Source organism: Lytechinus pictus, chromosome 3, assembly GCF_037042905.1.
Source record: "Lytechinus pictus isolate F3 Inbred chromosome 3, Lp3.0, whole genome shotgun sequence".
Taxonomy (NCBI): Eukaryota; Metazoa; Echinodermata; class Echinoidea; order Temnopleuroida; family Toxopneustidae; genus Lytechinus; species Lytechinus pictus.
The window spans coordinates 24,651,282-24,723,370 of NC_087247.1; the positions used below are offsets into that span (position 1 = coordinate 24,651,282).

General features: G+C 36.3%; 4 protein-coding genes across 4 annotated transcripts in view; 2 read left to right on the top strand and 2 right to left on the bottom strand.

Annotated features, from left to right (window-relative positions):
* The first annotated feature begins 9,383 nt into the window (after positions 1 to 9,383).
* Positions 9,384 to 18,525, top strand: LOC129256442 (beta-1,3-galactosyltransferase 5-like). The gene is made up of 3 exons (XM_054894643.2): positions 9,384 to 9,618; positions 16,230 to 17,159; positions 17,729 to 18,525. The coding sequence occupies exons 2-3, from the start codon at positions 16,231 to 16,233 to the stop codon at positions 18,072 to 18,074; spliced, it is 1,275 nt and encodes a 424-aa protein (XP_054750618.2). The 5' UTR covers positions 9,384 to 9,618; position 16,230; the 3' UTR covers positions 18,075 to 18,525.
* A 210-nt stretch (positions 18,526 to 18,735) lies between these two features.
* Positions 18,736 to 23,691, top strand: LOC129256441 (potassium channel subfamily K member 2-like). The gene is made up of 3 exons (XM_054894642.2): positions 18,736 to 19,400; positions 19,798 to 20,192; positions 20,888 to 23,691. Exons 1-3 carry the CDS (start codon positions 18,959 to 18,961, stop codon positions 21,083 to 21,085), a joined length of 1,035 nt encoding a protein of 344 aa, XP_054750617.2. The 5' UTR covers positions 18,736 to 18,958; the 3' UTR covers positions 21,086 to 23,691.
* Positions 23,692 to 25,454: 1,763 nt separating this feature from the next.
* On the bottom strand, positions 25,455 to 37,577 carry LOC129256440 (homeobox protein vab-15-like). The gene is made up of 3 exons (XM_054894641.2): positions 36,540 to 37,577; positions 31,000 to 31,234; positions 25,455 to 30,112 (listed from the first exon to the last, which is right to left on the bottom strand). Exons 1-3 carry the CDS (start codon positions 37,261 to 37,263, stop codon positions 29,965 to 29,967), a joined length of 1,107 nt encoding a protein of 368 aa, XP_054750616.2. The 5' UTR covers positions 37,264 to 37,577; the 3' UTR covers positions 25,455 to 29,964.
* A 26,795-nt stretch (positions 37,578 to 64,372) lies between these two features.
* LOC129257566 (guanine deaminase-like) overlaps positions 64,373 to 72,089 on the bottom strand; it is a 22,844-nt gene continuing 15,127 nt past the window's right edge. Inside the window, exons 9-12 of the mRNA XM_054895926.2 lie at positions 70,863 to 70,930; positions 69,258 to 69,413; positions 66,908 to 67,038; positions 64,373 to 66,418 (exon numbers count right to left, since the gene is read on the bottom strand). Of these exons, the coding sequence (XP_054751901.2) occupies positions 66,371 to 66,418; positions 66,908 to 67,038; positions 69,258 to 69,413; positions 70,863 to 70,930 (403 nt within the window). The 3' untranslated portion in view covers positions 64,373 to 66,370. The remainder of the gene's footprint in view (positions 66,419 to 66,907; positions 67,039 to 69,257; positions 69,414 to 70,862; positions 70,931 to 72,089) is intronic.

The window sequence follows — 72,089 nt, forward strand, 5'->3', positions numbered from 1 at the left end:
GGTGGTCAATCGTATCAAAGGCCTTTGATAGATCCATAAATACCCCTATTACATGTTCTTTATTGGCTATAGAATCTGTTATTTTATCATATAATCTAATCAGCGCAAGGTCAGTTGAATGACTTTTTCTGAAACCATATTGATTTGAATTTAATAAATTATGTGTATCCAAAAACTTGTATAGCCTCTTGTAAATAATCTTTTCAATGATTTTAGATATACTAGGGAGAATCGATATAGGTCTATAATTACTTATTTCATGAGGGTTGTCTTTCTTAAAAATAGGATTTACTTTAGCAATTTTTAAGCACTCTGGACATTTCCCAGTATTGAGTGAGAGATTAAAAATATGAGTCAGAGGGGGTGCAATAAAATGTATAATTTGTTTAAGGAGAAAATTACTAATTCTATCATGGCCCTGTGCTTTACTGGACTTAAGAGTTTTTGTTATTTCTATTATTTCATTATCATTTGTGGGATTCAAAAACAGTGAAGCTATTGTAGGTTCCGGGAGAAACTTAGTAAAGCTTTCATTTGGTTTACTAAGGTTTTTTGCTAATTTAGGTCCGATATTTACAAAAAAAGAATTAAAAGAGTGAGCTATGTCTTGGGAATTTATATTCACATTATCCAATGTAAAATTATCAGTGGGTGATTCTTTTCTTTTCTTACCAATTGCCTATACCTCGATGTTCATTAACTTCCGAAAAAAAAGAAAAAGGGTTCGTTAATCCGAGCATTTGCGGCATTATTCCGAAGGTTTGTCAATCCGAAAACAAAATAGGGTTCGTCATTCCGAAGATTCGTTAGTCCGAAAACGAAATAAGGTTCGTTATTCCGAAGGCTCGTTAATCCGAAAACGAAATAAGGTTTGTGATTCCGAAAATGAAATAAGGTGGGTTATTCCGAAGATTTGTTAATCCGAAAAATGAAATAATCTGTGGCGAAGCCGGGAATACCGGAAGGGCAGGCGTGGTCGAGGGGGGAGGGGGAGGTTAGAAACACCGTTTCATTTTCAATTGTTACGGGGATGGGAAGGCAGTGGTGCGGTCGAACGTATTTTCCTTTGGGGGGCAAAGCCAAAAGGGGGCACTTATATTATGTCAAAATGGGCCTTTTGGTGATATTTTCACCATAAGAAAATCATCTGTGTGATGTTGTTGTGTGATTTGTAGTAATTAAGTTGAGCAAGCCTTTTTGAAGTGATTCATGATTATTGATATATATTTAGGCTTTTTACACGGATTGGACAAAAATCCAATCTGAAGTTCTAAAACTCGCTTTTTGGTCAAATATGGGGCTAATTAGGCCATAATATTAAAAGGGCATCCCGCGCGAGATGTTGCAAGCGCTAATCGCAAGCCCAACCGTTTGGAAATTTCAATAAAAAATGAAAATGAAACATTCCGAGCAGTTCTCTTTATCATGAAAAAGATGTTTATCTAGCCAAAGAATTAACCCGAGCACGAAGCGCGAACTGAAAATTTCTGATATTCCAACCCCCCCAAAAGAACATTCTAAGCATTTTCATAACCAGAAAAAGGGTGAGCTCCTTACTGCATAATAATTGAGGCGAGCGCGAAGTGCGAGCAAAAAAAGAAATTGTGATTTCTAACCTGAAATGTCTTATGTTGTACTTCAAAGAGAGTATTTAATTTTGAAAAAGGGCATGCATATTTCATTTTGAAAAAGGCATTTCCCTTTTGAAAAAGGGCATTTTTTACTAACGGGATTTTTTTATCATAACCAGCAGAAGCAGTTAAAATAACACCCCTACCCTAATAAATCCCCATATCCTGAAGTCACATGTGATCAACGCACAGTCCCCAATATTCTTAATCCACTTGATCAGGCAGCAATTGCTCAGAGAAAATAAAAATTAAGATGTTTGATCCAAGCGCCAATTCTTGATGCAATACATGCTTTGACCGCAACATACACATGTATATTCCTCCGTTGAAACTACTACTGCATAATTTCCTGTTAATTTTTTAATTACAACACCGTTTTGGTTAGAAAAATAAATTAATTTCATTTTTGAAAAAACGAACCTTATTTCTTTTTTGGACTAACGAACCTTCGAAATATTCAAACCTTCGGAATAAGAAACCTTCGGAATTACGAATGTCACCCGTTCATTCGTTGTAGGCCCTACTATCAAAATAATCTAGGGAACAGTGTTCATTTCAGTGCATTGACCGAGACACGTCATTTGTGCATGTTCTTTCGCACATCAGTGAAATTGAAAAGGCATATGTGCTTGGCATTTGAATTGAGTCTAAATGTGATTATTTAGAGTAATTAAGTTTGGAGGTGTCCTACCTTTATATGGGTCACGTTACCTTAGTTTGAGGAGACAGTTCCACCCACTACCATCAGACACCGCTTCTGATTTAAATGTCTGAAATATCACTTGTTCAATTTTAAAACGTATAGAGACCACATAGGCGGATTCGGGTGGGGTCCAAGGGGCTGCGCCCTCCCCCCATTGGTGGCGCAAACGAAAAGAACAAAAAGAAAAAAGAAAGAAAAAAGAATAAAAGGAGAGAGAGAAAGAGAAACAAGAGAATAAAGAAGAGGGATATCAATTAAAGTGAATGAAGCATTGCCGGTTGAGAGAGATGATAATCTTCTCAAGAACATGGGACTTAAAATATCCCGTTTTGAGGTCAATATGCACAAATTCTTCTGCTCAGAATTCGAGATTTCATTATATTGTGTTTTAGACAGAGATATGTCTTGTTCATGGTTACAAAACAAGTGCTGTATGTAAAAAAAAAAATCAGCTCGCGCTACGCGCTCAAATTGTATGATTAGTGAATGATTAATCAATTCCATCATTCAGTCATTGGAATTCCCTTTTTTAGGTCAGTATATCAAATAATTTCCGCTCCCACTTTGTATTTGCAATATCGAATAAGTTGTTTGGTTAGATGATGCATCTTGTTAGTGATTACAAATAGTGATTAGAATGACCAAATTTGAGATCAAAATATCAAAATTTCTCAGCTCGTTCTTCGCGTTCGCATCAAAATAATGTTTAGTAAGATGCCCATCCGGTTCATTATTATCAAAAGTGCTTAAAATGTCCAAATTTAGGCCAGAATATAAAAAAAATTCTGCTCGCGCTTCGCGCTCACATGAGATGTTTAATTAAATACCCATCCTGTTTACCGAAGTGCTCAGAATGTCTTTTTTGGGGTCGGTATATTCAGAATTTTTAGTTCGCGTGTCGCGCTCGCATCAATATCATTGTTTAATTAGATACCCATCCTACTCATGCTCGCATTTTTTGGCCATGTGAAATAGATCTTCCTTTGCTTATTTGTAAAAACAAAGGTAAGATATTAATAAACCCATTAGTCGAAAAACAACAACAAAAATCAGCTTTTAACGGCTGATCGTGAAATAATGTATGAAATATCCCCCCATCCTATTGGCGAAGGCTGGATCCACCCCCTTTTTACTTACAATACATGTCCACACTTAAAAAGATTGGTCAAGGTAATCAGTCTGTTGGTTAAAATTTGTCCGATCGATACCACTACTACATGCTCCTGCTACTAATACAAACGTAGTTTTAAAGAGAAGGGACGTTTAAAAAAACCACTATCTTTGTCATATTCTCTTCGAACGTCAATCATTTTGGACATTTCACCAAGCGAGCAATTTATATTCGGCAAGAACAAGGACTGACCTTTTTTTCTGAAGACATATCTCTTTCCTGTGGCATTACACCCTGTATAGTAGTTTAAGAAACAAAGAAATTTTCTGCTTGCGCTTCATGCTCGCATTATTGATGTAGGAAGATATCCAATTACCCGTCCTATCCATGGTTTACAAAACATGAATAGAGTGTCCTTTTATGTCTAAAATCTCAATTTTCTTCCGCTCGCGCTTTGCGCTCGCATCTTATTGTTAAGTTACATGCCTATTCCTTTCATGATTACAAAAAGTGCTTAGAATGACAATTTTTAGGTCGGAATGTCAAATTTTTTCAGCTCGCGCTTCGCGCTCGCATTATTTAATTGTTGAAATATATATTGTCTTCATGGGTAACTGCAATCAGTCCTTAACAGGTTCCTGTTCGATCAGGCAAGAACGTTTATTAAAAATATCTGCATGCAGTAATTATCTAGTTACATACGCATCTTGTTCAGGATCACAAACATTGCAAAAATTGAAGAAAAAAATAGGGCTTATGAGATTATTTCATATTTACTCTCTAAATACATAAGTGCTTTTCTGGTCCCTAATCACACTTCTCTCAGAGTGAGACAAGGGACCAGTCGTTTTAAAGCGGGATTTGCATCTTTGAGAGTGCATTATTACTCCTTCTGGAGTGAACTGTGCTTATTTTTAGACATTTGTACTCCAGGAGGAGCTATATTGCACTCTCAAAAGATTAAATCCCATTTCAAAATGACTGGTCCCTTGTCTAAGTCTGAGAGAAGTATGATTAGGGACAAGGTTAGCTCTTTTGAATTTAGAGTGTATATGTAGTTTTATAGGGAGGACTACCCATTCAAGGAAACAAACAAAACTTAACTTTGAGTGGCCGATCGGGGAAAATAATAGGTGAACAGAATTTTGCCCCCCCCCCCCCCTATTGGCGAAAGCTGGACCCGCCCCTGTCACATACACACAAAGAAAAAAAAATGCCCCCATTTAAAAGCAAGGACCCCCAGTGCAGTGCCCCCCCCCGGGAAAAAAATCCTAGCTACGCCACTGAATGTAATAGGGTTGCCATGGATATCATATCTTCATGATGCAAAGCCCTTGAAACCACGTAAGTACAATAATCCACGGTGAAACATATCGAAATAACCGTTGTCGCATACATTCGTAATTCCGAAGGTTCGGATATTCCGAAGGTTCGTTATTCCGAAGGTTCATATTTCCGAAGGTTCGTAATTCCGAAGGTTCGTTAGTCCGAAAAAGAAATGAGGTTCGTAATTCCGAAGGTTCGTTAGTCCGAAAACGAAGTGAGGTTCGTAATTCCGAAGGTTCGTTGATCCTACAACTAATGATTAACGAACCTTATTTCGTTTTCGGACTTACGAACCTTCGGAACAACGAACCTTATTTCGTTTTCGGATCAACGAACCTTCGGAACAACGAACCTTATTTCGTTTTCGGATTGACGAACCTTCGGAACATCGAACCTTATTTCGTTTTCGGATTATCGAACCTTCGGAATAACGAACCTTCGGAATAACGCCACAAATGTTCGGATTAACGAACCCTTTTACGTTTTCGGATTAACGAACATCGAGGTATAGGCAATTTACGTGTTTCGGAATTACGAACCTTCGGAATAAAGAACCTTCGGAATTACGAAGTGTAACCGAAATAACAACATCAAAGTGGGAAGATAGTGAGAGAAAAATAGATGGATAGCGAGAGGAGGAGAGGGAGACACTCGGACTTGGGAAGAGTAGGGTAGGGATGTGCGGCCCTAAAATACAATACCCTTAAGAACTGACTTTGCTTTGAAATGAGGGGCTTAAGAACTAGATGGCCCTCTTCAAATGGGGGTGCTTGAGAAGTGGAATTTAACATGAAATGGAGGTGGGGTCTCCTGGGGGGGGGGGGTCTTCGATAATTGACATCTGAAATGAGGGACTTGGGACCGAGGGAGAACGCGTTGGTCACAGAAAAATAAGGGTGAAAGTAATATCCTTAAGAACTACTGGCACTGGCGTGAAAAGGGGCCTTAAGGGCCTTAATGTCATACCTGAACTGTCATTATACGTGCAGTGCCCCCCCCCCCGGGAGACAGGTAGCGACACGCAGAGGCAGAGAGACAAGAGAGGGAAGATAGAGGGGTAAAGATGGGAAGGGGATATAAGTGGAGAAGAATCGGAAAGATCATGACTGCGACTTTAGGGGGCAGTCAACCGGGGCAGTCACTCCTGGAAAATTTGGTCAACGTAACTGTTCGTGGGCGCAAACTGATTTCTTCTTTAATCCCATATCTTTATATCAAGTATTCCATTCTTGATATTAAGAATTGCATTTTGTAAAAAACACAAAAGATAAAAAATTAGATTAATCATATGAATATTTGTGTTGTTATTAAAAGGCAATTCTTAATAACAGTGGCGTAATGCTGTCTTCAAAAATTTAGCGCGGGCCAGATAGGGCGTATCCGGCAAAGTGTATAAAGATGCGAGCGGGCAAAAATTTCGACATTTTTTATTACAAAAAATCCGATTTCGTGACAAATTTTGACATGATACTCAAACAAAATATATCATAATTTATTTCACCCTTCTCTCTTTCTTTTTCTTTCCTTGCGAGCGGGCAGAAATTTCTACATTTTTTATTACAAAAAATCCGATTTCGTGACAGATTTTGACATGGCAAAAAAATATATCATAATTTATCTCACCCTTCTCTCTTTCTTTTTCTTTCCTTTGCTGTTTTTTTTTTCTTGGTCGTGAAAAATTGTGTTGGCAAGCATCCCCAAGCCCCCCCCCCCATCTGTCCGCCACTGCTTAATAAGAAAATGGTTTGCTATAGCCGAGGTACTTTGGAATACGGTGGCTAAAACCTTCAGGTGTGTCAACCTCCCTTTAGTTCAATAACATGAATCATTAAACCAAAGTTCACGGAGAATGAGTTCACAACACGCACGTGTGAAATTGGTCTGATCCGGGGAGAAGTTCAAGAGTTTCTCATATTTTTTTTAACATGAAGGCATTTCGCGTACGTTGCACTTATTCTGTCATCGTAACATGAAAAAAGACACATCAATTTTCTTAATGGAACTTGGATTTGCTTCAAGTAAGCATATAGTCTAATGCCAAAGTATTTATTCTTGACAAACTTAGGAAAACAAATTACTGTCAGAGAAAGAGCACAGAGTTATTTTTATAAGGTGTTTTTGTTGCTGTAATTGATGTTTAACAAATAAATGCAACCAACATTCGGGTTAAATGTTTATAGTTTACAATAACATGACTTAAACAACATGACTTTGTATATAGAAAATGCACGTAAAGTGACTAGAAATTGTTATATATCAAACGTTAGTAGGTTCATGTATTAACTTAAATAAAAATGATTAAAAACTTATGAGAATGCACAATTATGGCCCACAATTTTTTTCTTATGTAGCCTATTTCTCATCTAAAACCCAGGAGCATGAATCTGTCAATGAACTCCTACTGTGATATTAGAAGTAGGCCCATATATCTATGGATACACTTTCTCAACTCCTCATCATCACTACTTTCATACTCATAAAAATGTGCTGGGCAACGAGCTGGTCCCCTCAAAATTTGCGCAAAAATTCCTTATTTTCTTAGATTTTAAAACAAGAAATTGCCCCTCTCTTCCAATGAGTAAATGGAAATGATATACTGTCTCACCACTCCACCTCTTTTGAAAATTAAATTCTCCAAATATTGTTAAGACACTGGTGATATATCAACAGCAAGACACTACCATGCAGCCCACAGCCCCTCCAAATGCCCCTCCAATGGTATCCCACAGCGAGAATATGACTCGCTAAGAAACCTTGAACTCACCACCGTCGGTCGTCTCATTGCTATCATCAGCCGAACATTGAGACATAAGGGGTGAAGATGACAGCATGACGAAAGCAAAGCAAAAAAACAAACAAACAAAACAAACAAAAAAAAACCAACCTGTAAGGTGCACTCCCAAATGAGTCGCCCATTTCGGATTAGGCCTATAGATTTATGTATCTATACTACTAGCGTAATGAGCCTAAAATTTTAAGGGGCCATGTAGACATGACGTATGTGGAAATCTTCTTCAAAGCTGCGAGGGAGCGAAGCAAGGGAGAAAATCTTCTTACCGTTGTAATACAAAATAAAATTTTTGTGATGTATTTTAATAATAATAGTCCGCATTTATATCGCGCTTCGTACACCAGAACGACGTCTCTTAGCGCTTTACAGATATTATAATTATCCCGATCATCGGATCCTTGCATGCCCGCATACAATATATGCACCTTCTCCACTCCCTGGGGAGCATTCCAACAAGTGTTCCAAGACTCTTTGTTATAATATTTTGATAGAATATTCAGGAAGAGTTATCATGTTTCACCCTTTTCCTATCGTTTTCTTTCTTTTTTCTCCTTTTTTTTGGAGTGGGGGGGGGGGGGCATGGCCCCCAAGGCCCCCATCGGTGTGCCAGATAGGCCTACATATCATAATTCACTTCAAAATCATATAATATTTGACCTTGCCATTGGCATCTATCATGCCTTACTGCAGCTGGTCAAGTATACTACCTGCTGTTACCTAAGTTGTTTGTGATTTGCAGCTGACTTGGCAATATTTTTGTCAATTTAAAATGAAGGCTTTATCGTACCTAGACCTAAACATGTAATTGAGGCCAGGAGAATATTTCATAAAGAATTTTGTCACTGATTTTAACCGAAAACTATTAAACACTAGTGAAATTATTGCATTTCATTGGCTGATCGGAGAAAAATCACTGAAATTGTGCTAAAAAATGTTGCAGCTGCGTGGGATATAAAAAAAATGGAATACAAAATGGAATAACTTAAAAAAAAAAAAAACAAGACGTGAAATTCATCATTAGCATCATTTTTATGATTCAGAACAGTTATATACATCATTTCAAGTTGTGGTGCACATGTAGGATTCATGTAAATAATATTAGAGTGCGATAATGCCATAAGCTCCTCTTGGAAAAAAACCTCAATATTTTTCAGAATGTTCATTTACAAATTATCCATTGTATCAGAATGAGTTATAAATTCTCAATAAGGAAGAAATGTTTTACATTCTTTGAGCAGAAATTCGACTGAAGTAAAAAAAAAAAAATTTCTGAAGTTATAGTCTGTCAAAATTAATAACCTCTAGCTGATATCCCTGCATAATTCAAACATCGGAGCATGTGTATATTAGGCCAACAAAAAGTTTGAGGGAAACCACTTTTTTTTTTTTTGGGGGGGGGGGGTTATTGATGATACCAACGTATCTAGATAATGGTATACCTAATCATATTGCGTGACTTTAAAACAAATTGTTGCCTTAAAATAAACTACGAATTTCGTTGATTCAAAGTATATCGTATTATTTTTTAAAAAGTTTCCAGCAGGGATGGGGTCGTGGACGTCGTGGTTGTAACAAACTTTCTTTCTTCCTTCTTTTACCTCTATGTTACAACAAAATCCAATCGTAGACACCCGATTTCGGTGTTTAAAGTGTTTACTGTACACTCATAATAGCAATTCACCGACTGCAACCCGAACATCATTTCAATGAGATGACTTTCATCCCTATATATCAGGAACTTTGAGGTACTACACACACTCTTCTTAGTGTCCCTTCAATCTGATTGGACAACATATGCGCATGCTCAGTGCGCAACTCGATACTCTGAGGTACCCGAAGATTTGGGGTTCAACGTTTTCCAAAAACGTTCATAAATCCGTTGGTTTCAGCATGGTTTCAGGAGCACATCTATCAGAAAATACAATTTTCCTGTCCATTTTGTTCCAATGCGGACCACAAAGATGGAAAAATAACGACAAGGAATAAATATTTGTATCACATCATCTGTCTTTTGGGATGATAATCTGTTTTTATTTTGCAAAGATAATATTCCAAGGTAAGAAATTATCACTTTTTCTGTACTTACGTTACATTCCTCATATTTTTTTATACATTTGTCTTATATGTTATTAATGGGTGTCGTTTCAATTATTTTCTGTACCCAAAGCATCACACCAAATTCAAGTGAATAAACTAAGAGGCCTATATACTCAAACATGCAAAACACTAAAATGTTATTAAAATCGAGTGTATTTTTTTAGTTATGGCATTCGTTTTGCATAGTTTTATAAATATTAATAACGTGCATGGTAATATAATGTTGTCAAGCACAATTATTTCCTCTTGGTTTTCCAATAAATGAAGACAGCAATTTAAACCTTGAATTTGAACAAACGATTTATTTACAATTTTTTGTCAGTCCTGAAACTTAGGACAAAACTGCTGTTTCGGTTATCAAATTTTCGACAAAGACTTCTTATTCGTTCTTTGTAATTTGACGGGCATCTGACATTACATTTACTTTGTTTTTTAATCTTCCGTATGCGTCGCTCATTGAAAACTCCCTATTGGGAAACGAATAACAGATTGCCGTTATAAAGTTAAGCTTTTATCATGCAAATTCGCTTTTCCAATTGCTATATTAGAACACGAGTAGTCAATACACATCTGAGGGTATCCGAGAACTCCACCCACTTCAAGCGTCATTAAAATAACACATATAGATAGACATTTACAGTCTCATTTCCATGAAAAAAAATCCTATCGTAATTTATAGGTCTGTCCATTTACAAATATCACAGTAATCTTTAAAGAAATAATGACATTATTCACAGTCTTTTACAGTCTCATTTGCAGTAAAGTAATCTACTATCGTTTATTTATCTGTCCATTTACACATTAATATCATAGTAATCTTTATATAAATAATGACATTTTTATCAGGATGTATAAAGCAAAAGTTCTCATTGCTTACCTTAACGCGATGAGAAGCAAGGCCATGAGTTCCAATTGTAGCCTGCCATCAACGTTAACGTCCATATTGAACTAACGAAATACTCGTAATTGTTCAGACCCTTACACTACGCAAGATCCAAGATCCCACCACACTCGCCACTCTTTTTCTCTCCCATGTACTCTTTTAGCTTTTCTTTCCCTCTCTCTCTTCTCTATTTCTCTCTTTTTTTCTTTATTCCCTCCCTTTTTCTTTATTTCGGTTTTCCCCTTTTCCCTTCTGTGTCTTTTTTCCCTTTCTCTCTCTCACATCGTCATTTCATCTTTCTCTTTCTCTCCCTTCCTTTTTCATCTTTCCCACCATCTTTTTTTGCGTAAGCCCCTTTGGCTACCGTGTAGGGGATGGCATGGCCGAAAGCCCCCCCCCCCCGTCCCGATAGGCGAATGAAGCCCATAGGCGGATCCAGGTGGGGGCCGAGGGGCCCGGCCCCCCCCCCCCCCTATTGGCGGAGCAAAAAAAGGAAAAAAGGAAAGAAAGAAAAAAAAAGGAGGGAAAAGAGAGGAGAAAAAAGAAGAGGAGGAAGACGAGTGATTAAAATAAGATGAGGGGAAGACTTGGAAAATAAAAGAATCCTTCATGTCACTATATGAAATTTTTGCTCGCGCTTCGCGCTCGCATTGCCTGTTAGGTGGTCTTCATATCTTGTTCAATATGGAGCTTAAATATCAAGTTTGGAAGTCAATATACAAAACATATTTCACCTCGGAAATCGAACTTTAATTATTTTGTGTGATATACAAATTGATTTTTAAAAAGTGTTCTGTAAAAATGTCAGTTTTATGGTCTGAATATTAACATATTCTGCTCGCGCTGCGCGCTCGCAAATTTCTATTCATCAGGTACCTAACGTGTATTCCATAAAGTTTTCAAAATATCCCTTTTCAGGTCTGATTGTCAAAACGTATCAGCTAGCGCTGCACGCTCGCATTTTGATTGGTTTTTGGGTAGAAATCTCGATTTTTTTCCGCTCGCGCTTCGCGCTCGCATGAATTGTTTAGCTATGTAGCTATCCATGAAATGTCCAGTTTTCAGGCCATAATATAATCAGATTTCGCGCCCTCATTAGGCATTAATGAATAAGATACTGATTTAAAAATTAAATTGTCCCTTTTGTTTCATCTCGCGCTTAGCAAGAGCAGTAGGAAGAACGTGTCTTAAGGATGTCCCGGTCATATGTTAAAACTCAAAGTAATGATAATGGAAAATATTAGCTTTTTATTAAGTGCGATCCATATCCACCTCACAATTTTCCTACAAAGTGCTTGAAATATAGAGCAGAAATTGACTCTTTTTTCAGATCGGAATATCAAATAGTTTAAGCTCGCGCTTCGCGCTCGCTTTGATTTTCATGATAAAAGATGTATTTAGAATGCCTATATTCTAGGTCTAAATATGAAACATGCGCGCGCATGTTTCTTCAGATACTCAACTTGTTCTCTATTTAAATCATTATCCAGTTTCAGATCACAATATGAAAAATTTTCTGCTCGCGCTTTGTGCTCGCATTATTAAAGTAGGAAGATCACTTATTACTCATTCTTTTCATGATTTACAAAACATGAATAGTGTCCCGTTTCTAGGTCTAAATCTCGAAATTTTTTCATCTCGGGCTTCGCGCTCGCATGAATTGTTTAGTTATATAGCTATCCTGTTCATGATTACAAAAATTGATTACAATTTTCCATTTTCTATGTAGAAATGTCAAACATTTTCAGCTCGCGCTTCACGCTCGCATTATTTGATTATTGAAATATGTAACGTATTCATGGCTAAGTGCAAGCAGTACCTTTTCGATTAGTTCAAATTAGTAGAAATTTTCTGCTCGCGCTTTGCGCTTGCATTATTAATGTAAGGAAGATCCACAATTACTCATCCTTTTCACGATTTACAAAACATGAATAGAGTGTCTCGTTCAGTAGGTCTAAATCTCGAAATTTTAGTGCTTAGAATTTCCATTCTTTAGGTAAAAATGTCAAAAAATTTCAGCTCGCGCTTCGCGCTCGCATTACTTGATTTTTAATAGGGAACGTCTTCATGGCTTACTGCAAGCAGTCTTTAACAGGTACCTTTTCCATCAGTTCATTTCTGCTCGCACTTCGCATTCTTAGTAATTATTTAGTTGCATACACATCTTTTTCAGGATAACAAACATTGCCCAGAATGTTCAGATTTATTTACATAAAATTTCCTTTAAAAATTTAGCTCGCGCTTCGCGCTCGCATTATACAAATAAGGATTATGACATAAATTTAGGTTGATTTATAAGAATAAAGCTAAGATGTATGTAAGTATTAGGACTACCCCTTCAAAGAAACAAAAAAATCATCTTCGAGCGGCCGATCGGGAAAAATATGGCTGAAAAAAAATCCAGGACCCCACTATTGGCGAAGGCTGGATCCGCCCCTAAAGCCTACCCATTAGACGCCTTTAGAGGTATTTTGCTTTTACACATTGCGTAGTTTCCAAACTGTTATTTCTTCCAAAACTTTGGATATTTGCATAGTATGAATTATCTTTATTGCGGCAAATCAATTCATCTGTGCTGAACACGCTCCTCCACAAATACTGATATTCTGTTTAGTTCGATCATTCATTTAACAATATCTCTTGAGTTTTTAAATGCAAATCCAAGACAAAGGGTTATGAACAAGATTTCGAGCAACTCTTATTATTACAAACATTCTGTTCATTCACATTAATATTTAAATTTATTTATCATACAGGCGCAAAGTTTGCTACCCTGTTAAATGTCCTTAGCAAAGCAAAACGGTATATGTTGATCATTTTGTTTTATTACAGATATACCACTGAAATTTAAGGACGAGGATACTGTTAGATTTTGAAATTTCAGGACATGAAAAATCATCTTCATTTGCAAGCGTGCGAAGCATGCGAGAAAAGTTTATACGAACTTATTTGGTCTGCACTTAATACAAACAATACTTACACGAAAACAGGAGCGTTATATTCTGCCTAGACGTATACAAGGAATTTCACGCGTAAATTACCATTATTGATAAACAAACAAATTACGAAATCAAAATAATTGTTTTTTAATAGACGACAGGCTTCCCTGGTCTCAACAAACCAGCCCCAAAACCTGATCTTGTTAGGATTACACACGATAAAAAAAATAACTTCTCAAAAAATGTTTTAACTATATCAATTACTATTCAATTTCTATTAAATTACATCAAGGGCTTCTGATAAGACTGATATGTATAATGACTCCTGAGATGAATGTACGTCTTTAATCAGCTGATGTTTATGATAGTACAAAAACAACAACGAAATCCAGTTAATGAACATCCAATATCTAGCATATTTTCTCAGTTGATTTTGGTAGCTAAGAAAGATGACAGATAAAAACACTCTCACATCACAATTTGTACAAAATGATGAATCGAAAAACTACTGGAGACCATGTTTGACTTCATGTACAGCCCAAGGGATGCCAATTTTGTAATTACCAAGAATGAAGGATTTATAAAGCTCTATGCGGTAATACTGCACAGCGGTAGACATGCTGCAAGTTCACAAGAGCGTCAACCACTTCTGAAAAGTGAGGGGGAATTTCGGATTTTTTTTCTATCGAAATATGGGCCTGCTAATGCATGATGTAGCAATGTCAACAAATGGCGACTGAACATTTATATTTGAGAATTTCTCTCTCAGAGCAGACATGCAAAACAAGAATATTAAAGTTTTTTTTTTTTTTTTTTTTTTTTTTTTTTGGGGGGGGGGGGGGGGCTGGTAATAGGTATGATCCCTAAAAGGGATAAATGATATTATGCCCACCAACCAGGGTTGGGCTCAGTTACAAGGTAATTGATCATTTACGTAATTAATTACATTCTTTAGTAATTGTAATTGAAGTTTTGAAAGAGAAAGTTATTGTAATTGTAATTGAAAAAAATGTAATTGACTTCAGTACTGTCAATTGATTTTAATTACATTCAATTACTTTCCAATAATAACCTTACTTAAATTATGATTTAATTTCATGACCTTTTTCATGTCAACTGCTTCAGCATCAAAGAGAGTAACAGTCAGAATCCGTGCTCTTTAACCTAAACCTTCATCTTGTCAGTTTCTCTGTAACTTAGAATTATGTTGAAATAGGTGGTACTGTGTACAGAATAAAAATTTGTTTCATTGATGACTTTTGTAGAAATTAATTGAATTTGTAATTGTAACTGACAAAAGTAATTGGTGAATGTAATTGGAAAAAAGTAATTTAATTGAAAAGTAATTGTAATTGAAAAATGTTTCAATATTGTAATTGTAATTGAAGAAAGTAATTGAGACCAACCCTGCCACCCACCTCCATATACACACCCACACACAGTCTTGGAATTTGACAATCGGGACTCACTTAATCGCCATAGTGGGGACCTGTGTTTGCGGTCTCATACACTCAACAGATGAATTTAGTACACTAACCAGACTGTTCATACGTGAGTACAGTAATATTTCACTTACCGGGTACACTTCCTACCGCCGCGCCGCCCGGCACGCACAACTTGAGTTTAATAAATGGCCGAACATGAAACTAAACGAAGCGGTCTGAAATCAGCTGGGCCCGCAGCTGGGGAATTGATTGGCGTGGATAGGATATCTGGACCGGGGCGTCCCCGGTTTATGAATAAAATGTAAGAAAATGTAAAAGGAGTAGGTCTTTACAAACTCTATCCCTCTCCCTCACAAACACACACACACCCACACCCACACCCACACACCCTCATACCCACACACACGGACATACAAGGCAGGGGATTAGTTCCTTCTCTCCCCCGCATGTGTACGCCCTTGAAGTAAAGCAGGTAAAAAGTTCTATTTAAATGGAGCGTTGTATATATTTAGGTTAACAGGGTAAAAGATCAGCCCACCATCACAGCGAATTTGAAATCAGATTATCATAAAACTGACGGTTTCATCAAAATCTGGTTTAAAACAACACAAGACATGTTGACGTTTCGCTTATTTCTCTAAAAAGTTATTGATTTACCCTGCAGGGTTGACCCGTTTAGTTTCATAAACTTCGTTTAAAAGACACCGGGCATTTTAACAAGTATCAGTCTACATGATTACATGAATATAAAGAAAATACACAAAATAAGGTAACATCTATCATGGCCAACAGTAAACATCGAGGGTAAATGACGTCAGTCATATAATAATAGAATATTCAAAAGTGAATGAGCCGATGATATCACACACTCAATAGTTCTTTTGTATCTTATCAGATGAAATATGAAAAGAAAATATAAAGAAAATACACAAAATAAGGTAACATTTATCACGACCAACAGTAAACATCAAGGGTAAATGACGTCAGTCATAATAATATAATATTTAAAAGTGAATGAGCCGATGATATCTCACACTCAATAGTTCTTTTGTATCTTATCGGATGAAATATGAAAATTTGGTGATAAAGAACCTTTGATCAAAACAAAATAATACAAATAATTGTGTATACTCAAGAAAGAGTCACATCATGATTTACATTATAAAAACATACAATTGAATATTTCAAATCCCGTGTACATGAACGGTTAGCGTGTGACATCATCGGGTCCCAGTATGGGGTATCAATATTGTATTTTTTTTTTTCAATTTTTACATTTCCTCCCTTTATCTTTCTTGTTCAGTATGCAGGTGTCAATGAGGTTCAGCTCAAAGTTCATACTGACTGTGATTGTAATCATCAACGTTCTCTTTATATGTTTGCTGCAGTTTCTCTTCCTTTCACGATATCCACAAAAGTCGTCTTTCTCGTCATCATTATTTTCCTCAATACCACTCGCATCATCGTCATCAAACAAGACAGCAGGAAAATCTCGGTCTACTGATAACAAAGCTGTGCCGTTTTCAGATCCAAATGCCATAATTAATTTCGAAGAAAGAAGCGACTTAACTCAGGGTAACCGGATTAAAGAAGCAATCAAACGACCTCTTAGACGACCATCCATGACCAAAGAACAACTCATGATAATAGATGAAATGAAAAAGAAAATTGCTGCACAGCAGGCGACATTAAATCATATCTCTCAAGAAAAAGATAGAAATGGAAACCCTATTGAAATTTTGATATCCCCTGAGAGGTTCTGTCAAACTTCTTCTCCTGTTATCAACTTGGCGCGCCGTCTCCTCGTCATCATGGTTACGTCACACACACAAAAAGCCCGAGTTCGAAAGACAATACGCCAAACTTGGGCTGATGTACCAGAAGTAAAATCGGGTCAAGTTCACGTTGTTTATTTACTTGGCACGACGGTTAAAAGCGATGGACAGTCACAGTCCTTGATCGAACACGAAGCCAAAGAGTATGATGATATCATCCAGGGAGCCTTTGAAGACACCTACGAGAACCTCCCAGCCAAGACATTAATGGGACTGCAGTGGGCGGCGACACAGTGTGGTAGCTCGTTCAAGTTCTTCATGAAAACGGATTCGGATGTATACGTCAACATTCCAAAGCTTGCAACGTATCTAGACGGATACAGGAATTGGGCAAAACCTTATGCCATGGGGAGAAAGTGGGTAAATGTGAAACCGATTCGATTACAACTCCACAAATGGTAAGAAACTGTCACAAAAATTATTAGCTACAAAGTAACTGAAGGTAGTAAACCAGCCCGACAGTCTTTAATTGCTCTATATAGACCTTTTATTATTGGAAGAGCCAAGACTTATTTGTTTACCAATACGACATAACTTTGTCCAATTTAACATTCCAGCCTATAAGGCAAGTCCCGATCCACAGCATCACATTTTTTATGCTAGCATTTTTTTCTTCTCAGAACAGCAATACTTTTCAGGGCAAAACTCATATTTCAAAGATAATCATGATTAGGATGTACCCTGAAGAGGAGAGGAGCGTTTCAGCAAGTATGTTTTCCGTCAAGTTCTCAGATCTGACAACTTTCCTTAAATTTGACTGGATAAGATACACTGTTACTACACGTAATTACTGTCCGATAATACAAGACTTGACGGATAAAACGTCTGACGTGTCCTTCCATGAAACGCTCTCCAGACTTAAGAAAGATCTAAAACATGCTCATCAGTTTTAGAAAACTCTTAATTTCAAACACATCTTTCTCAGATGGCTTATTATCAGTGTTTTCTCTCATTTTTTTCGTCTCAGGTTTGTTCCTGAGCATGAATACCCTGGGAGCACCTATCCACCTTACCTTGGAGGATCAGCATATGTGATTACTTCAGTAGCTATTAGAATGGCCTTTCACGAGGCTCGATCAACCAAGCTCGTTCGACTGGAGGACCTGTTTGTCGGGATATGTTTTCAGAAAGCAGGGGTTCAACTCGATGATGAGCCACGATTCCGCATATCCCTCTACAATATTGTTTCTCGACCCTGCCAAATTCATTCACTTTTCACGCTTCATGGAGTTAAATTCTTCAATTTCAAACTTCTTAAAGAGACACAAGATCATCCAAACACATGTCCCAATAATGGAACATCCATAGACTGAGCAAAACAAATGCCAACCTATTGATGGTGTGAGCATCCACATGATCAGGTGGTCCCTCAAGTTGGGAGCAATTGTTGCATGTTGGTCACCTTGATTAAAAAATGCAATATCTAGAATTATAATATTCGACAAAAAATCTCGGCGCCATATTTGCAACTGAAGGAGACACGTTTACTTTTACTCATTATTGTACTGTATTTAAACTCCAACATTATCGGTGGCGATCCCCAAGAATATGACAAGGGAGGATAGGTCATGTCCACTTGCACCGCCCCCGGTAATTGATGTTGCCATAATCATAAAACACTCGACGAATTATTCCCAATGTGCATGACAATTATTTATTGGGGAAACGTGATCGCCTATGAATAATGCCCTATAAATGGAATATACTCCCGGAATATACTACAGAGCAAAAATAATGTAAAAAAAAAGAGAAATACTTTCTTTTACAAACCCGTATATCTCTTCTATGTGTGTGTCGGAGTGGGAGGGTGTGTGTGGCTGGGTACGTAGATGTATGTAATTAATATTGCTATGTAATACCATGGACCTATTACGAAGGTCCATGGTAATACACAGAATAATGACAACCCGCACATAATTATATGGATTAATTCACGAGCAGCTCCATAAAAGTTGGCTTGAATTTCGGCTTAGTGGTAGAGTTAGGTTAGAGCGAGGCCATCTAATCATCGCATCAAGATGAAAATAACATCGCTTCGATCCGTGTTAAGAAGTTGTACAAGTCTGGCGCATAAAATAAGATCGTTAGCGTTTGTTTAAACCACATAGCTGTGAGAGATTTATTAAACCAATTTGGTCAGGAAATAGTGGCAGAAACTTTCAACAATAATTGCAATGAGATGTAAAGGCAAATTACGATGGCCACTGCAGAACTGACCGCCAATAGCGATGTCCAAGGAGACACAGAACCAGAACAAACGATATCGCCATCACCACCGTCATCGTCGTCAGTTATAAAGAAGTGGTTAAGATGTTTTATCCTCCTTGCTGTTATCTTAACATATCTTTTTGTCGGTGCGTTCGTTTTTCGCGCAATGGAGCGTCCGTTGGCAGTTCAAGCTCATGAAGACTTCCAAGCAGCACTCCATCAATTTGAATTGCAAAATGATTGTCTGTGCGAGGAGGATGTCGATGAACTCTTGAATATCGTAATGATGGCTCTACGGGAAGGGGCCTATGTCGGTGGAGATCGTTACGCTAATCTGATGATTGGGGGTATAATCAATGAAACTTCTTTTGCACGTATGTGGTCTTATAAACCAAATTTCATATTAGTCACGTCAGTTGTAACAACAGTAGGTAAGTTTCTCCAACAGACAAGCTTTTTTATACTTTATTATTAACACACTCAGTATTGGTGTTGAAATTCGCTTATCTTTTCTTATATTGATTCTAGAATAAGTAGAGGGATGAATATCGTGAAGTATCATCCGGCCAATCTCCATTTGATTTTAACAACATTTTGTTTTAATGATTTAACTGTGATTTTAGGGGGATCGGTGCCTTCATTATTTTGGGAAGCACAGTTGAACAAAAAAGAGTTGTCTAGTTCTCTTCAAATTAATATGACGACGAATCGGGGGGGGGGGGGGAGGACACATACATTTTCATCACGTTAAATTTACCTGTTTGTGTAGTAGTAAAACGTTGATATCCAGATAATCTCAGTAAAGTGTGTATTTCAATATTTTTACAGGGTTCGGGTATACAACACCACGCACAGATAGAGGTCAGTTCTTCTGCGTTATTTATGCTATCATGGGCATACCGTTCCTTGGAACCATAATCTGGTCCGTTGGTAAAATACTGCAGTCGTTTGCCCAACCCGTAATCAAGATTTCTAAGAGACTCCACATCAGCGTGGTAACCCGAAGTTGTTTCTGGACACCTTGGGTATTTTTCTTTAACCTCCTGTTAGCGTATATTTTATTGATGGTTCCATCAAGTGTCATTCATTATCATACCCAAAAAGACTGGAGCTGGCTACAATGTATGTATTTCGCTATGGTAACGATGACCACCATAGGATTTGGCGATATAGAGGTGGAAAATCACCCAGGAGGTGCAGAACCTGTCCGATTTTTCATACAGGTCAGTTTCCAGGGACATTGAAATTTGCATTTGAAGTATTCTAGCAAATGGGTATTTCATAACCTCTTACTAATTCCTTAAAGCTTGATTTAAAGAAATATTTCATAACCTCTTACGAATTCCTTAAACCGTAATGTGCAATGTCTTATGTATTGTAACTTATGACCTATACCCGTTCATCAATATATTATATACAGTGCATGTCTTCTATAACCATGCCTATTGCCTACATAGACTCGTAGCTTGAATAATCAATGTATGTCCTCGAGTCGATTATGGTTAACTGCTGAAAATGTCATGTGTAAATTCATCGTAGAAAAAAAAATCGAGAATGCGGTAAAGCCGATGATGCAAAAGATGATGATAATAATAATTATTAGACTTACATCGCGCCAAATCCATCCTGTAGAGTGCTCAAGGCGCTTTTTATGATGACAGCTATGATCGTCACTTTGGAGGAATTATGTATCTTTTACAGTAGCTTTCCTACATTCTCAATTGTTTTGTCTATGCTGAACGGGACTATCAGAGATGGATAGACTTAATTATTAGAGGCTTAGCTTTTATGTTAAGAAGGTATCTTCCAATCCGTCGTAGCCTCACTAAAAAAAATCCATGCAGTATGATTAGTTGGCATTGTTTTGGTATTCTTATCCAAACCTAACTAAACCCCCTTTCATCCCATTCTCTTTTAGAGTGGTCATTTTTTCCTCCTGATCACCTGCGTGGCTATACTCTCCATCATGTTTAACAACGTCTCCAAGGCTGAACGACAAGGTGTCGAAGACATCTCTAGTCGGATCTTAAACCTCAAGTTAAAGCGCCGCCTGCAGCATCATCGGAAAGCTACACGAGATGGAGAAACAAGCATCCAAGGAGGCAGTTCTGAATAGTCAGGAGATCACATTAAAAGCAGATATAGAAAATATACTTCTATGGCCATGTACTGTTTTAGTCAAATATTTTTTCCACGTGGACAATTATTATTCATCTGTGTGGGTTACAATTTCCTTAACAAGGAGCCCATGGATTCTTCAACATTGTAGCCAATGCCTATATTCTCACCAAATATATACGCAGGCCCTGCGAAGTGGAAGAAACAAGAGTTTATTAGCTTTTTGAAAGCAATTGCTTATAAATAGTAGCTAGAATGACATATCATACAGTTATAGGCCTATAATAATATTGACTGACTTTAATTTTCGTGAGATACCACATAACATTTCCCTTAACCAACTATTAGAGAAGACTGGCGAATACAGACAACCCTAGTGCGTGGCATTTGTAGACTTCGCACAAGCTTTGGACGGTATAGAATTTCAGGCAGTAACAACAGCCTTACAGGTACAAGGTGTGCACCATAATTACATCAAACTCATTCAGGAAATGTATAGCCAAGCAACTGCAACCATTCACCTGCACAAAGACAGTAATGAATTCCCCATCAACAGAGGAGTGCGACAGGGAGATACCATTTCACCCAAACTGTTCAACGCTGCACTGGAGGAAATAATACGTAAATTAGACTGGGAAAGTACGGGGCTAAACATTGAAGGTGAGTGTCTCGCTGATGATGGCCACAAGCTAGAAAATATGCTCAACAAACTCAACACTGAACGTAACACAGTAGGCCTGAAGATCAACATGAAAAAGACAAAAGTAATGTTCAACAAATTTGCTACAGAGCAAAGAATCATAATGGATAATTCTGAAATCGAGAGAGTAGATCATTATATCTACCTTGGGCAACACGTCAGAATGGATCATGAGCAACTGGAAGAAGTTAAAAGGAGGACAAGAGCTGGATGGATCGCTTTTGGGAATTTCAATGACATTATGAAGAGCAATATGCCAATTTGCCTTAAGAGTAAAATCTTTAACCAATGTGTTATACCGGCAATGACCTAGATGGTTCTGAAACCTGGTCTGTAACAAAGAAAATGGAACAGAAATTAAAAACCACTCAACACAGTATGAAACGTATAATGCTACGGATATCAAAACGTGACAGAAAAACCATACAATGGATTAAGAGCCAGACTGGGGTAATAGACATAATCAAACCAATTAAATCAATGAAATTGAGATGGGCTGGCCACCTTGCAAGATCATATGATAATAGGTGGACCAAACGCATCACAGAATGGAGACCATGGCTAGGATCACGAAATCGGGGTAGACAAAAATTGAGATGGAGTGACGAGCTCACAAAATTCATTGGCATAAATTGGATTGCATCAGCACAAGACAAGCACCTTTGGCACCAACTTGAGGAGGCCTTCACCTTGCAGTGGGCTGAACATGGCTGATATGATGATGATGATGATGATTTCCCTTAGTTGACCCATATTGCCCTCGTCAAGACTTTGGCAATATATGAGACTACTTCAGGAAATATACATGGTATCTCCCTCAAGGCCCGTCAATATTGTATAAACATGATAAATATCGACCTAGGCATAGGGTAAAAGCGTGTTCAGATGGTCACGAACTAGCATTTTCCCAAAATTTCATCAAGGGCAGTGGCGTTAGGAGACAGACATTTTGAGGGGGCTAGACATCACCTATCAAGGGCAAAATTCCTGATTAAAACAGCTGCGAGCGAGTGATGCGAGCAAGTAAAAAAAATGACCTATCTTTACCAAAAAAACCCTACTATTCGGAAAATAATATAACAATTTACCATTTTTTTTGTTTGTCTCCTTTTTGTCTTGTTAAACCTTTGAGATCCATCACCGCCAACACCCATATATGTACGCCAGTTATTTAGGATATCACTAAGGAGTCAGAAATACATGAGTTTGGTTGTCATGTTTTTGTATTCTTACGTAAATTACAATGACACAGAACGGACTAGGTGTCAAGTGGGTGACATAATTTTATGGGGGGGGGGGGTCATTAAAATCCCTTTAAATTGACTATGTCCAAAAAAAAATTAATAAAATGTTATTGTCATCTCAATTAAATTCATTTAAATATCTAAAATTGGTTCGGTTTTGGCAGTAAAACATAATTATTTTGGATTTATTAAACAGTTATTGAATACATAATTAAAGGAATGTATGCGGGCGTGGGTTGTTGCACGTGCGAGGGTCGGTGTGTGTGCGTGTGTGTTGTGTAGGTGTTTTGAGTGGGTGTGTTTTTGTTTGGGAGCGCTCCTTCGAGCTTAGGGTGTTTTTGTGTTTATGGCTGGAGGTATGTGTGTGTGGAAGTGTGTATATGGATATGTTTGGTGGGTAGGTTTTGATGTGAGATGTGTGTGCGCGCGCAAATTTGCATTGTGTACATTGCATTTATCTAACGAGTTATATTGAATGTAATTTCTAATGGGATAATTTAGAAAAACTAGTACAGTACAGCGCAGTAACTAGCACTAGTACAGTAACTAGTAAATGTGTTTAAAGAAGGTAAATCTATTGGTAACGTGTGTGTGTGTGTGTGTGTGTGTGCAAAGACGTAATACCTGAATAAATAAAAGTTGTGTCATTTATTCCTCGTTAATTTATTAGCGCCTTACTTACTGCATCATTTCATGGAGTTCAATAACATTACAAACCAGCACATTTAACTACAAAGTGATATAAACAAGAATTATGTAATTCCATGGTCGATTGTTATCTCACAAAACAACGACAGTGAAAATCATGAAAGTACACAAGGGTGAATAGTGGATAAGATGTTCCGTGTTGATATATGATCAATTACCTTTCCTCGCCCTCACTTCCGAAAAACTGATGTACATAATAAATACATGAAAAGTGCATAGAAACACAATTATGAAGCGCTATGTAAATGTAAGTATTATTATTATTATTATTATCATGATGATGATGATTATTATTATTATTATTATTATCATTATTATTATTATTATTATATATATCCAAATTGCCTTTGACATGAAAGTTGGTCCCATCACTTTCGCCAACAGTTAACTACAATTATGCTACACTGTTAGAAAATTTATCCTTAAAATAAAAGAAGTTCCTGCAGCAGAGTCTCGAGAACACCTGTAATCTTACCAGATTGCGCAATCTTGCAGGAAATTGGTATTTGGTGTATGGAATCTTACAAATTTCCTTGAATAAAATATCCTTTTCTCCTTTTTAAACAGACCTGTTCTGTTAAATTGCAGAAAAATTCATGTTTCATGAATTTACAGAATGATTCTGTTATTGCTTTCTGCAAAATCTTCTTTTTTCTGTAAAATCACGGTTTTTTTTAACAGTGTAGTGATTGATTATACATTTTTTTTAACCAGAAATCATAGTGATATGGTCAAAATATGGTCAAAATAAAAATGCCCAATTATTCAGTTTAAAACTTGTCCAATTATTTTAATATTTATTTTATTTCTTTATCTTTATTGGATCAAAGACAGATGTATGGGGTGGACAATAAGAATTGTTGGTTCAGGGGGAAATGGATGTGGGAGAGAAAGACCTGTAAAAGCAGAAACAAACTAAAGAAAGTGACCACGCAAATACCAAAGAGACAAAGAGAAGAACCCGAAAAGGAAAAGAAAGGGAATAAGTAGGGAGAAGAAACGAACAGCTCAAATGAGGTGACCTGGTGAAGTTACATTATTTAATCAAGTTTCTGCTTCTTGCTTAAACAGCGCCCCCTGCACCAAAGATTTTCAAAATAAAATTACCACGATTCCAGAACAATTGATATTTATCAAATGCTTTTTGATTTCATATTGATATGTTTTAATCTCTAAACATTTATTGAATAAAGTGCCCACAATGCATTGATATAATGCTTTTGGATGAAATTGCAGTCATCTGCCTAATGTTTTTTCCGTTATACACACAGACGCATACGCACCCCTCACCCTCGCACACTCAGGCTTGCACTTTGCATAGATATACTAGAACCCAACTTCACACGACATACTTTTTTTTTTTTTTTTTTTTTTTTTTTTTTTTTTAAACAAGCGCACACCTTGTTACCAATAATGCATATAGCATTTCCATTTATTTGAAAGCAGGATAAAAGAGCTTGTAGATTAAAATGCCTTGCTCACGGGCATAGGTGCCGCGGCTGGGATCGAACCCCGGCCTTTCCATGTATAGCCAGGCGCCTTAGACCACTCGGCCATACACCTCGTGCCCGTGCACACGCACACACACACACACACACACACACCCTCACACACACACACTCTCTCTCTCTCTTTCTCACTCTCGTTTTATACCAGTCCGGCTTTCTTAACTCTCAAAACACCGTAACATCTACTTAATAGTCAAAACTTCTTTCATTTTATTCAATAAGGATTTCAGGTCAACTTTAATAATATCGCACAATACTAACATCGACATCATCCCATGTCGGATAATAAATTGAATGTCAATTACAAAGTTATTCCAAATCAAAGTGCAAACATTACCCCTCATCTTTAAGTTCTGATGTCCTTAATTTATACCAAACCCACATCAGAACGAGCATCCGATTTTAAAGTGGCCATAAACATCCTTCAAACTCTTTGCAGGACAGACAGATGTAAAATCTATAGTATTCAATGTAGTTATGGATGTATAAAAAACACCGATTTATGCCTCATTTTGTTTAATCTTTATCTTGGAATGCTCCGTACATTTTATCTTTTACGTATTTTGGGGACTGGACAGGTAAAGGGGCTGTTATATGGTTAAGAAAATATTTAAAGTTATACAAGTACATATTTTAAAAAATGATATGCATGTGGAAAGTACGAGCTAATTCCAAACTCGTACTCTGCGTCACAGGTCAGTCCCTAATGTAATCAATTGGAACATGTGTTTTCAAACGTAGAATTTCAAGACATAAAAAAGGATATGATATCCTTTTTTTCAAACAGATTCTTTGTAGTCTGGTTAATCCGCAATACGCGTATCTAAAAATGCTTTCTAATGTTAAAAAAACCACGGTTACAAAAGAAAAAGAACCTATATAAATGTAAAACGTTGTCGAGGGTCATGATCAATGAAGTAAATATGAAAACTACTAAAATATGGCACGAGATTTTCTTTTCCCATAGTCTTGGCAAACAATGAAATAATATTAATGTTCTATTCCAAAATCGAATGAGACTATAATTCATTATTTTTTTTAATATCAGTTAAGTGCGTGTGCAGTGTTGCGACACCCGAATACTGGCCAATATTGAATGTACATGAAAAGAAAATTGATTAAAGTGGTTTATCTGTTTAATGGTCATTGTCTTTCAACAATTTCATTTGCAATCAATCTATAAAAAGGGACTTCTTGGAAGATTATTACAATTTCATATCTTATATCGCTCACATACACTTCGAGATATTATAAGAATATTATGATAATCAATGATTGCATCATGGTTTCATCACAAAGACCTATCTGCATAACATCTAGATAATAAATTATTTTTAGACGGTATATTATGATTAGATGATTGTAAACACTGACTAAAGATGAAGTTTACTTTCATCATATCAGGAGATTAAGTGATCTGGGCCCCGTAACATAAAGCATAGCGATGAATAGCAAATATGAAAGAACACTTCTGATTGGTTCCTGGTCAGTATTTTGAACCAAATGCACGTGTAACATTGACCTTGATTGGTCAGTCCATTTAGCGATTGATCGCTAATCTATGTTACGGAGCCCAGGTGGGTGTTTCATAAAGCTGTTCGTAAGTTAAGAGCGACTTTAAGAACGACAGGTGATCCTTTCTTATGGTAAATGATTTTCACCTTTAAATGTTCAATGGTGATTATTTAGCGCGTAAGAAAGGTTCACCAGTCGCTCTTAACTTACGAACAGCTTTATGAAACGGCCCCAAGGGCTCCGTAACACAGGCATAACGACTGATCGTACGTTTGATTTTTACGATTGATTTTACATTTTAGTCAATGCAATCAATCGTGAAAATTTGTTCTCCGATCTTTGCTAAGCTTTGTGGTATACGGAGCCCCAGGGGAGTGTTTCACCCGGGTGTTTCACAAAGTGACTCGATTACAAGAAACTTCCACTTACAGCTATTAGTATAAGCTACTGAAATCGCTGCATATAATTGGCTGAATGAAAACTGGTCTAAAATCAGTTAGAAGACGCTACATGAATCCCCTCTCAGCAGAGGCGTCGATCCTGGGGGGGGGCAGGGGGGCAAACATATTATTTTGCCCCCCCCCCCCCCACTAATTCCGCATGTGCAACTAAAAATAAAATAGGATGGTAATGTTACACGGAAATCAGCAAGCGAGATCGAGATACCAACTAGTTCTTTATTTAAAATCGTGCTTAAAATGTCCGCTTTTCAGATTGGAATATAAAAATTTTCAGCTCGCGCTTCGCGCTCCCATCATTTCTGTAGCAAAAACCCATACTTTTCATGATTAAATAGGTGAATAGAATGTCTCGTTTTCAGTTCTAAACCTCAAAAGAACTCCCGCTTCGATTTGCAATAATCTTTTGTTGGATATATATCTTGTTCTTTATTAAAAATCGTCCATTAAACTGTCATTTTTTTAGATCATTGGTACCAAAAATGCTTAGAATATCAAGCTTTCAGGTCAGAATATAAAGAAATTTCAGCTCGCTCTCGGCACTCACATTATCTGTGTAGTGAGATACATGTATCTATCCCCCTCATGAGTTACTACAAACAGTCCTAAACAGGTACCTTTTTCCTGTTTTCATGTCAGTATACTAAAAAATTTCAGCCTGCGCTTCGCGCTCGCATTAATTGGTGAGGGTGAGATATATGTCTCTTTCTCATGAGTCACATATATATATAAATATATATATGTATATATATATGTATGTATATAGGCATATGTGTGTGTGGGGGTGTAGTTGTGTGTGTGGGTGAGTTTGTTCGTTTTGTGTGATCGAGCGCCTTTGGAACGTTGATTCATGATTTTGCCCCTCCAATCTGAAAAATAGATCGACGCCCCTGCCTCTCAGGGACAGGTCTTTTCTTTGTAGAGATTTGAACTCATGTACACTATAAAAATATTGGGTAAAAATGCTCCGTGAGGGTAAATTATGTGTCAAACCAACATTGGACATTTCTTTTGGGCATTTTTAATTTACCCAGTGTGATGAAAATTTTGTCCATTCTAAAGTAATTGCTGCTTATTTTTTAAGCTTACTGGACAACATGCTTCCCGCATTGGGTAAAATACTACCCCAAATTGGTTGGACATATAATTACCCTCGTGCTGGTTAAAATTTTACCCAATATTTTTTACAGTGTATGTGACTTACTTTTATACTAAAGATCAATGATCACGCTACATTATTGCATAGATAAGTGACTTTCAATCATTGATTTGCATATACTAGCAAACAAAAATGAACAGAAATGGAAGCATTTTTACACAAATTTTAAAATACAAGTTGGTGGGTCTGGCGTGACTGGTATTCTTCCTTTCTTACAAAAGGCAAGAATTTGAAAATATTCACGACAAAAAATAAATATACAATCATGAATGTGGTAACTGATACTAGTAATTCTATGTGCGAGTTATTAATAAATACTTGTGTATTTGAAACAAAAGATCATATTCGAAATAAAATATGTTGATTATTTTGGTCTAAAATGGATGCCCATCGAACATTCTTAAAATTTCTAAATACAAGGTGATAATTACGAGCTATATTAAATATATTTCACTCCCTAAATTCGCGTGAAAATATTGGAATTCGACTAAAACTATTAAAAAAAATAATCGTTTAAAGACACGTTCTCCCTCCCGCCCCACTGCATGCCAAAAGAAATTGATTCAAGTTATGATATTCTTTTTTGTTTCGTATATCTGTATGAAAGGGCAAATTCTCTAGAAACGGAATTACGGAACAAATATGCTTAGCAATCAACGTGCAAAATTTATTTACAAAATAATACTTTCTGCGTGTATGAATATGCGTGATTATACTTGATAATAAACTTATAATACAAATATCGTACGTTCAAATTCTTAATGAGTCCAATAACTATGAACGTAGACAATGTTTGTGTTATTCAAATGGGTAGGATCTTATTGCAATGTTTTTGTACATAAACAAAGCATTATTGCATTGATTTCATCATGGACCTATAGGTCGACGAGACTTGTGACAAGATCCCATTCCTCATCTGAAACAGTAATAGCCCCAACTGTTCCGACAATCAATTAGTGACAAAACTTTTGAGACAAAATTCTGTTGCCCATTTGGGCAAAGGAAGTTCAGTGATTATTAATTTTTGATTGCCCTCCCTAGGAGCAGTGTTAGATTGCGAATCACAATGCATACATTTTTGTCTATCAGCTACATCAAATTCAAAATTTTGGGATGGGTTTGGTCGAATGAACACGTTTTGCCTTCTTGATGGCGTGTAAGACATCAAATCTCTGTGTTTCAGTCGTTCACGCATTTATCGTCCCTATATTATACTCATCTTACAAAGTCCCTATACCCCCTCCCTCATCTATCTCTCCCTCTCCCTGTGAATTTGTGTCCCCTATACTGTGGAAAATGCATATGCCTGGGAACAAACCTTTATATTTGTGAAATGATCTTATCGGATATCAATCTGAAGCCGAATCAGACGCATCTTCATCTATACCATCTTATCAAATACGATGCGTTACAGTGTTTATGTTTGCTTCAACCCGCAAGTATCAACGATTCAGCAAAAGCAAAACTCTTGGCGCCACAATGGATGTTGTTAGTCTCTTCTTTTATTGCACTAAAATATAGATATACGGCTTTCTCCGTCGACTGAATGTAGCACCCGGGTGTTGCGGGCCAGGAACGTAGTCCATCACCGAAATGCCGAATGGAGGGTCGGTGGCAGGGTAGGTATTCCGTGCGCAGGTACACTAGTTGGACAATAACAGCATGGAGCACATAGACCGGCGAAGGCAGGGGAAAAACCACACATGCTACCCGGTGTCGGCAGTCCAAGACTCCTAATGAAAAGAAATTGAGAATGAACAATGGGCTGGTTAATGGGCTCAAAGGTAGATCACGCGTCGTGGTCTAGTGGTTCTGACTCTTGCATTTCAAAAAGAGGATCTTGGGTTCGAATCCAAGCCATGTCGTGTTTTCCTTCAGCTAGAAATTTATCCACACTGTGCTGCACTCAACCCAGGTGAGGTAAATGGGTACCGGCAGGAAATAATTCCTCAAAAAGTTGTGTGCACCTGAATCGGTAGCCTAGCTTAGCCGGGTAATAATAATTGCAGGGCCCGCTGGGAGAACAGTTTTCGGAACTGAAGTGGCCACCCTGGGTAAATATACCGTTATTATTATTATTATTATTATCACTGATAATGTCGTGAAAATCGTCTCTTTCACGTACTATGCCTTTCCGATTTGTCATGTTGAAATAATGAAGGCCAAATTATACAGATATGTTATTTTATTCTCAAATTACAGTATTTAAAAAAAAACTAGTTAATAAAATGTGAATTACCCTCAGTAAATATCTGTTTCCTAATGACAAAATTAAAAAAATAATTTCACTTTTCGATATCATCACAAATTGTAGATGTATTAAGAGAGAAAAAAAAGTTAACTCCATTTGTTGAAAGATACATTAACATCTAATGAAGATGAAATAATGATAAGTAGATATGAGGTATTTAGGCCTATAAACGGATGTATGTATATACATGATTATATATATATTTATAGATTTATATGTGTGAGTGGGGCGTGTGTTGGTGTGTGCATTATGTATATGATTCGATTATGCGATAAAGGCCTTCATCGTTCACATAATCTTCATTAGATGTTGATATACAATTCCCTCTCTTTGGCCTAATATGACATAGTAAATGTACAGCCTCCGTACCTGTACTGCTGATCAATCTGTGCTTTTTCTATTCGTTTATCCTTCGCCCGTCTATTCTGAAACCAGATCTTGATTTGTGTTTCTGTCAGACTCAGCATCTCGGCTAGTTCTACTCTGCGCATGCGTGTGATATACTCTGTCCGGTGGTATTCCATCTCGAGTTTGATGGTCTGATCACTGGTGAATGTTGTCCGCTGGCGACGTTGTCGATTCTCTTTTCGACGTTTTCGGCCCACTGAATGAAAATAGGTACAAATCAGAATATATAAAACGAACGATTAAATAAATTGAACGCATGAAACACCTTCTTTATAAAAAGGAAACTCGACAAAAACAAAATGCGGAACACAAAATAATATTTTCTTATAGCTTTTCTTTTAAGTTACATCTGTATTCAATAGCTTCTTTGCTTGAATTATTGATAATAAATCATTAGTAATAAAAAAGAGGGTGTATCATAATATCGATACCCAGGTTCAACTCCAGAATAGGATCTACGTAGCATTTGTAGTAATAGAAGTAGTAGTAGTAGGAGGAGGAGGCGTCGAAGTAGAAGAAGAAAATGAAGTAGTAGTAGTGTAGCAGTACAAGACATTTTGCACACGATCTCAAGTTATCAGACGCAGACAGTCGCAGCCTTGCATTGTTCTACGATTTAACTAACGTCTCCAATGTATACCGTCGTAAACAGTAAACTCTCACAAGTTAGTGAAGACGGTGACAGTGGCAGATGAAAATTCAAAGTCCTCCATGCATAATTTGTACGTTCCGATCTTAAAACATTAAAGTCGGAGCTGAAAATGGGTTCATCGCGATTTAATTGATTTATTCAATCAGAGAGATCGCTACATGTCAGTAAATCAATTTACGAGGGTGAGTAGGCGCATGATTTGAATAATTGATATAGAATCAGTAAAAGCAAGGTCGTAAAAATGTAGAAACAAAAACCTTCCAGGTGTTGTTCATCTAGTCAAGGATGGTAGAAATGCTGAGCTATATTATGCTACAGGATTCTTCCTTATTTTTCGTTACAGTTTGTAGTGCATTGACAAAATGCCAAACAACTTTCGATTAATGTCATTATAAAAATAAAGACTATACTTAGACCATTTGTTTTGTTTAGTTTTTCTTGACTTTTCTACTCCCCTTTTTACTGAAATGATATTAAAGGAAATGATAAAAAAGGAAATATTGAATGACTGGAATTTATAACATCTGTCGAGTATATCCTCGAATATTTTCGATTCTTTTTGTTGGTGTTTTAATATCTGAAAATCTTCTCAGGAAAATTAAGGAATATACAGCTGGAAATTTCTCAATATCTCGCATTTCCAAGTTTAAGACATTCCAGTTTTGTTATTACAATTCATTTTAAGCCAAATTGTCCATTAATGCAGTTTTGTTAAGAATAATTTGAACGATTTTGTTTTGATTGATCTGTAAAATGTGTATTTTGTTCAAGCCAATATTATAGATGCTATGACAACATTTTGCGTTAATGTTATATCTATACTATAGCTGATAGCCATTCACGCCCCACGTGATGTGTCCTCCTGTATTCATACTCTTCGTCTATTTATTATATTATTTTACTTAAGAGTTGGATGTTAATGATTAATCAAGGTTAAATAGCTATATGGTCTTTATCAGCCCCCAGAGGAAAGCCATTTTTTTCAATCAATAAACCCCTTTGAACCTGCGCATCTTCAGCAAATCAATTACGACATGGCCGCAAGAAAATAAATGAATAAATAATCGCTCTTACTAAATATACCAAAGGCATGTAAATGAAAGCATTAACCTGGTGTAAAAGAACCGATCAGATCCCCTCCTTTGGGCTATCTCTTTCATCTCCTGAAATAAGACACAACGAATACTATCCATCTCACCCGCGATTGATTGTTAAATTCGGCAAAGCATAAAAGTGCGACGTTTAGAGAGACAAGATAGATAAAGCTTTTGACTTCAGGCAAAATATGTCGAGAGGTCGGCTATGAAAAGGCCCTGGAATTAGTTGTCAGAATTAGAGGGAAATGGTTATCGTTTTTCGATTAGATGAGACTAGAAAAATCACCTGTTCGAGTCGAGTTTTGGCGGGGATTTATTAGTGCATTGCTTCGTTGAAAAGATAATTGAATCTTTATTACTTATCGGAAACGCCCTTAGTGATTCGGTGAACATTTTCTTTGATCGTAGGGGAGTTTGGCGTAATATTTCGTGCTAGATTACTAGTTTTCATTTTTGAACAAGATAATACATGATAGTTGTTGGTTAATGGGAATATAAAACAAGACAATATCTGCCTCGACATTACCCTGAGAACTTTTTCGTTCATTTATCAATCTGTAAGAAACGTTTGGACATTAATCAATTTTATCAAATATATACCGTATTGTATGATGCGGAGTGAAACTCAGAAAGAAAGAAAAGCAAATGTCAAGACAGAAATTAGATCATTAAAAGTTGCAGTTCAAAATTTACTGCTATTCCAAAAGTATCCCCTGATAATTATGATTACGCCTACGGACTTATCATACTGATGAGGTTTGATTTCATGATTTTAAAGGGGTTTGTTTTACCCTTCAAAATTCTATTCAGTATAATTATATCATAACAAATAATATTGACAGACCAATATTTATTACGAAAAATATTGTCAAGACATGATACCGGAAAGCTATTATAGCTGTTGGAAATCACTGCTGAATTAATGTATAATTACGAAGATGATGATGATGATCATCATCATCATCGTCGTCGTCATCATGTTAGCAGTAATAACAACAATGATACTGATATTACAGTAATAATAAAAGAAACAATAATAATAATAATATTCATATAAAAAGATAAAGAAAATGATGATGAAAATAATAATAAAATGATCATGATAATCATAATGATAATATTTATAATGATAATAATAATAGTGATAACGATTATTATTCCGGGTTTGTTTTTTGTTTTGTTTAGGAACTCAGCAACGCAGTTTTTCGCCGCATTAACGCCAAACTGGTAAAACCAATAATAACAATAAAGCATTTTACGCCCAAATTAAACAGTTATAGTGGCTGACCTTACAACAGAAAGTGCTCTTTGGCCTATTTGTTTAAAGTGGAGATAATGGCCGAAAGGGGATATGAACTCAGAACATCACAATCATGAACCAAAGGCTGTAACCACTAGATTACACGACCCTGATAATAATACATTTAGAAATATTTAATATCACTTTAAAATCATGAATAGTATCAATAAAATATATTCAACAGATCCGAGTGATTATTTCAATATGCAAATCCTGATTCAATCACGATAATTGGAATGGCTTAAAGTCAATGTCATAAAATCAGAATGGATACAAAGATTCTTTACTATAAAGTTAAATGCCTGATATCATTTAACTAATTTAGCCTAAGTAAATCAGTTCGACAGTGTCGATATATATTAATATATTAAGTATTAATGATTTTGAATTGTAGAAACCAAGAGGAAAGTTTAAGATCATAGGTATCGAATCTCACAAAGCGGTCAGATAACTCTAGATGGTAACTTCTCCAAGCAGCTAACAAAAGAATGAAATTAAAATAACAATGAAAAATTCAAGATGCTGAATTAATAAATCAATTTATTTCACTGTATTCTTAGCGAATTCGTTTTAGAGCTAAAATATGTTTTCGTAAGAAGTGTCATATTAAAATGATATCAGGAGTCAATCATGAATGTTCTTTTTTTAATTTGATGCCTGTTAATGAAAACAAAGGCATTAAGAAAGTTATTTTAAACAACATGTAGACAAATAGAATATAACTGTTCTGTCATTTCTATCTTTAAAAACGAATTTCTGCCCTTTAGATCGAAATTGTATCTAAGTGGTTTATTAATCATCTTGGGATGAGTTTCTAAGATTGCAAAATTAAATCAGTTCCACGTGGGAGAGTATAAGCTAGCGATTGTATTTAATGCAAACGAGTATGTCAGTATTCTTTCTTTATTTTTTCAAATTCTTGATGTTCTTCAGGTTTTTATAGTTTCCCAGTGATTCTTACTCTTCTGTTATTGCATTTTGTATCAGTGAAATGTGTGTACTGTTTTAAAAATGTATTAAAATATTCTTTCTTTAGATTTTTTTAAGAGTGTACACTTCTATATATCAGGTAATGCCATTTTGAATAATAATCAATCTTTGAAAGATGAAATGCATAATTGTTAACCATTTTATCTGTACATAATTTATCCTTGTGGAATATGCATTGTGGTTGCAATAAAGATAGAATTGAAAAAAATTGTATCAATTATTTTTATCATTCTATTCTGCTCTTTGTTATTGTAAACCTGCAAATAAAAATAAATAACAAGCCCAACTCCCTCCCCCCTCCCCTAAAAAAATAATAAAAATGTAATTCTGAACCTAACCGGAAAAAAAAATCACGGAAAACGGTTCATGACTAAAATTTTGAAAATACAAATACGAGCGATTCAGTATATGATTAAAATGGGATTAAATTTAGAAAAAAAGGTAAGAAATAATGAATAGATACATTTTTATGTGACAGAAGTCAATGAATGTTTCTTAGATTAAAAAGAGAGTAAAGTTTCAAAACGAGAACAATTTTTTGATTGTTTTTTAAGCCAATTTGTTTGTCTATTTTAGCCACAAACTCACGCACACACAAAAACTGGATTATGAATTTAATAATCATATACAATTCTTCCTATTACAGTTTGAAATTCGAAATTCTGTTTCAATATTAAAATACTTTCAAACATAATTTTAAAAAGAAATTATCATCATGTCATTGACAATCAGAAATTCTCTCTCACGAATGTATAGCTGCTTGAATGTTATAAATGTATATTTTTTTCAAGTGTTAATATTTTACAGGAATTATGATTTTATGGGATTAGGAGGCACATTTCTCGTCATCAAAATTAAGGAATGGTGTTATAAATCCTTTGTTTTAAAACCATAAGAATATGGCAGCCTTGATCCAATCACCCTGATCACACTATTGATTGAAAATTTCATATTATTCACATTGTTATAAATTTAAGACATAATGATATTCCTTTCATTTATAGAGTGATCCTTTATCCTAGCATGTGCAATGTTTATTAATTGTATTTTACTTCCATTCATGTATAGGAGAAGCAACATGATTCAATGATTGGTCGGTTAAGTTAATTGTCATAGAAGAAAGGCAAAATATATATTAAAAAATCAGGTGAGAATGATTTTTCAACAGAAAAGTTGAAAAGAATGATCACCTTGATATGAAACAAAAAGTTAAAGAGAAAGGAATAACCAACTTATTAATACCGCGAGCGGAGTATGTACTGCCTTTGACATTGTATTTTGTAGTTTTGAAAAATTAGATATTACTTTGAAATTAAGATCCCATTCAATTAGTTCAGTACTTCTTAACAAAATGTTGGTCAATATATATTCGGGGGGGGGGGGTTATCCACAAAGCCAATTAGGCAAGCATTTATTTTCATTTCAATTTTGAATTGACATAATTATGAAAGAATTAACTTACATAGAGCTCCAGGTGGGCCTAGAGGAACTCTGGCACCCGGTGTCATGGACAAACCATGCAGACCAGCAAAAGGGAACGCGGCGCCGTGGAGAGGTGCTGGCGAAGGGGGTTCCCCCGAAGCATCCACCTTCGACATGTTCGAATACAATCTAAAGCTGCTTCCCAAATGATGATGGTTGCTGCCTAAGTGATGGTGATGTGGGGTAATGCTCGGAATGGCGATAGCTGCTGCTGTTGCTGCTGTTGTTGTTGATGATGTTGGTGTTGAACAGAGTGGTGAAGCTGCGGAGGTGATGCTGTCACTGCTGTTGCTGCTGGCTCCAAGTTTCTCTTCATCCCTGCCGTCATCGAGGGAGGCGCCGATACGGTGGAGCACTCCGCTCCCGTGGCACAATCCGACGCCGAGTCGTTGACTTGAAGATGGGTTCGAATTAACGGCGGTAAACGCCGAGAAGCGTGCCTCGCATCCACGTGACCACGAGCCGACGAGCTGGGAGAGGGAGATGGAGGCGGGGGAGGTGGTGGTGGTGGTACGTGCTGGTTCATCAGTGCTTCTGCTGCTGCTGCTGCTGCTGCTGCTGCTGTTGCTTGGATTTCCTTGATGTTTTTCTTTTTGGAAGGCTGACAAGATAGGTGACGACGGGTGGGTGGTTGTGACGGAGTTATTGTCGCTTTTCTCGAATACATCTCCATTTTGTTCTTTCGGTGATAAAATTACCGACATGTCTTCGGGACTCGGTTGTAAATGTTGTTTCAATGACCTTGATCTAAACAGTATCTGTTGGTATTTGGTTATTCAAACGAAAATCTAAGCATTTCTTCTGAAAACCGTTTTCGTTGCTAAGTTTAAGAATCACGCATAATTATCAAAAGTGGATAAACGCAAATGACAAACCTTGAAGTTATAAAAAAGTTTTTTTTCTCAGTACACCCTAAAAACACGATATGGAAATATCAATCTTGAAGTAGGCCTATGGTCAAGTATTTTATATACACTGTTGGTGTATAATATCTTTCTGAAAAGTACACAACTGGATTCATCTGACGATGAACTCCAGGGCATGCATTCCAAAAAGCGCGGGAACCAATAATGATCGCAGTGTCTGGGCTGCAGACGATCACAATCATTCGATCACCACTTGTCTGCAATGGACATGCGCGGACAGTTTAATTTAAAGAATACGTCACAGCAATAATGTATCTAGCATCTATTGGTGGAGGTGTCAAACAGCCATTTTGAACTCAATCGATAAGTAACTATCAATCCAATTAACATAGGAGACCCGCTTTGATCGACGACCGTTATTAGGCTATGGCGAGTCCACCAAGATATAGAAGGAGAGAAGGAAAATAGAGATGAAAGATAAAATAATGTAGGGAAGGTTCGTGAATGAAGAAGGAAAAGGAGAGAGACTCATGTGTAGGTATGTGGGTGTGTGTGTGTGCGGGAGCATGTTTTCAAAATTGTTTATCGAATTGTTTTGTACTTTTAAACATGATTTATTTATGATGAGTGTGAGCAGATCTTCTGGACAGTGGTGTGCTGTGTGTGTGTGTGTGTGGTGTGTATGTGTGTGTGTGTTGGGGCGGGGGGAGGGAGGGGGAGGGGGAAGTTTTGGTCTTTAAGCATTTTTATAATAACTGATTTCATTGTTTTCTTTAAGATATATATGATTCATGATTTTATTAAGTTAGTGAAAAAAAAGTGAAAATATGAAATGTCAAGTATTATATGTGATTTGAAATGTTAATTTGAAATGTTGTATTTTTTTTTTGTTCATGAAATCAGAATAAAAACATTATTCAAAACAAACAAAAAAATGTTTGCGTGTGGGCGAGGATGTGTGTGTGTGTGTGTGTGTGCGTGTGTGTGATGGGTTTTGTTTTAAAAAAATTTAGAGAGGGGGCACGAAACTCTAGCCTGTGTAAGAAAAATGTTTTTTTGAGAAATTAAGTGACAAATACGGTATATAGGCCTAAATAAAGCATGTAAAAGAAGAAAATATGAAGAGGGAGAGAGAGAGAGAGAGAGGAGAAGAGAGACGTGAACGATAGTAAGAAAAAGAGAGGGAGGGAGTTGATTGTAGGGGAGTGTGAAATCACCGAGCACACTAGTGTTGAGGAGCCGCTTTGGACGGGGCAGGTGTTCGACTCACCTCTAGCCACCGGCGCGATCACCCTTCGGCTGTTTTCAACCTCTTGTCTTTTACTTGCCAAATCCTCTTCTCCCTGAATAAGTATACATCCCCTCAACATCACTAGCGGTGTAATGATTTTTAGGCACTGGCACAGGAATTACTTGACGAGATGTTTGAGTAGCGAGAAAAGGGGAGATAGGGGAAAAAAAGAAGCTCAGATATACGGGGAGGGAAAAAAAGAACAGGATTTAACTTTGTTATTTTCAGGAGGCTTCTGATTTTCTGGTGGCTACCTGAGAAAGTACAAGCTACCTGGGCTTGACGGAAATGAGCTGAAGTTCAGCCGGGGTCCCCCCTGTCTCTCTCTCTCTGATAGAAGGAAGGAAGGCCTATAGTCACTTCTTATAACCGCCAAATTATCTAGGTTTTGAGATGCTAACACGACTAACGATCTCAGAAAAGATGACTTGTGTAGAAAGGGAGAGAGAAGAGTAAATGCAAATTCATCAGTTCTTTCGCTAGGTTCTTCCAACTTTTCTTTAATTATTTGTTATCTATACATTATCATAAATACATATAGATATTAATTCTTAATGTGGATTAATACGATCAAAGACACAGTCATGAACTATTTCATGCGCTTCTACTTTCTAAAAAAGCAATATAATATTTATCGATAGTGCTTACCTCTCAATTTCCGGTTGCTTTCTGGTTTCGTTTTTTTTTTTTTTTTTTTTTTGGGGGGGGGGATTCTAAAGCAAGGCCTTGTATAATTCAGTCAGATGTGTACAGACCTAGTTTGCGTTTTGGACTGCCGGGATTTCATGAAGATCGATATCAGACGGTATAAGGCTATCGATCCTAATAGTTATGGTCTCATTATCGCGCGAGAACATTATCATCTCTAATTGAAATCACACCAATTGGAGTATAATATAATGATGCAGGCGGCATGTCTTTCGAAAATTAATTCGAAAAGTTTAGGGTTGGTTTGAATTTCAACATTCTGCTCAAGATAGCAGACCGACAATCTTTGCGTGATATCATGGAAGTGCTGATTAAAGATTAAACACACCCGAGTGCAGACGGTCAAATTGGGATAACCTGGGGATATCGATCATCAATTCATATCTTATGAAGATAGTTCCCGCGATTGCTAAATCTAATTCAAATCGCGCTATTTCGGGTATGATGCTGTAAAGAAGTGTTGTCGTTAACCCAAGGCTGTTAAAGCCTGAACTTGAAATAGAATTTTAGGGCAGATAGAGAAAGTCAAAAGGGAGGCAAAAATAGAACAACTTGTTTTGGGATGTCGAATCAAAGAGGGGGAAATACAGCGCGCATTTGCATGATAGCGAGAGTGATACAGGCGACGAATCGTCCGAACACAAAGTTCTTTAGTTGAATAAGAGTTGTTGCTGTCTCATAGTGACTGTAAATCCGAGAAAGTATAATCCTTCTGCTATAGACCATAAAGTATAATTACGATTGAAATAACCTTTCAAATGAAAATCGAATTCCTCTCTGATCTCTATACTGATCATCCAAACTTGGAAGAGAAAATCAAAATTTGATATCAAATACAAATCCTCTTTAAAGGACAAGTCCACCCCAACAAATAGTTGATTTGAATAAAAAGAGAAAAATCCAACAGGAAAAACTCTGAAAATTTCATCAATATCGGATGTAAAATAAGAAAGTTATGACATTTTAAAGTTTCGCTTAATTTCACAAAACCGTTATTATGCACATCCTGGTCGGTGTGCAAATGAGGGAAATGATGACATCACTCACGTACTATTTCTTTTGTATTTTATTATATGAAATATGAAATATTCTAATTTTCTCCTCATTGTCCTGTGAAACCAAGTTTTATTCCTCCCTGAACATGCGGCATTACCATTGTTATAACATTTTATGTTTTATCGTTAATGTCAAATTGGTAAAAATTGAAATATTGTATAATTCAAACAATTAAAAAAAAAAAAAAAATGAGTGATGTACATCATCGACTCTCTTATTTGCATACCACTGAGTTGTGCATATAACTGTTTTGTGAAAAGTAAGCGAAACTTTAAAATGTCATAACTTTCTTATTTTACATCCAATTTTGATCAACTTTTCACCATCATGACCATTATGCTATTTTCATTTTTCTCTATTTATTCAAATCAACATTTTTCTGGGGTGGACTTGACCTTTAATAAAATGTATCAATAGTGTCTACTGTATCATTATGGGATCAAACGATTTTATCAAATAAAAAAGATAAACCCCCGTCACCCATCGTGAATATGTAGACTCATTCTCTATTTTTTACACGTGAACCTTTTGAAATGGCTAATATATTTTCGACTTTGACAAAATAACGTAAAATATGAACATGATGATGTCCGAGGAGCGAAATGTTAATGTCGGATGCAGTTTGTCTTGCTTTAACAATACATAGGTCTAAAAGGCGGCCTGGAAATGTTACGAACATACCATGTACAAAAATCAATAAACTTAATTCCTAATTAAAATTATTGATCGTCATTGTTATTAAGAGGTTATTCATGTACATTGATTTAAACGTAGTAACACGCATGAAATTGAAATTACGTGCAGATGCTAATGTTTTTCCTCGCAATAAAATTGCACTGGATGTAGTCGGATATCGGATATAATCCTGAGATGACTTTACTTTTTTTTTTGGGGGGGGGGGTGGTATTTCGAGTTTTGAAATGTCATTAAATCTATTATTTGTTTTAACCACTATGAAATTAACATGTATCAACGGTTCCTATATGTTGTTTGGATTTCTCAATCTTTATAATTGATGGTTTTTAGTTTTATTTCTGTAATTTAGCAGGAGTCATCTGTCTTTACGACTCTCAACCTTTTTATTTTCATTATCAAGTGTTGAAATATTACTTTTTAAAATTTAATTAACATAACAACACATATCGCACTGTGTAATCCAAATATTTGTGGCTATAAATGCATAACATAACGTTACTAATCTACCAATGGTATAGGTTCTTTAAAAGTCACTCAGACCTCATCCCCTGGACTATAATATTGATCGGTAGCGAATGTTCTGAACATTCTTTTTTTCGCAGATCGAAACTTTCTAATTAAACATTCTAATGGATTACAATTACGATGATGGCACTTAATGAGCATAATGACCAGATGCAAAATGTGGATGAGTTTGTCAATTAAGAGTTTTTCCAATTGAGCTAGTTGTTTTCCCTCAGCCTACCTGCATGCACATTTCGGTTTCAAACACTTTCACTCTAAAACCTTAGATATTAAGCGCTATATAGATGTTAATTATTATTATTATCATTATTATTAAGTCAGCCATTAAAAGTGTCGAGGAATATTTATAATTATTGTTGTGTTTAAACATCATTTGAAAATGAGTCCATGCAGTCCTCTTTCGTTTTAAAGAGTGATTTGGTATGTAAAAAACAAATCAGTTTAACAATGCATCCCCTTTTCTTCCCTGTGGTTGCAATTTGTTGTTTAATCATTATAACTAATTATGTCTTTAGAAGATTTTAGTAATTTGTGCACTCTAGCCCCATCCTTTCAGGTGACATTTTGATCTACTCTTTAACCACAATGTCGTCAAATTTGATTAGATGGTAGTATCAAATTGGAAATTAAAGGATTCACTTATTTTTATGACTGAATTATTTTTATATGATTACAATACAGGACCTTTATCGAGAATCTATCAAATTTGCCCATTCCATCTTAGTTATTTTTTTACTACCAAATTAAAGTGAAATACAATAGTCATGTAGATCCACCAAATTGGCTTCAATTTTACTCTAAGAGATGTACTCGTCAGATATTATTCATATATGCAAATATAATAGACTTCATAAAATCGTTTGCTACCTATTTTTTTGAGAGAGTATCTGATCGAGTAAAGTTTCAATGAGAAGTACAAGTAAGGGTGGTTACTTACTATTGCAACTCCTCTTCGGCGGGGGGGGGGGGGGGGGGGGGGTGCTCGAGGCCAAGGGAAACCGCCACATATGATTTTTCAAGTATTTGGTAGAAAAGGAGAATAAAAAAAGTATCACAAAAAAGAGAGCTTTGAGTCTCGAAACTCTACTATTCAATTAGAATAAATGACGTCATCTTTATGTATTATTTTAATCTATGGAAAGCCACGTTGATATGTTATAAAAATAATAATAGCTGGATTTATAAAGCGCTTTTTTCCTCCGGATACAAAGCGCTGCTATTATTACCCCGGCTTTAGCTCGAGCTACATCACCGGCGCTCAGTGCATTCAAGGAAATAATCCTGCCGGGTACCCATTCACCTCACCGGGGTCGAGTGCAGCACAGTGTGGATAAATATCTTGCTGAAGGAAAATACGCCATGGCTAGGAATCGAACCCACGCCCCTCTGTTTGAAAGGCGAGAATTAAATTTTCAGATAAAAACACGATAATATGAATTCAATATTTTGCTCGCATTTCGGCGCTTCATAATTATGGGTCACGAGTAAATCGTGCGTTTATATACAGAAATCTGTATGCAACACTTCCGTTATTCACAAGTGTATTGTTTTTCAAGAAATGACACAAAAGATCTCTTCAAAATTACAGAGAATGTACTAAACAAACTTCGACACTGATGGACCAACTACTCAGGTGTATAGATATGAAAGATAAATAGATATACAAAGTTAAATGGGAATAACAACGGGCAAACAAACACACGAATAAAAACATCAAAACGCAGTTTAATCAAACATAATCAATGGTTCACTCATTACAGTTTCAATCAATTCTCTTTAACGCGACAAAATTATCACTATCCAATATCTTTTTAGTGCATCAGATTGATCTATCATAGATTTTCTTTTAAAAATCTATCAAACCATATATCAATACATCATAATACTGCTATTACAGAGTACATCTTTTGATGTAAAGAATGGATTCTAACAGGTTGTGATCTGGTCAAATGTGAGTCTGATTACATTGCATCAACACATTTTGAGAATCAGGTCCATTTTTAATTAACTTTGGTGTCGGCACTTTCATAAGTATTCCACACCGGAAGTTTTAGCTAACACTTTACACAGGTCATTGAAATTTTAAAGTTCAGATCATTTCTGGGTAGGTATATAATAATGTGAAGCCATAAAGTTCAAATGACTATTCAAATGATACTCTTCTCTTCATTAAGCCGTATTTTTTATAATCATGCATGTTATGCAAATTTGTGGATTTTCTCGGCTAACCACCACTTTGTTTGAATGTGATAGATGCACTTTTTAGGGATTGGGACGAGTGTTTGGTTGGGGATGTAATACGAAGCACCTGCTGGTATATGATATCAGAATGAATTCCTCTGTATTCAGGAGAATGTGCTTTGCAGAGAAAATATAGAAAGCGTAGTTGAGATCATGAATACAACAGATTTTCACAGGTTTTCAATATGCGAGTGTCAAGTCCCACCAAAAATGTGATAGAGATTGACCAGCTTTGATAGAGGTCAACATGGGTTGGAAATTTGAGAAAGTGCAAAATATGCGGATGTTATAGGATATTTAAAAAGTTGTAAAAACATTTTTAAAATACATCAAACAAATTTTAAAAAACATTACGACTCGCTAATTAAATAAATTTTAATGAAAGTCCTGTTCTGCTTCAATGCTTTTTATTGAGGATCGACAATATTTCTCTATTCTATATAGGCCTAGACCTGGATGTAAACTCTATTCAATCTTTATAGGTTTTCCATTGTATTCCTGAACTAGTGGTGTCCCAACTCCCTATTATATTTTCGAAACGGTTTATATAGGCCTATAGAAATCAATTTTCATGAAAATGAATTCTTTATCAAACTAAATCATAAGAAATTGCTCGTTACATGTTAAATTAACATAATATTTTTACATAAATCAGGTGATTGATTTAACAAATGACCATTTTTTCAGAGGACAAAGACAAACAATTTTTAGAACAATAGAATAAGCATGGATATCGAATTGCATTTGGTTCGAAATTCCCTGGCGAGCGGGCAAAACCCCCCAATATTTTGCAATCTAACTCCCACATCACTTTATTTTGGCACATCAGTGTCCCAAACATTTTGCTTTAGAAAGGTTCTTTCACCCTTTCTGTTTCTGGTGAAGTCACTCCCGTAGGAACTCGGCAAAGCAGCTTTCCGCCGCATCAACGCCAAGCTGGTATTACGTATAGGAAGAGTGGCTGACCTTAGACAACAGAAGTTGCTTTCGGGCCTTTTTGGTTAAGGTGGAGATAATGGCCGAGCGGGGATTCGAAATCATAATTTCACAAACATAAGCTCAACGCTCTACCCAGCACATGGCCCCAATGATGAACACTATCAATATCCTATTGAGAGACCACCACGAGTGAGGAAATGTAATCTTGTTATAAAGATCCATTTATCAGAATGTGATAGCTTATCTGAGTGGAAAAAGCCATGATCTATATAGGGATCTATCTGTTGCAAACAACTTTACTGTTTAAGATATAATGCTTACCACTTTAATGTTTCTATACCAGAATTAGAAAACGTTTAAAGGAGAATGAAACCCTTGAAACCAGCTGAATCCATATCAAAGAGAAAAATCAAAGAAACATATTGTTGAAAATTTGAGGAAGATTGAATGAATAAGAAAGTTATGAGCATTTGAATATTGAGATCACTAATGCCATGTAGATCCTCCTATTGGCAATGCGACCAAGATCTGTGATGTCACACACGTACAACTCCCTCATTACTTTAGTACTTATTTCACTTATATTCTCACTTTTATAGAGTCTATCACAAGGTGAGGTGTTCTCTTTATGAGAGGACAAGTATAGAGGTTTCACAACATTATATCATTGATTAATCATTTTGTCATATGATTAGAATGAGCAAAAAGAGATGTTTTGGGGTATATTTTCAGTGTCCAAAAGGGGAGAGTTGTTCATCTGTGACACCATAGATCTTGGTCGCATTGCCAATGGGAGGATCTCCATAGCATTAGTGATCTCGACATTCAAATGCTCATAACTCTTCTATTCCTAGTCCTATTTTACTCAAACTTTTGTTGATCTTATTCTTTGATTTTTCTGCTTTCACAAAAGCTAACTTGCTCCAAGAGTTTCATTCTCCTTTAATAACCACCAGCGGATTTAAACTAGACGATGTAAATTATATACCCTGCCGATCTACATGTACAGTATATATTGTTCAGTAAATTTTCTTTCTTCACATACACAAAGACACAGAACCAAAATGCAACAGAGGGAAGTAAAACAATTACCCCTTTTTAGTATAAAGAGGGTATTTATATATGTAAATAAATCGCGCGGTTGTCCTTCAAATCAAAGTAAAGTAATTTAGGGAGAGGGCTTGATGGTCACCATCAACACTTTTTGGTGACCTATATGAGAAACTCGAGCAGAGAAAAGTCACTCAACATTAACTTCTATGTCATCTAGAATCATGAAGTTGAAATGTTATAAGGATTCCCTTAGGCCTTATTCATGATAATATTGAAGTGTATAAATCGGTGATGAATACAGTGATGAGGTAAAACGCAATAAGATGGGTAACACCACCAAATTGGTGAGACAAGCCAAAAACACTGTACACTCTTAAAAATGTTGGGCAACATATTATGTCCACACAAACCAATAATGTGTGTTTGGGTGAAAACTACACAGTATTGGTTGAAAACTACCCAGAGTTGGATAATTTTTTTAACCAATTGTTGTGTGGACAGTATGTTGCCCAACATTTAAAGTGTACAGGAATACATCTATAATCATCACACACAAATTTGAATCACCATAATTATACAATCTCACAAAGCTGCATAATTGTCAAGAAAAAAAATGTTCTCCATGACAGGAGTAAAAAAAAAATAAAGTGCACTGACTTAAGTATAAACGATTACTCAGGGCTGGACACTCATCGTGTCATCTGCCCCTCGCCTAGATAATACCCAAGAAGGAGTTATCGTTCGATAAAATTGGCGCGAAAGTCGACGGGATCCAGAATAATGATATTTCTACCTAAATGCACAAATTGTCCCTCTTCACACGTCTCTTCTTAAAACGCACCGCGCGCATTGATTCGTAAATGACAATTAGCATTCTTATGGATTCTATAGATTTTGTTTCACCCGGCACATCATTCGTTTCTGTGAAAATAAAAAGAGAAAGAAAACCGCCAAAACATAAAAACATGCTTTGTTGAGTAGTTGATTTGCACTTAACTTGGCTTTCAAGCTGCAAACACATTTCACATGTGACAAAATGGTAATTGGAGGACTTATTTAATCAAAACAACCATACAGGTTTTGTATGGAGAATTTATTGTCAAGTATGTATTTTTCACACAGTTTGCTTTCAAGCTGCAATATTTCTTGATGTGTGAAAATCGCTGATTTGACCAATAATTTAATAACAACTAAAAAGATTCCAATATCAAGATGAAGGTTCGTAAATAAAATCTCTTCAAAATAATTAGACGTATATCTCCAAAAGGATCCATTTCATTTTAGTTTAAGGACAAATTCGCCACTAAACACAGCAAAGTGTGTGTGTGGTGGAGGGGGGGGGGGTACAGACGTGTATCAGACCTGGGGACCAACCTATAATAAATTATCAAAATGAAGTAACCCATGGCTTGTGAATCAGTTTGTAACCACTATTAACTAGAGTACAAACCTATAATCTCCAAAACTAAATAAACCCTAATCTTTATCTCACATAATTCTGAACCAAAAACTCTATCACAATCAGAACTCTTACCCTATGCCCTCTGTGATATTAAAGGACAAGTCCACCCAAACAAAAAGTTGATTCTGAATAAAAAGGGAAAATCCAACAAGCATAACACCGAAAATTTCATCAAAATCGGTTGTAAAACAAGAAAGTTACGTCGCTTTCACGTTTCACTTAATTTCACAACAGTATACGCAAATCTTAATTGGTCTGCATGCAAATTGGGGGACTGATGACATCACTGTCACTATTTATTCATATTTCATTATGTGATGTATGAAATATTTTGATTTTCTCCCCATTGTTTTGTGAAAGAAAATATTTTTCCTTGAACATGTGGAATTACCATTGTTTTAACATTTTGTGGTTCAGTCAAGTTGGTTATTATTGTCTAATCTGTAAAAATCGAAATATTATAAATTGAAAAAAGAAGAATTGAAGGACACCATCGAATCTCTCGTTTGCATATCACTGAGTTGTGCATATAACGGTTTTGTGAAAACTAAGCGAAACATTGAAATATCATAACAGTCTATTTTACATACGATTCCCAGCGTTTTTTCTTTTATAGTTTGCTCTATTGATTAAGATCAACATTTTGGGGGTGGATTTGAGTTAATTTAAACTTTGGTTTAAACATCACAACTTTGGAACATGTTTTATATTATGTAACAAAAATAATGCTGTAAGTTGATTCGTTTTCTGCCAATCAAGAATTAATTGTATAGGTCAATAAACACTTTATTCCCGTTTCCTACAATAAATATTTGATCGGCAAAAAGCATAAATTTTCAGCATTATTTTTTTCATTACTGAAGCCAAAACGTAAAACCAAAACCATTAGATATAAATTAATATACAGTTGTGCTCAAAAATGAGTAAACCCCACCACAACATGTATGCTCTCCTCCAAGCTGAGTGTTGAATGTAGACTTCAATGTTCGGTGAGCCAAGCCCAGAGAAACAAACTTATTGAATGTAATATTATTTTGATCACCTTACTTCACTATTCAATATCTAAAACATTGCAGAACTTGAATTATTTTGTGGTAGGTTCAATAACTTTTGAGCACTACTGTGTAATCTAATTTTGTCTTTGTTGAATTGATGTGAATACTTGATCTTTTATTTTGTTTATTTTGTCTTCCATAATTTTGACAACCCATTAGATAATTCATAATAATAGAACAACAACCCACGACAAGCTTAAGCCCGAGCAACTATTTTCGTCTTTTTGAATTGTTTCAACACTACCTTTTCTCAGCAGTGGGTAGACCTTTTTGAGTTGAGAGAGGTCAATCTAGGCCAGGGGGAAAGGAACACCTTGCATTTGGGGGGCATTTACAGAGGCAAATCTAGGACAGGGGGCTCTCTCATCGAATGATCTACTAAAATAACGGGACGCGACCCGGGACACACCCGTTTCCGGGAGCGCCGCCCAGGCGTATTTTACCCAGGTATTACTGCCCCCCTCCACCAAAAAAAATAAAAAATAAAAATCAAGGACCGGTCACTCAGAGATTTGTATCGAATTCTGCTCCATGCAATGTTGATATAAAATATTGTAGTTGATACTTCTACTTTGTTTCAAGAATATGTCCACTATACAGTATACTACAGCTTGAAGTAAACGGGGAAAATCCATGGATCGATAGGACCGGCCCAGAAAAAAGCGGGAAAAAAGTAATGATGGTGAGCAACAATTTACTCAGTGTAATGAGAATGACGTGGAACAACTAACTTCATTTCTGACCTGATCTGACTGTTTGACTTGCAATGTGCAATGAACTAATTTCAGACACGAAATATCAAAGGGGTGGAAAATAGGGAAAAAAATATCAGGTCTTTGCACTGTGCTCCGTTGGCCGATCGAGTCGCCCGGGTCGGCCCCGGGCGTTAGGCAAGGCAGGTGGTTTGTGCAGGAGTAACGACACAATTATCTGCAAAACGACCATAATGATGATTACTGACAGTGAATGGGCTAGCAACGACTTAAACTGGGGCCTAATTAGTGTTGGCGAATTGACGAGAATTCCGCTGCGGAAGTGCGCGTTGTGTGTCATTTCATATTCCGCGCTACCAAGCAGTGCGCTAAACTTTGTGCGTTTCACACCCTCTCCCTACTCACTGGAAGAAAAAAATGGACTGTCGTCAATCCAGCTCTAAATCCTTTCTATTTTTACAAGGTAATTTCATTGAAAGGAAATAAGCAAACCATATTCTGATGTAGAGGAAAGCATGTTGGCTGCTCTTAAAAATTGATTTCCGCTGTTATACCGTCAGGACTTTTGTGTGAGAGCTCATGAAATCAGTGTAATTACCTAGCTGAGCACACTTGCACAGGTGGATTTGCATTGTAAAAGGGCGCTTAAAGTATTCATGTTTTGCAGAGCAGTCATATAGGTGCGGCAAATATTTTACGACTTATATTCACGTTCATAATTTCATTTGCAAGCTTGTGGATGTCGAGAAAAAAACTAAACAAAACCGATAAACAGGAAAATGGGATACTGTAAGGCAACAGGGGCAGTGCTACCAAGGGCAAGGGGGGCTGCCCTATGCTCTTTGAAGTGGAGATAATGAAGATTGAAAGAACAGAAAATGTAGGAAAAGAAAGACTATAAGAAGAATAAGAAAAAAGGGGAGGTAGAGACCGAAGAAGATGATGAAATTCTCAATAACATAATGCCAATACTACTATGAACAACAAGCAATAATCATAATTACTTTTCTCTCACAAATTAAAAATTTTGAAAGCTAAACTTTAATCACCTCACACAATCTTCATAAATTGAAATATTCTCAATCAGTGATACTCTATAAAGTTTATATATGACTCAAAAATATAAAAAATGAAAGTAATTAGCAATCATAAGTCTCTATGTTCATCCACAATCAAATAATTTTTACTGAAATGGAACCAAATACACATGATTCAAAACAGTTTTTTCTCCAAAATGGATAAACTGTCGTAAACTAAATTAAACTAATATTTATATATATATGGATTACAAGGGTACATAGAGTAGAAAGATTCTTATCGGATAGATATTGGTGTGATGTGCTTTGCCAAAATAATAATAGTTCGTCCTTTTAACAAACAAAAAAAGAATTAATCGGATAACTAGATAACTATAATGAAACAAAAGAATTTCAAATAAAAAAAAATGGTAATAAAGAAATCTGGCTCTTTAATCTCTGGCCTTCTTGCTAAAGTAAAAATGAATTTGTGATTTTTTTTTTAATCCGTTAGAGTATTAGAGTACTCTGCATGATTTAAGGTCACAGTAATTTACATCCCAAGTTCTCATCTCTTTTAACTTCAACTCTTAGACAACTTATTTAAATTATTCAGTTGCTGATAAAATGGTATATGGTATGAATTACTCAATCATGCCTAGAATGCATTTTAATTTGATAGACTTAAGTAATCATATAAATTCTACCACTAGCATTTCATGCTACAGTGACACAACATATCTGATATCTAACTACATCTTAAATGCTCTTAAACTTGATATTTGTAAAAAGCTGCAAGCGTGTATATATATTAATATTTAAGCTATTTACAAAAGGTTATGTGCATAATTTCATTAAATCAAAGTATAATGGCATAATTTGTGAGATACAATGAGTTGATCAAATAGTAACACATGATGGATCATATTCCCATACTATTTCCATACTATAGTAATCCATATGGAATGTCATCTTATTTTTGGCATAATAGCCTTACATAGACTGGCCAATGGTATAATAGAGAATTATACATCAATAAAAAAATCATAATAATCACATAACAGACCGTTTTAGTTTTCTTCGTACATTAGCTTCCAATTAATGGATATCAAAACAAACAAGTCCATCAATGCATTGGTTGAATGGAATTAATCGGGTAAAATCAAACGAGCAAAATATCATAACTCCTACATTGTTATTTTCGTTCTTAGATGAACGTACATTCACCCCTGGTATCCCAAATAAATTAAAATAATAACCATCTAAACATCATTTTTGTCAAAAAAACAACAAAAACATTTAATGAAAGAAACACAGGGAAACATTATATACTGTTTGACCAATACTGCCTCTCTAATTTACTAGACTAGGTTGACCATAAAAACCAAGAATGAAAGTGATTAAAAACAGCTTTCAAAAGCCAACATCAACATAATTCTTCATCTAGAATGTGTATGTTGAAGAATTGTTCTCTTGAAAGATTAAGTAGAACACTTGCTAATACATTAATTAACCAGTGCAATAGGGTTGTTATTTTTTCCCTGAAGAGACATACCTTCTAACATAAAAGAAGAATTTTTGGCTTTACATAGATATTATTTTGAATGCATCACAAACCTAACGATGATGCATAAGTTACACATGCTCATATTTCATGGAATAATGCAAAAATTAAAGAATGCTGGAACCGTATCATTTTTGTATTTTTTGATAAATTTTATCAAAAAACTTAGAATTTATTCTATAAAACTTGTTCCAATTTTAGTCAATTTATCAAAATAAACTTTTTCGGAGGACTTGTTCTTCAAGCTTATGCAGGCAAAAGCATAAGCATGGCAAAGGCATACATGAACCTTCAAATAAAAACCAGAACTTATATAGGCTCCCGGGGGGGGGGGGGGGGGCCGGTCAAATATATTTCTGTACACACGCATGACAAAAAAAAAACGTGTTAAAGGGGTGTTTTTTCAGTTTTGGCCGCGGGCCCCCCTTGCACTCATTAAGGGTATCAAAAACACCAATTTTCAAAAAGGGTAGTTTTGAAAGACTGGTCAATGGTCAATCGTATCTAGGGTATGTTTTTTTTCCAAAGCTTTTTTTAAGACTAGCCAAACGTGTTTAGGGTATGTTTTTTTCCCCCAAGCTTTCTCCCTGTGGTCATATTCTGGCGACAACTTGTTTAGGGGCCAAAATGTGTAAATAAAGCCAGCGAAAAACTAGTTTAGGGGGTTATTTTGCAGACAGAGAAAAACTCGTTTAGGGGGCGTTTGGAAATAATTTGGCCGCGAGTGTGCACAGCAATACATTTGACTGGCCCCCCCCCCCCAGGCATAGGCTTTTATAATATATATATTATTTAATATCATTAGCAGGGCAAGATAAGCAGATATACAGGTATATCTTTATCAATCACACAAAAGAAAAAAAAAAATACATAGTTTCTGTACAAAAATGCAGCTAGTAAATATGATAATAATCTATTTCATAGCATTGTAAATCATTGGCATATTATCTTGACAATGCGAAATTGAGATAGCTCTAATGTTCATGGATGAAATTTTGTCTTAATATATATATTTTTTATATATATTTATGGTTCATTTATATAGATATATATATTTTTTATATACATGTATATAGTTCGTGTCCCCACTGTGTTATAACCACTCTCACTGAATAATCATAACTTGGCTTACTTGTCGGGCCTACACATACTTTAAAAATTAGTCACCCATTATTATAATACTAAGTTTATTTTATTCACTTAATCAAATAACATCACCTGGACTAAAACAAAGCAATACCAGTGTCATCATAAATTCACCTTGTCTCTACAAATAATAAATCTCTGAAATGCATAAATGTAATAGCACATGTGTATAGAGGTACGATGTGTAAGGTAATGATACCACATTGTCCTGCATGATTAATCAAGTTTACCCCTATGTTTTCCTTCATATTTGAGAGAAATTTGTGAAAAAATAATGTATACAGTAGTTAATTGCTTGACATCACGACTGGAAATGGCTTAATTGCTTTCATCAGATAAATAAGTATTGATGTACAAATTACAGGGTTCCCAGTTAAAAAAAAAATCCCTGATTTTTCCCTGATGAAGTTTAAAATTTCCCTGATAATTATATAAACCCATTCCCAGTTTCGCATGTTTTTTAAGTTGTTGCAGTGAATTACATGTAAAAAAAAACACCAAAAAACCATCATAACCAGTTATTCAAAGGATGTTGTTTTGATATGCAACAAAATATAACAGTGTAACTGACTACCATGCTTTCGACTTTTGGGCCGATCAAAATTCTGATTTTTCCCTGACTGGAAAAAAGTAAAATAATTTTCCCTGATGGGCTGGGAACATTGAAATTAATAAACTGCAGGAAATAACATTTGGTGATTTCGAGTATGGAGTTGGTTGTTCATATTGGTGTCAAGAGCACAGGTATCAGAATGCTGAACTAAGATCCAAAACTGACTTTGGGTTTTGAAAATGATGCTTTGCTATGTTATTGCAATCTCAGCACAAAGGCATACAATCTGAAGTCTAGTTTAGATTAGACCATGGCCTAGAACTCTGTGCTAAAATTATGAGAAGCTGAAAATGTCAGGTTTGTTCACATGGATTGTTTCTTACGTTTACTTTGCTCATTCATCATGCATTAATGGTGAAGAAAACAATTTCAATTATTGTTTCCCCAACTATAATGATCATTTTGAGTGTCAAATGAGCAGATGAATTGAACCTGATTTGTGAGAGATTTTTGTCACAGTTGGCTATCCATAGTTCAACGACAAACCAGAGTTTAAATCAAACCCGAGTTAAAAATACGGCCGAAGTGATGTTATTCCAAACACCTGCCTTGCTTCAAATGAGCTCTTGTGGATAGTGATTGTTTTGCCTGAACAGTAACCACGAGCACAAACACTATCCGTCAATGGAAATCATCCATTGTGCAGTTTGATAATAATACTAATAAAAATAATACTACAGGGTTTTTGTATAGCATACATATCCACCTTGTTAGGTGCTAAAAGTGCCCCTATCTTACCCCCTGCAAAGCTCTTCTATCGATTCTGGTGCTCACAGCTTTTTGAGGAATATTCCTGCCGGTACCCAGTTACCTCACCTGGGTTGAGTGCAGCATATTGTAGACCAATTTCTTGCTGAAAGAAATTATGCCGTGGCTGGGATTCCAGCCCACGACCCTCTGTTTCAAAGGAGACTAATCCACTGGGCCACAATGCAACAATGTTTATGAATCAGGAACCACTATAAACATTCAGCATGAACATATATGCAAAGAAATGACAGTGACTTCTAGCATTATCATAGTAATAAATTCAACATCCAATCAAAATCAAGGATTCTTTGGTAGTTTCTTAGACCTCTATTTCAGGATACCATGAGGCACATCCCCATCAAAAAAATAATTTGAGTACCTCCCCCCCCCCCCTCCCCCTGCTACTTACAGCTACTTAACGATGGCATAAGAAATCCCTGAACATGTATGATGATTTCTTAAAGCACACGCTAGATCCAAATGAACATAGTATAAACATATATTGCCACATCCACAAGAGAATCCATGAGCTTAAAGTGCAGCAAAGTGTCAATGCAGATGGTATCAGAATACTGGAATGGAATGATTGCTATAAAGAAGATAGTGGAGGCTTGTGACACTTTTATTGCAATAAATAAGAGTCTAGGATATTGTATGTTAGTGGCATAAAACACTGTTGAGATAGGGAATAGATCTCAATAAATAACCCACACCAAGCCACAAATTAAAGCACCATGATTTTTTACACCAGCAATATCCATCATTGAAAGGTGATATACACAATCACCATTAAGTAAAATTAGCCTTTCTATGAAAAACACACAAAATGCAAATTAGTGGATGGTAACATTCTGTTTTGAGATGTAATTGACCTCTGTGAAGTGATATTCTATGAATATTCTATGAATAAATGCATTCACACACAAAAATCAAAAAATGAATTTTTATCCCTTGTCCAACTTTCTCTGACACTACCAAAAAAAATGCAAAGTTCTAAGTGTGAATTGTTAAAAAGTAATCAAATTAATATATTTCTGAAATAATTTTTTTCTCTTAACTCTTTTAACTAATCATATACTTTACGACATCAGAATCACTTTTAAAGGCAAGATTTCCATTAGCCCTTTCAATTTTATCAATTCTTAAAATGTATTTGACAAGTAACAAATGTAGCAACCTAAATCATGTAACAGACAATTATCTCACATGATCATCTTATAAAAATATAAATTTATTTCTTTCAAGAAAAAGTAAAACACACAGTTTGCAATACTCTATCCTCACTTCATCTTTGTGATATTATAATTTTCTGATACAACAGCTTATGTAACAATAATTATAACATGTTCTTCCATCAAGCCCCTGTCCATATACACTATTTTCTTGATTCTATAATGCTATAAATGTCCTTTCTCGATTCTTATATGCTGGTTATCTCACAAGATACCAGTATGAAGCCTTATAAAGATTTAAATGACTTTGGTAAGGACCAAATGCATGACATCAAATTAATGAGGCAAGCATTCAAACTGGTTTTGTGTACCTCTCAGGAGTTATCTAAACACAGGGCTTTTTTTATTCTGCTCATTCTTAAAAATAAGACAAAATTTTCCCGGAAGAGACAAAATGACTGTTAAGTCGTGCCCTTTCTCTAGCTCTCTCCCTCTCTCTTTAATGCACAATTAAGCCAAGTGTTGTTGTTGCTGTTTAAATTTTGATGCTTCATCCATGAATGGTTTGACTCTTCTTCCACACACATAGACCTCTTCAATATTCCTATCATCACCTAAAAAATCAAATGTGAAAGAAGAAATAGAAGTTAGTCAACAATATTGATAACTATTGAATAAACAATTGTCACAGCTGTCACGTCTTTGTTGGTTTTTATTCTTTATTAAATAAATACTATACCAGCTAATAAACATTTGATATACACATGACCTAGTCATTTGGAATGATCATCATGCCCCAAATTACACAAAATACAACAGTAGAGGGCGCTCTATCACGTGGATGTGGGTAAATATTGATCTCTAGCACTTAAACGGTGTAGTTATATGACAGTCCTGGTACTGGATTAGAAATGAATGGGAGAACGTATATCAGTCTTATACCAAATCCCCATAATGCTGAAGCTTTCTTGACATTCATTATATATCTTAAAGGTATAGTGTATGATTGGTTGTTCTCAGAAAAGGGCAATGAATCAATTTCAAAATTATTACATTAATTAAATACCTATATTATTGCTCGATTTTATCACGGAAAAAAAACTTGCATAACTTTTCTATTTTCATGATATTGAGGGGTGAAACATGTATTATATATTTCTCGGTTAACCGTTTATACTTAGGACCTTTCTATTGACGCCCTCTCGGGTTAAAAAATAAATTGATCTTAGAACACTGTTCGAATAATGCATATTCATTACGACGTCATGCATATTGATGAATACGTCATCGCGCATGCGCAGTATCTAGAAATCCCCGTATGTGTGTAGCTGAGAAAGCAAACGTCGAACGGTGCGTGCAAGCTCAAAGCGCCGATGCCAGCCGGCTAGCGACTTGTTTACGCTTTGCACACAAGCTACCGGTTCACATCACAGTCACAGGACATTATCATCGCATGCAAAGTACGTGAGTATAGTCTACACATATAGACCGAATAGTGCGTGTATGCGAGTATCGATGCACGTTTTGGAATTTTAATTCACAAGCAGATGATGAGCAGAGAAAATTGAGGGATGGGGCAGACATGACGTACTCGGCAAGATTTCAACAACAACAAAAAACAGTGACAAAATAGCTATTAATTTTGCAGCCCTGCAAGGAAACTTGCATCTCGATTTTTAATAATGAGAAGTTCAGTATTGCTCAGCAGTAAAAGTGTGATTTTTATCTGGGGATATATATATACAGGACCGAACTCTGTGCTATAGACCCAGAGTTATTAATTCTTCTTTATTTGCTTGTTTAAAAAGCACAGTCACATGCAATCATAAAAATATACACAAAGTACAAATAATAACATGAGTACAGGCAAGATACAAAGTGTATTTGGGTCTCATTCCTAAGACGGTATTTACAATGAACGCGTGGGGAATCCGGGAAGCAAGGTACGTGAAGAAGACTACGCAAACTTGGAGAAGCAGACGAGAACAGACCAACGTAATGTGTAAGCATGGAGCTATTTATAGCCCCATGGTGTATGATTTGTGTATCAATTTCGAGGAGATCAACTCGCTCACACACACTCACGCGAGCCCATGAGCCGGAAAGTTGGGGGCGGCAGAAGAGAGGGTGGTAGCCTTATTACCAATGGACAGATCTAAAGCTATATTCTATGGACGGATGGAGCAATCTCCTTGGATGGAGAAATGACTGAAGATCGAGTGAAGAGAATGAATGATGGATTGATAGCTGGGCCTGGGTATGGGTGTATTGTATCATCCGCCCGATCATCCGATGGATAGGCCTACTGATAACCCCCCAGGATGGACGGATTGAATGGATGAACGAATGGATACCAATGATAAAATGATGAAATAAAATGAATTGGTGGCTGGACAGATGAGCTGGTCATGTAGAAAAAATAGCAGAAAATACGCATTCGCTCTATGTTTATTTGAGAAAAAAATTTAAATGACTGCTTGTACGTGCTTGGCGGTGAAAATGACAATTACACGGCTCACACTTTGTTTGGGGGCATGAGAGGAACCACTTGCTACGGTCATCGCAAATAGATTCTCTGCCTCTTTACAAAATGAAATGGAAGTTACAGCACTGTTAGGTATATATGGGTTTCGGGATGGGTTTACCCCACTTATGCGTACATGATATGATCTTGGTACAGGTAGAGGCAGCTGCATGCATTGGCCTTCAGTTTTTTTCATAGTCTTACGGATTAGACGTAGGCCTATAGCTACCGTTTCGTGTGCTACCAGTGGTATGGGGTAATAGGTACGGCAATGTGGGTCGCGGAACAGTTTTCAAAGTGGGGGGGGGGGGGCTGACCTTTCAAAATATCACAGTCCTAATGTCATTTTTACGTTTTTTGTACACTGTTTTGGAAATAAGTGAGGGGGCCGGGGGGCTGAATTCCCCCAGCCCCCCCCCCCCCGGACCCGCTTCCGCGGCCCCTGAGGCATGGGTTGTAGGGGAGTTGCACCATGGTTGCACACAAAGTGGTCGCAAGCTACTTCCACATGCTCGTCCCAGCCTCTGCCAAGATTGAAACTTCATAGAGCAAGGAAATTCTGAGATTTGCTATGTAAACAATACCGCAAGCTGCCCCCTAACCAGTGGCGTACCTAGGATTTTCCACAGGGGGGGCAAAACCGTCCGCCCAAAAATTTGACAAGCAAAAAAAAAAAAAAAAAAAGGTCTTCGATCACAAATAAAGGATTTCGTACCAGAAAAAAATTGACAAGCAAAAAAAAAAAAAAAAAAAAAAAAAAAAAAAAAGGTCTTCAAGCTCGTCAGGGGGGCATTGAAGGTCTTAAAGCTCGTCAGGGGGGGGGGGCAAACAAGTTTTTTCAAGCCCGTCAGGGGGGGCAAAGATACGTTTTTGCATGGGTTGTGACTCGTCAGGGGGGGCAGAGTGCCCCCCCTGCCCCCCCCCCGTAGGTACGCTAGTGCCCCTAACGGATTTCACTGGAAAAAAAAAAAAAAAAAAAAAACAGGGAAAAGGGAGGGATATTTTAACAAACATAAGGGTGAAAGGGGAAGGGGAAAGAAAAGGAAAGGAGGAAAAGGGAAGGGCAAGAGAAAAGTGAAAGAAAACGAAGATTTTTTTTAATGGAAAAGGACGGATATCGGACGGAAAAGGAATGAAAGAAGAACATTTGAGAAAGAAAAAATCATTCCGAAATAGGCCTATATTTAATGCAATAGAAAACATAGCGGTAAATGAAGGTCGGAATGGAAATAGTCAAAAGCTACATTGGAAATCAAAGAAAAAAGACAAGAAAAAAAATTAATGACACAACCGGGCTGCCGAGGAATGAAAATAAAGAGTGGGAAAAAAGAAGGACTGCTTACAACATAGTGCTATAAACTTGCTAAATTTTATTCAAATAAGCTACCGGGGCAGTTGCCCCAGACCCCACGCGGTAGGAGCTCTTCATCTATAACCTTCAAATGGCTCTGTAACGCTCCTTGTAGGGACCATTCCTTTAAGTTCAATCACTGGCCTACAAGTGGTTCTACACCCAAGAAGTAATAAAATAAATTATAGGAGACAACGTATGATGAAATGAATGGAAACAATGAAATGTCAATTTCGATGGGCAATTTTTTCTAGCTCGATTTGCTCGCGTGCTGGCGACTTTTTACAAATTTTCCCACATTGCTATGTTTGGCCACCTCAAAATATTCGGTTCAACTGGGTTGAATAAATGTATTGTGTTAAAGCTATATTCTGTATATACCTGCGATTTGATTAAAAAACAGGCAATCTGCGAGGTTTAAATGGCTTTGATATCAAGAAGGGGAAAGGGGCGTCACATAAATAGAGTACATGCAATGTCACTGCATGGCGTACATGTTGGGGGCGGGGGCTTGGGGACCATCCGCCCTCAAGAAAGAAGATCTGTGACCAAGATATAGAAATAGAAAAGATGTAGAAATAGAAATTGAGAAAACAATGACATGAAAGAAGGAATAATTTTCTGGATTCCCTCGCTTAGTTCACTCGCACAAAAAATAATGTTGTTTGCGTCGAGTTGTTGGGTCATTTAACGCTAAGGCAGTGGCAGCATGGAGTTGAAAGTGCGGGGGCTGAGCAGAAAGGGTGAAGGGGGCTGGCCATAAAAAAATCACATGGCATTTTTTTGCGTTTTATCTTGCTATATGTTTAAAAGATGTAGAGTAACCCGAACCCCTCAATTCATAGGTTCCAAAATATGATATGCTGCCGTCGTGAAATAGGGGAAAGAGAATGAAAGAAGTATCTGGACTATTGAATACACAACCGAAAGAATACGAGGTCGAGACGGTCCGAAGTGATAGCTGGGTGTAAATAAACAAAATAAAATACCAACGAAAGTTACACAAAAACAACAACAAAAAACAATCAAAATGGTAGAATACATGAAAAAGTGGGTGTTATCATTAAAGGGCATAATTATCCTGTAACGCATTTTTAGAGTATATATAGAAAGACGAATTAAATGTTGTATTATATCCGACGCCTTTAGCTCCACGGCGTCATCAACATTTTACAACTCAGGCGGAAAATAATGTTGAAATCATTATTGATGATAAAGTAAATTTACTCGTCTATATATGGCTTGTAAGAATAGTTTGGGGCGGGAAAAGCCTACCTTTGGAAGTGAAGATGACATTCTTGTTTGAAAATGATGGGCAGGTCCCGAGGTTTAACGGATATGAGATGCATATTTTACATGTTGCCGATGAAAATATTCTTGCCTATTATGTTTTCATAAACTCCAGGAGAAAAATGATAATTATACTTGTGAATCCTCACTGAGCGGTAATTCGATATGTAGAAGTATATGAATGCACAGCGGCCACGGGGCAATAACTCACAAGTGATATATTTCTTTGAATCTAGGCATATACCAAAATAAAGCTCACACTTCACTTTTGGATTCCTACTTTTTTCCCTTTCTCAAGGGCCGCGAAACGGATTGGAAAGTGTGATGGGGTGGGGGCTGCCCATGCAAATAATCATAATCCGATGGTAACTTTTACGTTTTTTTGCAGTGCGTGGGCCGCAGCCCCTCCCCCCGTTTCCGTGGCCCCTGTAATACTTTGATTATTTGTGACATTAAATTTTTCTTACGGACCAATTTAATTCATAAGTTTCCGTGTAGCCCTTCTCCCCCTTTTTGGCTGATACGTTTCAAGCATTTCTTTGCTTTTGGAGTTTTACTCTGCATTTTCTGCATTGTTCATGATAGTTATATGCTTTTACATTCTTTATGTCTAAGTCCTATCTTCATACAGTTAAAACATTGTCAATTGTATTTCAGGCCGTATTATGATTATGCTACATGCATTGTAAATTTATTTTGTTTATCCAATCAATAAATCGAAAAAAAAACTTCCAAAAAAGAGTTGGAGAACAATATTGAAATAAAAGAAAGTCCCTTTGAAAATGTGAACATGAAGACTATAGACACAACCGGATATAGGAATTGTATAGCAACGAGAATACAGAAAGATAAAAACAATACTGAATTAATCAAGAACTCATTAATTCCAAATTGACAATGATAAGTGACCAATAGCGTAAAATGGGCAAAAATTGAGTTGGACAGAATGGCGTATCGGGCAAATGTCTTGACATTCCTCATAACAAAACACTGATTGTAAAAGATTTTGACCTATTATTGAGATGATAATTTATTTCCTATTGTCTCTCAGTTCTTTCCTATTCTCTTCTGTTTTCTTAACGGTGATTTTTTTTATGGGCCGGGGGAGGTGTCCATGGCCCTCACCCCATCTGTAATCCAGCGATTTCAACATAATATAATTGAAACAAAATATCTACATGGTAGACAAAAATTTTAGTCATGATAGTTCATATCATTGATAAATGATAAATAATGACGAAATACCATGTGTGGTGAGCGGAAACAATGATGGAACGTTCTGTTATTTGACTATAACAGATATAGGTTTCGATCCCGGGGGTGGGTGGGGTATATATCCCCCAATATAATAATAATGATAACGATGGTGTATTAATAATAGTAATAATAATGTACGTAATTATCATGACGTTGGAAGTGATGGATATCGGATTTACGCACTAATGACCATTTATATTGTTTTTCTCATTATTTTTCTCGAAATCAATTTTTCTTCTAATGTATTGCTATTGAATGAAAACATTCCTTTCGGGAAGTGATACTAACTGCGAATTTTTTTTTTTTTAATCCAAGATGAAATGAAATAATATCCTCATGTTTATATTTTTATACATGATATTATCATTTTGAGATGTACACATCCACGCAAGTAAGCGCATTGCATGGCCTGCTTTTTGTGTTCCGTTTATTTCACCACCCTTTTAAATTTTCTCGAAGTTTCCTTTATTCAGGTTCATGTTGTAAAAGGGTGGAGAATATATAAAAAAAGAAATGAGAAGTGAAATTTAAAAGAGTGCATGAAAGGTTTTTTTTTCATCCATGAAAACCGATGACAGTTCATGCAGGGCTGTCGCGCTCGACGTATCATCCATTACATGTACGTGAAAATTAAATGCTCGGGTTTGTATAAAAACTATTTTCTTATGCTTTATCTTATGCGCTGTCATTGATTACTCATCGACATACATAGATTGTGATTAAAATCTACAATTTTCATGTCAGACTGAATATAAAAAAATAAGATAGCGCTTCGCGCTCGCATTATTTGAAGAGTTTAGTTGCAAAAGGGGTTAGGTCCACTTTTTACCATTCCGAGAAAAACCATGTTTTTTATTCTCACTTACTGCAATACTCTTCTGAGGAACTAAATTGTCATGATGTACTACCCTATCATGTGAACATAAAATTAGGTATGAAGTAAATCTACCTGTCTTCAATTTTTTTCTATATATTCTTTTTAAAATTATCATTGTGGACCTAACCCCTTTTGCTACTAAACTGGAATGAATCCAATCTATTTTGATTAAAAAGGTGATTTATTTTTGCCACTTTTATTCACGTTTTCATATGATTCGAATTTCAAAATTTCGTTGTTTTCATCGGAACGACTAAAATTTTAGAGGATTCGAGACAGAAAACAAAACAAATAATGAACAATGGACCTAACCCCTTTTGACAAATGAGCTCTTCAGAATAGTTTGTTTGCAAAAGGGGTTATAGGTCAACTCCAAGAAATTTATTATTTTTTTTTATTCTCCCCTATTGCAATATTCTTATGCGAAATTTAATGTTTGTGATACCCTACCATGAGAACATAAAATTGGATATAAAAGAAATCAACCAGTCTTCATATCTTTAAAAAAATTCTGTGTGGACCTAACCCCTTTTGCAACTAAACTGAAATGGACCTAACCCCTTAAAAAAAAGTGATTTTTCTTTGCCATTAGATCACTTTTTAATGGAAATTTCAACTTTTTTTGGAATCACCTTATAGAGCTACTACAAATCTATACATTGAGACCAAAAAAAAAAATCATATTTGATGAAAAATGGACCTAACCCCTTTTGCAAGTGGGCTCTTAATTTATTGAGCATGATACTCTTCCTAATCATATTATGGTTATAAATAGTGGCTAGAATGTCCCTGTTTTATGTCTAAATCTTTAACAAAAGTCAGTTTGCGCTCCGAACAATATTCGATATATTTTGTTCTTGGTCTGCCCGTATATTGACGAAAGAAGTAAAGATGAGGAACACTAAAGCCTAATGACTCATATCTGTCGGCAACCAATTACCTCACCCCCCCCCCCCTCCGCCACAACCTGCCCCTTCCCGGAGACGGCGCGAATAAGCATGCACCTACTAAACATTAGCACTATTGTCAGTCAGTTGTTTTTTTTTATTGCAGCTCACGCGCTCGTAGGACTAAATTGAGTTTACTCAAGTATATACTCGACCCCCTATACATGGGCGTACAGAAAGGGCTCAGGACTCACGGTCCCCTCTAAAAGCTGTACCTCCAAGAAAGAAGGATGGGAGGGGGGGCACTCAGTATATAATGCATAGTGGGTATGTGCCGCGAAGGGGACCCCCATTTTTTGACACTCAAATTTCCGTTCCAAGGCATATAGCATTTTTGTGTTATTGAGAAAAGAACAAAGAAAGCCGCTCCAAAGCATAGCATTTTTCTTCTTATCGAGAAAAAAAGAAGAAAGAAATCCGCTCGAAAACTTCGCATATTTTTCGTTACGCCGTTCCGGTCGCATTGATCTGCTACAATAAGCTGCAATTTTGGTAAAAAGCGGCCGCAGAGCGCTGTCCGACCACCTCTACGCGAGCGCACTCGGCGCCCGCCGGACTCGCTGCATCATGCACGCATGCCCGTTCCATAGGGATACATACGCACCATAAAAGCGGGGGGGGGGGGGGAGGACAGGGGGGACTTGAGGTGGGGGGGGGGACGGTTCCCCCCAAATTTTTTGTTGATAACCTTTTTTTTTTTTGCTTGTCAATTTTGTTTCGTGCGTCCCCCCCTAAATTCACGTGGACCCCCCTGAAATGTTTGTGGTCCCCCCCCCCTAAAATGTAGGCTGATGACCTTTTTTTCATTTTCCTTGTCAAACAATTTGGGTGATCCACTTTCCTAAAATTTAGGTTGATAACCTTTTTTTTGGGAGGGGGAGGGGGCTTGTCAAATTTTACCTGTGTCCATTCCAAAATTTCAGGTGGACCTCCCCTAATTTTTTTTGCTTCCGCCGCCAATGATACGCACTCACACGCTGGCGATCCGTTCCAAGGACCCCCATTTTCACAAACATTTGTAGTTCCAAAAGCCCATTCCGAGGGCCCTCCTCTTTACAATAAGCCCGCTCCAAGACCCCGTTTTTAGTCTCGCCAGCGGCACACCCCTACCACTTTTTTTGGTCGAGTGCCCCCCCCCCCCGGGGGAGAAAATAAAGACAGAAAAAAGAAAAAGGGTGAGGTATAATAATAATCATGAATATACTTTCAAAAAATTACATTTATGCTCGCCCGCGAGCAGATTTTTTAAATCGTAAAGCCATACACCCCATTGGAACGAAAGATGAAATGAAATCCCCAAAATATAACAATATTCGTAATGTTCTTCGACCCAAGCACGTAGGCAGCTTGACATGTCATTGCTTGACTCGTAACCTTTATTATAGCTGGCCTCAAAATAAAAGAAACGGAATAGTAGGCTATATATATTACAAAAAACAGAGCACGCGGTATTGTAGGTGGAGGCTGTAATTTACTGATAGAGGTAGTCTATATAGGACGCACAGTTATTATTTTTCCTTCTTTTTTTCAAGAGTATCATAAATAAAGACATCATACAACACGTGATATGAATCATAATGAGCAAATCAAAAAACGTGATAACAGTTTAGTGAACGGAATTAGAAAAGGAAAAGTTGTGTATAATAAAATGTAACTAAACAGGAAGAAAGAAAGAAAGAAAATAAGAAAGAAAGGAAGGAAGGAAGAAAAAAATACGAATAGCCATTTTCTTTCCCTTTCACAAGCATCCTTACACGCCTCCCGTCCTGCTTGCCTAACCTTCCATACACTGAGGAAGTAATAAAGAGAGAAACGAAATATATGAGAGAAAGGAAAAAATCTCTCATATACACACACACACACAAACCCAAATCACCGCAATTTGAAAGAAGTGGGGGTAGCCGGGCTGAACATGCATAACGTCATTGTCGTGATGGTCACTGCACGAAGCACGTTTGACCAAGGATTTGACATGTCCGCGGTATCTGATTCTTTGAAAGTGTGCATTACAGGGGCCTGCACGTCCAAGGCATCTTCCGTATTTACACACGCTTTCTACGAAATCGAAGGAAATATAGGAACAGAACAACCCTGATTTCAGTCTGCGCGGTCAACGTGGAGCAAAGCGGGACTTTCCCCGTATTGTTGACAATGTGATCAAGGTCGATCGTACGTTTCAAAGTAAATGTTGTGCACACGGCACGAATCTGGGCGGTGTTGTCTTGCACTGATCGGAAGTTATCGAATCATTTGGTCTCAAGGTGGCGCTCTTCATATTTCCTTCCTTCGATTAACCATACTTCCAAATAAAGCAGACAATCCGGGACTTCTCATCTATTTTATTTTTTTGGAAAAACAAAACAGTACATTCTGGCCAATCCAGGCATTGTTAGGAATCAGAACTTGTATATCAATATTGCGGAAAGCAAAGCGCAAAATATATTTTAAAAAATTGAATTAAACCAATGTCACAATTTACCTTTAAGAACACACCAACAACAAATTTATGGTGGTCCAAGCATGGTATACACATTGTGGAAGGAAAGAAACAGAGTGAATAAAATACTATTGAATGAGAAGAGAAAAGTTTAAAATCAAAATCAAAATCTGAAGTTTGCATATTTCAAATTAATGCAGACCATTTACTCAGTAATAGAGTTCCCTCTCCCTTCCTTTAAATTTATACCACTGCTCTGAAATTAATTTAAAATGATCTTACCAAGGAAGAGGAACTTTTGAATCATATCCTGGATAAAAGAACAAGGAGCAAAAAAGAAATGAGTGGCAGAATCGGCGATGAAACATAACAATTCTGTGATGTAGCCTGGAGCTTACATATAAGTAGTAGTATTTTGAATGTTATTCTCTAGCATATTGGTAACAAATGTAGATTCCTTAAAACTGGTCTGATGAGTATAATAAATCAAATAATAAACGGTTCTGTTTCAGTATAAATCTTTGAACTTGCTTCTCATCATTGACCAAAGATGATTGATTGATATAACCGTTCATTTCATTTCTATCATATATTCCTTTTTTAGAGGTTTTTTTTATAAAGTTTTGAAAGACCATACACAAGCATGGTGTTCACCGTGCCCCATCCTAGCCCCGGAAAGCATAGCTAAGTATCAAGCCTACAATGGAATGTTTTGAGAGAACATGACAAACTCAGACCAAAACTACCTTAACCATTCATGTATCACATCTTGTAAATTTAGAAAAGATTTTCAACTCACCTCAAGAGAGTCTCTGTATGCATCAGTTTGGAAGATATCGAATGGGGAGTCTTCTGTATCCATGGTGACAAGAAGGGCATCAAATTCTTTGCCCACTTCAAAGTTACCGACAATACTGTCTATCCCAAGAACTACACAAGACAAATGTTAAAATGATAATTAATAATAATTACACTTGCTTTATATAGTGCTTAACACTTTCTTTATCAGAAGTCTATGCTCTACAGTAATGCAGCATAATTACCCTGGCTTTAGCATAGCAGCTGTTACAATGTATGTGCACTGCATTTCAAGGAATAATTTCCTACCAGGTACCCATTCACTTCACCTGGGTTGAGTGCAGCACAATATGGATAAATTTCTTGATGAAGGAAAACATGCCATGGCTTGGAAATGAACCTACGTCCCTCAGATAGAAAGACAAGAGTTGTAACCACTAGACCAAGTCCAAGAAGCCCCCATTAATAGTGAGGACTTCTAGAGTGAAAGTTCTCTCACGCAGGTCAAGAAAATATCTTTCATCTACTTCAAATCCAACAGAAATGCATATGTGTCTAACGAGTTCAGAAATTTTAAGATGTTATTCAGAATTATGAGTCCACTGTATCTACATAAGCTCAGTCAGACCGCAGGTCCCTATGCTAATGAGCAAAAAGGCCAGATTCATCCAAATCATCTCGTGGCTGAATCCTCCTCCTTGCAAAATCTCGTGATTCGTGAGATTTTCTTTCTCTAAGAATTTACCTGTTTTAATCTCAAGTTAAATGAAATATTATTGCACCATCAGATAGAGTAAAGGTTACTCTTTGATATTGGTCATTTCTTTTGTATACAATATTTTGTTAAATAAGTAAATTTCTGGCCTGAAAATGTGCCTCAAAACTGAATTTTCTTCCTCTGTTTTCTTTTGCAAATTGTGCAAAACTTTTTATTTTGAGCCTCAATGATATCTATATCAACATAAAGCTGAACTTCTGTACTTTCTCACAATGCCACTCTTGATATGCGGCACCTTTTAATCGGGTCAAGATCATACTTTTCCCACCAAGGTACAAGACGAGATTTCTGAAATTTTGTACTTGCATGAAATCCAGAGTTCTCATTGGCTGGATAAGGTTCACAGAACAACAGGCGCGGGGTATTTGAGGAGATTACCACATGGGAAGTGTGACCTTCCCATGAGCCCAGGCTCTAGAACCGTTGGAATTTGCCTGTGTGTGGTCTGTTTGACCAATCAGAGTGCAGTATTCTTGTTTTCAAGCTGTTTTATGTACTTGGCAAATGAAAAGTGTGATCTTGACCCGATTAAACCAATTCTTATTTTGAAACCTATATCATTTTAAAGCATACATATTCAGCTTTATCATGATTTAAAAATCAGTTGGGCTCAAACAAAAATAAAGTGTGAAAATAGCAGCTTTTGTCAGGTGAAAATAATTATTTTGTAGCATATTTTAGATCAAAATTTTAACCTATATTACAAAATCTTTGAACAAATCTAAACACATGAGCTGAAAGAATGATTCTTCCTCTTTACAATGATACCAAATTTATGAAATTCGATGCACAATTAGAGCAGCAATGACCGAATGAAAAGAGGTGTTTTGGTCCGCATCAAGCTCATTAAATATGCAAAACATCTCAAGTCATGAATATCACTTGGATGAAAGAAGCCACTTTCTTGGGACCTGCCGTCTGACTGAGCTGTATTGTTTAAACCTTATCCACTTCTAACACTTATGTTACCCATCCCAAGAACTACATGAAACATCAAATAGGGAGAATATTACTCAATTACAACAGAAGAGTTCAGGGGCCCGTCTTACAAAGAGTTGTGATTGATCCGATCAACCGCAACAATAGAAAGCCAGCAAAGTCAACATAAACAATGCATGTTTGTTGAAAAAAAAATTCTAGCTATGAATGCATATTCATAAATTTTTTTATTTCTTGACAATTTGGTGTGTTCTCCTTTGTTTAAAAAGGACATTTTTCAAATTTCCTGTAGAAAAAATTATGACACTAATGGATGTCCATAGAGTTATGATTGATTGGATCAATTGTAACTCTTTGTAAGAGGGGGCCCTGAACAGTTGCATATAATAATAGTGCAGGTATACCACAATTGTATGGAAAACCTATTTCTGATATTTCCAAGGGAAGAAAACTACAATATACATATATACACACATTGTTCATCTTTAGGAGACAATATACCGACTTAATGTAAAATGATAGCTGGTGATAGTCAAATACCGATATATGCAATATCAAGTAGCCCTACAGCAAATATCACTTTTCTTGTCTCCTATGGACATTATCGGTATTTCAATGTATAAGCAGACGATACCTTTACTACCACCTAATGTTGCTAGCTGGAAGACTTCTCTAAAATCAAGGTGTTTATATGGACGGTCTGGTTGATGTTGTATACTCTGGACATTTGATGCAGTGATGGTATCTCGGATGGCACCAAACATGGATGGATTGTAACCACCGGATACGTCTATCATATACAAGAGAAGAGAAATGGTTTTCAGATATAAGTCAGATTTCAGAAAATAAAGGTCTCCAACAGTGTGTGAATGAGGTTCTATTTGTAAAGCAACATCTATGAACCATGTTCTGAGGATTTATGATTAAAATCAATATCAAATATGGAAAGTTGATGGTGGCAGAATTTATCAAGAAAACATACACATACTGTCCCTTCAAGCAAGGAGCATATTCAGGAGAATATGCTCAGGTACGGAAGACTTAATGTGTCGTCAACTTGTAGAGTTGCGAGATAACGTATCTTGCCATGTAGACATACAACTTTCCATACGTTGACTTGGCAAGAAAACGTATCTTGCCATGTGGGCATACAATGTTTTGAAAGTAGACTTGGCAAGATAACACATCTCGCCATGTTGACATAAAAATTTTCATACGTCGCAAGATAAAGTATCTTGCCATGTTGACATACAAATTTTCTTGTAAATTTGGCGAGATAATGTATCTCGTCATGTAGACATATATTAAACTTTTCCTATGTCGACTTGGCAAGATATCATATCTTGCCATGTAGACATACAATTTTCATATGTCACCTTGTTGATATAAGTTTCTCACCATGTTGACATAAAACTTTTCATACGTCAACTTTAATAGCAAGATAACGTATCTTGCCATGTTGACATACAAATTTTTGTACTTCACATTGGTGAGATAACGTGTCTCATCATGTTGACATACAACTTTTCATATGTCTCCGTGGCGAGATGATGTATCTCGCCATGTAGACATACCACTTTTCATATGTCGAATTGGCAAGATAACATATCTTGCCATGTTGACACAACTTTTCATATATGTCACCTTGGTGAAATAACATGTCTCACTATGTTGACATACAACTTTTCATATGTCGACTTGGCAAGATAACATATCTTGCCATGTTGACATACGAATTTTGTATTTTGACTTGGCGAGATAACAGAGCTCGCCATGTTGACAACACTTTTCAGATGTCACCTTGGTGAGGTAACGTGTCTCAACATGTTGACATACGACTTGGCAAGATAATTTATCTTGCCATGTTGACATACAATTTTTCATAAATCTCGACAAGTCAATGGCACTTATGCTTCCGTACTCAGATATACAAATTCTGGATTATGTCTTTAAACCCGCTTGAAGGATATGATGACATCTGTAACAATATATGTAATCAATGACAATTTATTTCACCTGCTGACAATACATTAATATTGAAACTCGACAATAAAACAATATTCCAAAAATATATCTTTACCGTTTTTTTATGATCTGATTCTACTATCTACATATTTATGGTGAAAGGATCAAAGGACATACTCATAACCTGTTTTAAAGTGACAAAACAAGTTTTACATTTGACTCCTAAATAAATGATAAGATTTTACAATGGCAAGTCAGATAAACTTAACCTCACCTGTTCCCAGCCCAAGTTTAACACCACTCTCTTTCATCTTCCTACAGTCCATCACACCACTCCGTAATCTGATTCAAAGAAAACACAATGTAAAGATTTTTAGAGTAGTGTTTGTTCCTTTATGGATATGGTTCCTGTAGAAAGGAGAAAATTTGTCACTTTGTACTACATATACATGTACATGCAGCTTACAGTAAGTTGTGAGACAAATAATGATATAGAAACAGTCATAGTTATTCTTCGGCTGTTTACTTCATATTTGTTCCTCTGTCTTCTTCAATTATTCCCTCTTTATACAATACATCTTTTTATTTTCATCACTTGAAAAATACCAGGGGGAGTTGTAGTTGCAGCAAATTATAAAAATACTCTCTTTTGTTTTTCTTCATACACATTACATCAGGCAATGTAATATACAAAATATCATTAATTGAAAGGGGGGGTTGGCAGCAATCTTGACCTTTGCAAATGACAACTGACAATATATGTGACAATTTTACACAGTTTGATGAAAATGTTTTGTATAAATATGGCCACTGCAATGATGAGCTTATAACAGGGTAATAATTTAAACATTAACAGCATCTAGAATTTCTGTGGCATCATTTTACACCATTAAGAATATCTTGTGATTCAGAAAGTTAACAGCATCTAGAATTTCTAGAGCATCATTTTACACCATTAATCAAGCATATTTAATTGACTGTCTCCTGACTGAATCCAACCCAACATTAGATACTGGGTTAAATCCAATTAAGAGTCATATTCATTCAAAGAAGATTATAATTTTATAACGTACTCTGCATGTTTTTAAGCACTCTATGATACAAGCAGTGGGTTAATTTTTAATGGAAGTGGTTCATGTGATAATTTATGACCAAAGAATTGTCCATTAAGGGTATTTCATTACAAGCAACCATGAATGTAACCTAACATCCTCAAAAGATAATTTATGTCAAATGAAAAAGAAAAAAAAAACTCCCCCAAAAACAATTAATACCACAGGATATCCGTGTCAACATGGAAGGATAGATAGGATTAATTATACAGGAACTATAGTGGTTTGGGGAAAAAATCAGATGCTTACAGAAATGTATGGTGTGGTGATCAAGCTTGGTTACTTCAGAAATGTACAACTTTGGAATCAGATGGGTATTCATGCAGAAACCCACAAAATACCACCCACTCACATGCACACATACATGAATTCTGTTCAAGCTAACCAAT

Bases quoted from the DNA above. Each gene is read 5' to 3' on its own strand.
- LOC129256442 (XM_054894643.2), top strand. From the start codon at position 16,231: ATGCAGGTGTCAATGAGGTTCAGCTCAAAGTTCATACTGACTGTGATT. The intron at 17,160-17,728 runs GTAAGAAACTGT...TTTTCGTCTCAG, and splicing joins CGATTACAACTCCACAAATG to GTTTGTTCCTGAGCATGAAT.
- LOC129256441 (XM_054894642.2), top strand. From the start codon at position 18,959: ATGGCCACTGCAGAACTGACCGCCAATAGCGATGTCCAAGGAGACACA. The intron at 19,401-19,797 runs GTAAGTTTCTCC...ATATTTTTACAG, and splicing joins GTCAGTTGTAACAACAGTAG to GGTTCGGGTATACAACACCA. The intron at 20,193-20,887 runs GTCAGTTTCCAG...ATTCTCTTTTAG, and splicing joins CTGTCCGATTTTTCATACAG to AGTGGTCATTTTTTCCTCCT.
- LOC129256440 (XM_054894641.2), bottom strand. From the start codon at position 37,263: ATGTCGGTAATTTTATCACCGAAAGAACAAAATGGAGATGTATTCGAG. The intron at 31,235-36,539 runs GTAAGTTAATTC...ATTTTCATTCAG, and splicing joins AGGCCCACCTGGAGCTCTAT to TGGGCCGAAAACGTCGAAAA. The intron at 30,113-30,999 runs GTACGGAGGCTG...TCTTTTCATTAG, and splicing joins CAGATTGATCAGCAGTACAG to GAGTCTTGGACTGCCGACAC.